Genomic DNA, 72,089 nt, shown 5'->3' on the forward strand with positions numbered 1-72,089 from the left:
TCTTCTCTATAAATAAACCCTTATGCTTTCTGCTGTGGGTCTTGGAGGGATGAGTTTCCTTTCCTTTTGAACTAATTAAGAGCTACGTTCCCCTCCACAGAGGAACCACACATCATGAAGTGAGAGATATTCTGGGTAATGATCCACCATTGTGTTTCTGTCAACACAGGAATGGCAACATTCTGGAACTTTTACTTAAAGAGCCATCCCGCTCCTCATCAGACACACATCCCTCCACAGAAAACCCCATCCCCAGTTCCCCTAGAGATTTTTCTATTGTGGCCTTTACTGACTTCCCAGAGTTGGGCAAATTAAGCATTTGTAAGAATTTACTCAGCGACATGGAGCAGTAGAAGGGGATAAATTCTGAAGTCCACAGACCTGGGATTGAGTTCTGACTTTGTCCTTGACTGCAGGGTGATTCTGGGCAAGGGACTTAATGTGAGTGAGCCTACCTTGGCTTCCTCACGTCAAAAATGGATCCAGAACTTATGGGTTGTGGTGAAAATGGAGTGCGATAGATTGCATGTAGAGCCTTAAGCATACAGTTGGTGTTTAATAAATGCTCATTGATATCACATTCTCAGGATGACTAATTGTCCATAAGAAAAAGAAGGGTCATTCTACTGGTCTTGTGGGGAGGACGTCACAAAGGGGTAATTTATAGGGATGGAATGGGACTAAGGGACCCAATAAGGGATACCGAGGCACCCAGAGACCTGCCGCTGTTGGGAGCTATCACTACCCCGTACCTGAAAGGCAGAAGAGGAAGGCCAGGTGTTGCTGGAGCCCCGTTAGAGGTAGAGCTGGAGGAGAGGGGCCACTGGCAGGAGCTGTAGATTTAGAGGTACATGGCCCTTGACAGACCAGAGCACAGAAGCAGGGAGGGAGCTAGAGGGAAATATCCCTATCTCTTCTCTCCTTACCCTCTGATCTCTTGTGATGCCTGTCACTGGCTGAGCTCACCTGAAAGACAGAGGCAAAGCAGCCCGTCCCCTGATGCACTCACAAGAGGCAGCCTCCCAGGGCACAGTCCAGACCAGAGAATAAATATCAGTGGAACAAGGGTGCAGATGGTGAATCACAGTCTGGTCAGAGAGCGGAATTCCTTGTGATTTACATATTGGCTAGTATTACTCAACCCAAACCATAAACAAAACTCTTGCAAAAATCCTCAAGTGGTGACTGCCATCCCATCACTTCAGGCCTCAAAACTCTACAATGGTTCCTCACTGTCTAAAGAAATGAGCCTCCTCCCTCCGCCCCTGGGATCCCGTACCAGGCCCCCTCTATCGGCTTATTCCCAGTCTTTCCCCTGTTTGCACCTTCTGAAAGACCTGGTCCCGTCACGCCTCTTGGCTTTGCACTTGCAGTTCCATTCGAAACTACTGATGGGTGAAAGTCCTCACCAATCCCGGTCTTCTCAGCTTTACTGACTTCTCGTCGTGCTCTCCCACTCAGGCAGGGTACCGCCTCCTTCAAGCCATGTGCCTGACCCACTTCCCACTAAGTTCTACAGGGGCGGCATAGCGTTAACACAGAGGCTCTGGACCCAGCCCGCCCTGCGTGCTATTTCTGGCTGCAACACGTTCCTGCTGCACCACACCCACCCTTGCCCCTGAACATCTCTGTGCCTCAGTATCACCATCTGTAAAATGGGGCGATGTTAGCACCCACCTCACAGGGTTTTCCTAAGGATTACATGAGTCCTTGTGTGCAACTCGGAAGACTGCCTGCCTGGCATAGAGTAAGCACTTAGTATTAATCAATTTATTTTTATTTTTTATTATCACTGTACTTAACATGCTATAGTATAATTCAAGGTTTATTGGTCTGGTTCCCACATGGATTCTTTCAGCAATTCAACTATAGGGTCTACACGTGTATTCCCAGGGCCTGGTCCACACAGTAGGCGCCCTATAAACGACCGGCGTGTGCAGGAATCAAGGAGGGAATCCGTGAATGATAGGAGGAACCAAAGTGAGTTTCTGCCGTCTGGTTTGGACTTCCGTGTGAAGCAGACCATAGGCCTTTTTTCAAGCATATGAAGAGCTAATGAAGTCAGATCCAGAAAATTCAAACCCCTCCAGAGCAAAACTGGGCCACCCAGCAGGGCAACTCCCCTGTAGGCCTAGTTTGGGTGGGTCCCTGCCCCAAGCAGCCAGCCCCTTTCTCTTCTAATTGTGTGATAAAAGAACTGGCTCCTCCACAGGTCCTGCTTCCTCCTCCCATAGGAAGAACTGAGAGCGACCATCTAGGGATGATCTGCTGTCCTGTCAGAGCCCCAGTTGTCTCTGGGGAAGACACTCGCATTCCCCTGTCCGGCCAAGTTTCACCATTAGGATATTCAAGGTGGAGGCATGGGATCAGAGACTCCCGTGAGCCCCCGGGGTCCGCCTCCATCTTCCCCAGGTCACTGGGTCCCAGGAGCAGGTGCGGGCTTGGGGAGGAGGGATGTCGCAGCTCTACAAAAGACGCACAACAGCCCTGACCCTCTTTGGGGGCTTCCATGACCTCCTCCTTCCTTCCATTCACACATCTGTGCTCCCTGCCAGTGCTTCCCGTCATATTCGGGGCAAATAAAATGCGAGGTCCTACCAAGCCCGCGTGATCTGCATCCTGGCTGCCCCTTAACCAACGTGCTCCCCACTGCCCACCCTCGGGCCCCTCCTCCCACTCTGCCCCTCTCGCAGCCTCCTGCTGCCAGCCTTTTCGCGGCGGCTCCACAAACTGAACACACTTGCCACAAACTGAACACACTTGCTCTTTTCTCGCTGAAAAGGCTCTTGCTTCAGACATCCTCCCAGCTCAATTCCTCTCTGCGTTCATTTATTGGCTCTTGCACTTAACAATTTTAAAATTTTTATCTTTAATTACAGTAGGAAAGACATGCGTGACTTTTCATCTTCACGATTTCAAAGCACGCCGTTCAGTGGCATTAAGTACATTAACCCTGTTGCACAGTCATCTCTGCTATCTATCTCCAGAACTGTTCTCACCTTGCAAAACTGAAACTCTATGCCCGTGAAACGTGGACTCCTCAGTCCCACTCCCCCCAGGCCCTGGAACCGCCAATCTACTCTCTGCCTCTGCGAATCTGATGCTCTACATGGAATTATATAATATTTGGCCTTCTGTGGCTGTCTTATTTTGTTTGGTATCATGTCCTCTAGGTTTATCCATGTTGTAGCCTATGTCATAATTTCCTTCCTTTTTAAGGCTGGATAAGAGTCCATGCATATACACGCTCTATCTTGTTCATCCATTCATCTGTTAATGGACACTGGGCTTGCTTCTACCTTTGGCTATTATGAATATTGCTGATATGAAGAGGGGGATACAAATGTTTGCTGGCGTCTCTGCTTTCATTTCTGCTGTATATACCATTGCTGGGTAAATACCCAGAAGTGGAGTTGATGAATTGTGTGATAATTTCATGTTTAATTTTTTGAGGAAATGAGTATATCATTTCCCATAGTGACTATGCCATTTTGCTTCCCAGTGACAGTGCACAAAGGTGTCAATCTCTCAACATCTTTGCCACCACTTGTTATTTTCTGTTTTGGGTTTGGGGTTTTGTTTTAATAGTACCCATGTGATGTGGTATCTTACTGTGGCTTTTAACAGATAATTTTTGAGGACCTACTCTGATCTAGGTCTAAACTAGATAATTGTCAGGAAATACAAATAAAGTCCATTCCTTGACATCCAGGAAGAGAGAGGGCAGCAACATTAAACCTGAAATTGAGACATACATGGAACTAAATGCCTACAGATATTATCTTATTTAATCCTCACAATCCCCATAAGGTGAGGTTAATTATCCCACATTAATGAAGAAACCTAGATCATCAAAGTTTGGTGACTTCCAGAGCTATTAGATATGACAGAACTAAAAACACATGTTTTTGAGACTCAAAAGCCTATGCGCTCTTCTCTATGACAATTGTTCTCAGATATTTAAAAAATTTAGCTAAGCAAAAAAATACATATAAAAATAACTTTGAGGCACCAAAAGAGTGTTGCCAACTTTTTATTTGGCAAAACAAAGAACACTGGAAAGCAATGAATTTGCCATAATGTCACTATTCTTGCATAGGAAGAAAATTTAACCACATACCCTTTGGAAAGCACACACATACGATGAAGTTTATTCAACTGAATAAACTTAGCTTTATGAAAACCTCACTCCACTGTCCAACACTGGTAGTGAGGATCATTTCCCAAACCGTGACTGTCCTTGTCTTCTAGATGGCAAGCGCCCCAGCCCGGAAGGCCCTCAGCCAGGTGCTGTGGGAGATGCCAAGCTGAGTGTGAGTCGGCCTTGGGGGCAATTTGGACAGGCACAGAACAAGAAAATTACGTGTCCCTGCCAGTTAGCCAGCCTGCTCTGCAAATGACGAGGAGGGAGAAAGCTTCTCCAAATCCTGCCACTTCTGCCACCTTCGTGACATCTCTTAAATTTTTCTCCTCCCTTGCTCTTACCACGAATCAAGGTCCTGTTTTTGAGAGGAAATTAAAAACTTCCATATAACAAAAGCCACCATAAATAAAGGGAAAAGATGAGCCACGAATGGCAAAAGCGGGTACTTATTAAAGAATTTATAAAACAAAGGTTCATATTAAAAATATATAAGGTAAGGGGCACTGGGGTGGCTTCGTAGATTAAATGTCTGCCTTCAGCGCAGGTCATGATCCCAGGGTCCTGGGATCAAGCCCCACGTGGGGCTCTACACCCAGCATGGATCTGCTGGAAATTTTCTCTCCCTCCACTTTTCCCCTGCTTGCTCTCTCTCTCTCTCTCTCTCCCCCCTCTAAAATAAATAAATAAAGTCTTTACATATATATAAATTTTCAGTAAGAAAAGTCTTAGACAGTAATACCCTGCTATGTCTCTCTGGCCCCAGCCTCACCCAAGTGTAAACAGTCTCCCACACCCACACAGAGAAATGACTTGAAATTGGGATGGCATCAATTCATCACATGGCTCAGAAGGGCACGGGGTTGTTCTCACAGTGGCCGGCTCAGGATTTGGGTCCAGACGGCCTGGTTTCCACCCCAGCTCCCCCTTTGCTAGTTTCCTGACCTAGAGCGAGTTATTTGACATCTCCGGGTTTCAATTTCTTCCTTTATGAATGAGGTTAGTTGTATGTACCTTGTAGGTGGCTGTGTGAAATAATTAAGTCACTACTTCTAGAAGTCACTACTTTACAACATTGCCTGGCCTGTGGCAAGTGTTTAAGAATTTTTAGCTTCATCTGCAGGAAACCCTCCAAGAACCTTCTTCCCCTCTTGCCAAGGCTTTTGTACTTCCATAAGACCCTGAGTACCCCTTCATTACATTTAGAGAAATGCTAAGATATTCACCATGCAGGAAAGTATAAAGGATAATGTAATGATACATATGTAATGATACATATTATTATATCATTATAATATAATGGACAGTCCTGTTTCTTCCTGTTCTGCTCCTCACATCTTACCATTCGACCATGTCTGATTCAGATTTTTTTTTTTTTTTTAAAGCAGGAAGTAAAGATGTGGCCCCTTGTGAGCCTGTCTCCAATCTCTTCTCTTACTCCCCAGATGGGGCCACTGTTCCGGTTTTAATGTTTTCTATTCTTTTGTGAGCACTTACACGTTACCCACATAAGCAATATGTAGTAGTATTCTCCTGGGTTAAAAACCTTTAGTGATTTCCCTTCACCGACAAGAGGAAGTGTGAGCTACTTTGCAGGGCAAGTAACAATAAAACACCCCCCAGGCCCGGCCCTTGCAGGCTCCTCCTGGGGTAGGTATTATTCCGCTAGCCTCTGGTCTTCAGACATACCACACTGTTCTGTTCGCCCCCAGCACACCAAGCATCTTCACATACTGACTTCCTTTGACACCTTTATATTTAACACAACTGTGACAACTCCCTCTCTGCCCTGCCTCAACATAATATTACCAAGGCTTCACAGGCGGGGGTGGGGGGGGGGGGAAGCTGGCCTGCGAATGAGCGACTGTGTGCCAGACTCTTCTCCTATGTTACAGTCACATTTAATTTTCACAACAACGCTGAGTATAGACCAGTGACCTCATTTTATAGACAAGGAGGTCAATGTTCAGAGAGGTTAAGTGACTTGCTAAAGACACACAGCTATGCTTTCTACCATTGCAAGTGGCAGAATCAGAGGTTGAACCTTCACGTGTCTGGTGCTCTGATTAGTGACTCACGGTTATCCTGGTTCATGAGGACCAAGAGCAAAACCTGGCTCTGCCCTTCACTTGTTTCTTGACCTTGGACAAATCACTTTTCCTCTCTGAGCCTCTATTTCCTTATTTGTCAAATTAGAAGATTGCACTCAATGGTCTGGAAGCTCTCTTCCTTCCTAGAGACACAGAATTCTCTGCATCACCTTTAATCTAGGGCGTTCCCTACTGAGAATAGTCTAGTCTCATGATCCCAAGTCAGCAGAAACCCAACAATCCTCTTCTACACTCTTGAAAGTTTCTACACCAGTCTTTGAACTAGCAACTCCTGCTGCAGGTCTGCATGTCTAGGCTCATGCCTGGCTTGCTGCATCTCTTCCTGAAGCCAAAAAAAACCATAAGGGAAAGAGAAATCGTGACTCCAAAGACAACATTCTCATGAAATTACATTCAATTCTTTTCACTCTCTGAGTGACCATGAGCGACCTACTGCCCCACTCTGATTCACAATGACCTCCCTCATAAAAACACTGGGGGTTGGTTTCCAGTAGACTGGGGTCCCTGCTGGGATACTACAAACCACCTGTGACAAGTACTTATAGAATGAACCATTAAACAAAGGCCCATTCTCCATAGGGGAAACTGACCTCAGCATATTCAGATGTCTCTTTTGGAATCCAGAAGTCTCTACTTATCTGCAGGGGGATATGTCCCAAGTCCCCAGTGGATGTCTGAAACTGTAGATGGTACCAAACCTTATATTTACTCTATTTTTCCCATACATACATAGGATAAAGTTTAATTTATAAATTAGGCTCAGTAAGAGATTAACAACGACAATAATAAAATAAAACAATTATAACAATATACTGTAATAAAAATTATGTGACTATGGCCTCTTTCTCTTCCAAATAATGAGATGAAGTGACATGAATGATGTAGGCACCGGAACTTAGCATTAGGCCATTACTGACCTTCTGATGGTACAACCGGAAGGAGAATTACCTGCTTCCTGACCATGGTTGATGGTGGGTAACTGAATCCATGGAAAGACAAAGCATGGATGAAGGGACTACTGTAACGGGCCTCTATCCCAACTTCAAAGTCAGATTGGAGGGAAGGTTCCCAAAAGAGCAGGGATTTAAAACTGAGAAGAAGAAGGAAAGAAGGGAGTAAAACAAAGTCCTATCCAACGAACTCAAGACATTAAGGAAGGTAGATGAGTTTGCATAGACTTCAGAGTCGGGTGGTCTTAGAGTCGTCTCCCCTTTCCATCACTTACTAACTGTGTAAACTTAAGCATGAACTTAATAAACTTAACCTCTCTGGGCCTGTTTCTACACCTGTTATAAAAAATGGGCTCATCGGGGTGCCTGGGTGGCTCAGCGGGTTAAAGCCTCTGCCTTCAGCTCAGGTCATGATCCCAGGGTCCTGGGATTGAGCCCCGCATCGGGCTCTCTGCTTGGCTGGGAGCCTGCTTCCTCCCCTCTCTCTCTCTCTGCCTGCCTCTCTGCCTACTTGTGATCTCTATCTGTCAAATAAATAAATCTTTAAAAAAAAAAATGGGCTCATCATTTTTATTCACAATAACTTGTGGGGCTTGAAGGTGATGGTGTGTGAAAGTGGCTGTTTAGTACAGTGAAGGTGTTCCAAATGGCTCATTGTTTTTATCGTGTGTTTTCTATTTAAAGAGAGTCAGGGACTGCCAAGAAAACACAAAGAAACTTAAGGCCAGATGTTTCCCAGCAATCACATCTATAAGAAACATGCTCTGGGAGCATCCTTCATCACAGTACCCTAGAAGTGGAAGTGACTCTAGTAATTATCAATTACAGAATAATTACACCCAGTTCAGTTCTCTCTATCCTCACTGCCCACCGCTGCTTGAATGCTGGTACTGAGGGTGGGATTTCACTGCTTGCCAGACTAGTGTCATTGACAGAGGGGAGGTGAGGCAGACCATTGAACCGTTGAATGTCAGACCCTGTGGCCCTTCCAATAAATGAGGCTTCAGTCTCTTTTACAACCCAGCTGTCACCAAACCATTTGCAGTTTTCAGTTCCCTCTGAGTTCTATTATTTCCCCGAGCCTTTGTTCTTGCTGTTCTCTTTCCTGGCGACCCTCCCCTCTTCTTGACCTAAAGAGACACCTACTCATCCTTTAAGATGAAGCTCAAACATCACCACCTCTGAGAAGTCCTCAGTGAACTCCCACCCCAGGCTGGGTTAATTGTTCCTCCACATCCCCAGCTCCTTCTACTGAGCACTCAACTAATATGAGTGAAATGATCTATTTATGTTTCAGTCTCCTTGGACTGTGGTTCTTCAAAACCAAGGATCTTACCTTATAAGCCTCATATCCCCGCTCTTCCCACAGGGTCTGACTCAATGAACAGAAGCTATGTGAGATGGTGAGCCGCCTGAAGGGGCAGAGAGGCCTGTGTATAGCAGGCGGTGGCGGTGTTGCATGGGGGGAGAGATGCCCAGGGAGTGTGTGTGGCAATAATTACAGCCTGGATATAGTCTCCTGAGTAAAAGGAAATGGAGAAGAAAGGTTTTCATTCCAGAAATGCTCTGGGAGTTGTTTTGGTTTTATGTCTGTCTGCCACCAGATGAATTCATGGAGAAGCCTGTTGAAAGCATCATGACAGACATTTCTTTTCTTCCCCATTATACCCAACAAATTCGTGGGATGCTGGACACATGTCTCAACCAAATTGTGCTCCAAGAGCAAGATGAGAACTATTCTTTGAGAGGGTTTTGAATAAGGTAATGGGGTATAATCCCATTACATGATAACCAAGTTATTTGGTCATTTGGGAGAAAGAGGGATGGACATTCTGCCAATTTACATACTTGACATTGGGCTAGGCGCTTTCCACATGTTAGTTTGCAACATATCTGTGAAATTGGAGGTTGGTTGTTTATTTTAAACACAGAGAAACTAAAGGTCTAGATGTTAAGTAACGTGTGTGTCTGTGTGTGTGTGTGCACGCAGAAAGCATCTTTCTTTTGCTTTTTTTCTAAATTTAAATTTAATTAGCCAACATATAGTACATCATTATTTTCAGATGTTAAATAACTTTTAACTAGTCCTACATCTAGTTAGAGACTGATCTAGGTATATATTTTTTTTATAGTCCCAGAACCAATGAGGTAAAGATTATAAGTTACCCACCAACTATCCATTTCCCCTTTATGGTTACATGTGGAACCCCTACTCCTGACTGGGCAAATTGCTGTTAAGAATAAACGTATTTCCCAGGCTCCCTTATGGCCGAAGAAGCTTCTAGTCAATGACATATAGTTAGAAGGGGCATGTGGGGTTTCAGAGGAGGCTCCTGGTAAGGGAAGCGCACACACCCTTTGTTTCCCTAATTTCTTCTACTATTAAGCTAGAACCAGGTGTGCTACATGGAACTCCAGAAGCCATGTTGGATCTTGAGGTGACCTTGAGGATGGAAGCCATTTGCTCACATGGGAGCCCCTGATAACTATGGAGCCTGTAACCAACTCTGCACCATCAGACTTCTTTCATACGACCAAGGAAATTCTGGTGTGGGTAAGCCTCTGTTTCTAAAGCTGAAATAATACTTATGATGCCTCAGCTCAATTACAAATTTCCTGTGGACCCATAGGCAAGCTGCTTAAACATTTTGGACCTCAGTTTTCTTACCCAGAAAATATGTAGATTGAATTAGATGGGCATTTTCTTTTTTTCTTTTTTTCTTTTTTTTTTAAGATTTTATTTATTTATTTGACAGAGAGAGATCACAAGTAGGCAGAGAGGCAGGCAGAGAGAGAGAGGAGGAAGCAGGCTCCCTGCGGAGCAGAAAGCCTGATGCAGGGCTCGATCCCAGGACTCTGGGATCATGACCTGAGCCGAAGGCAGAGGCTTTAACCCACTGAGCCACCCAGGTGCCCCAAATGGGCATTTTCAAGGAAGGTTCTTTCTGGCACTAAGGTACCAGATACACAGTATAACAGTGGGCAGTCAGCACCACCAGATCTTGCAAAGGCCACAGAGGAGCCTCGTTTTCAAGGATTTTCAAGGTAGTTAGAAAGAGAAACAGAGCATTCATTCATTCATTCAGTGTAGTGGATGCTGGGGCACACTGTCCAGATACCTCCTTAAGGCTATTTCCCCAGGTGCCAGGAGTATTGGCTGCTGACGGTTCACAGCTGACTTCCTCTCCAAGAGTTGCCTGCTTGAAGGGTGCTTTCTCCTGCGAAGCTACCTCTGCTTTCTGGCAGCCCAAATTCAACAAAGGATTGACATGGATAGTTCAAGATCCTGTCCCCCTTCCCTCAATTTGTGACAACTTAGAAGGTCATCCCACCTGGAGTCCCAGCCCAAACTCCCCTTGTCCCTTCTAACTAGTTCTACTCCACCCAATCCTACTTTGCTTACTCCATCATGGGTGATGCTCCCAAAAGCACTCACTTCTAAACTGTTTGCATAAAAATCCCTGCCTCCGAGTCTGTTTTCCAGAGCACCCAACCTGAGACTGTTGGTAGCAGTATGGCTCTCTATGGGATTTTGGATCCCGTCATGGGGACGGGGAGAGTGCTGAGAGCACCTGGCATGCTGAAGCCCTGAAATTGGGAAGACTTCTGCTCTTAGTGAGCCAGGGTGGGATCACAGTAAGAGGAAAGCACAGCCTGGTGCTTTGGAAGATGTTTGAGAGCTTTGGGGGAAAGTAGTCGTCATTAAAACTATGGAAGCGATGGCTCAACTGAGTGTGATTGATGTATTGGAGAAAGTCAATGAAAGGCTGGAAGTGATTAATCACTAATTTAAGACAAACTATGAAAGTCAGAGGGGAGGGCCTCCTTGGCAGCATATCAAGAGATTCTCCTCTCCTACAGCTGGAAAGCAGAAAATCTGAGGACCAGGCCTGGACTTAATTAAAAGGGTAGTAGAGATCTAGTGAAAGTATCCTTTTCTACCCTGCTGTGACTAAGGTCAGGGCCCTGATTAGGAAGGAGTAGGACCCTCAGATATAGGGTGAGCACATCTGGGTTGATGCATTTGAGAACCTGGGACCTGCCCTCCAGCTGCACTAGATCTTCTGGGCTGCAGAAGTGGCTCAATATAACGAATTATGGACTAACGCCTCCCCCCACTTGAAGATGACCGTGTAGGACTGGACCCAACAAGGAAGCAGATGTCTGCTTCAGGACTTCCCTTCCGGGTGACCAGACCAAACACCAGGACCAAGCCACCCCCATACATAATCCCACCATGGAAATGCTGGGCCTTCAGGAAGGGCTATATCCTAAAGGAGCCACAGGGTCTGGCCCACCAGCATTGGCAGGTGCTAGGCGCCCATGAATAGGACTAGATCCAGGGACAAAAGACACAGGAAAAAGAGAGCATTTATCGATATGCAAACACTCTCCCCACAGACACAGGATTTACACATGACAAATACCCTGAGAGATAGTCCCAATATACCAGGAGATTGGCTGTGGGGATCTGGCTGAAGATCACGTGAAGTGCCAACCCTAAGGGAAGTGGAAACACCAGGACAGAGAAGAGAGGAAAAGATCAAAAGGCTCAGAAAAGTGGGCATTCTGGGGTGACTGGCCATAGAGAGCCAAGGAGCCTGATCTAAGACACTCAATGACTATGTACTGAGTAGTAACCCCTGTGGAGACAGGCATGGTGATAATTTCTTGGGATTCTGGGATGAATAAACATGGTCTTGTCTGTGTGATATCTATAAGACGTGATTATGAAATAAGGAGACTGATTTTTTTTTTTTTTTGACAGACAGAGATCACAAGTAGGCATAGAGGCAGGCAGAGAGAGAGAAGGAAGCAGGCTCCCCGCTGAGCAGAAAGCCCAATGTGGGGCTCGATCCCAGGACCCTGGGATCATGACCTGAGCCTAAGGCAGAGGCTTTAACCCACTGAGCCACCCAGGTGCCCCGGAGACTGATTTTTAAAAACAAAATTATTCAGAATACATGTTTCCAAACGGGTGTGACTCTTCTGAAAAGCCCTGCTGGGAAACCAGGCTTCTCACAGATGCAGGGGGAAAGCAGGGGAGATAGAGTCACATGACCTGAGTTTAAGTCTGATTTTGATAGAAGGCTCCCTTCAACCCCCAGTTTAAACCTGTGTGACCTAGGGAAATGTTCTAACTTCTCTGAGCCCTATGTTTCTCAAGTGTAAAATTCGGATGATAGTTTCTGCCCTGCTGGGATGCTTCCCACTTGCATTAAAGTGAAATAGTATAAACAAATGTCTCATTCAGTAAATGCACCATAAATGCTCATTAAAAGCTGGTTCCTTTTCCCTCTCTTATGATACTATTACTCTGTCAACTCCCTTTTGTAAAGTCTCATTTCAGTTCAGTTTAAAAGCCAAATAAGAAAACTAGTCTAGTTTTTTCTTCCTTCTGTCATTCTTCCCTTTCTCATACTCCTTTCTTTAGCAAACATGGGCTGGAATACCTTGTGTTTCCTTCACTTTTCTTCTTCACATGTCTCTGAAAGACTTTTGCCTATTGTTATACAATGCGAGTAGCCCTATGGGATGAGGATTCACCCCTCTAGGAGGCCCAGAAGGCCATGCCTCTGGTTCTGAAGCTACTGGAAAATCTGAAGCAATAGCAGATTCCCTGAGATGAACCTCAGCCTTCATGATGGGATATGTTTGAGAAGTCTCCCTTCATCAGGATGTCTAACCTACACATCAAAAGTGAAATAGGAGGGGCACCTGGGTGGCTCAGTGGGTTAAAGCCTCTGCCTTCTGCTCAGGTCATGATCCCAGGGTCCTGGGATTGAGCCCCGCATCAGGCTCTCTGCTCAGCGGGGAGTCTGCTTCCTCCTCTCTCTCTGCCTGCCTCTCTGCTTACTTGTGACCTCTGTCTGTCAAATAAATAAATAAAATATTGTTTTTAAAAAGTGAAATAGAATAAGAATGAAGTGGCAATACAGAGCAACAAATGCAAAGATGAGCTATCTGATCTGTAAAATAACCATAATACACGCTGAACACTTACTGAGCCTCACATAGACAGTGGACAGTGGCTGGGGAGACAAAGGCCCCTGAGACATAACTTCTGAGAGCTCAGAGTCTAGAGAGAGAGGTCAGTGGGCTCATAGGTGACTACAGCTGTGTGCTAGGAGAAAGAACAAAAGATGCAAGAAGGAATTCCCTCCATCCCGAACATTGGGAGGCTTCACAGAGGTGGCACCCCTTGGCCATAAACTTGAAAATGCAATGGACAGGGTGAGGAGGATGGCACTTCAGGTAGAGGGAACAGCACACACAAGCAAAGAGGCCAGAACAAGAAGGGACATTTGGTGAACTACACGTCATTCAGTAGATGCTGGAACACTGCAAGCTGGCTGCAGAAGCAGAGAAGTGGACAGGTTACATGGGGACCTTCTCCTGGTTGGCTTGGTATCACCCTGCTTAGGTCTATTGTCCTAGCATTATAGTAATAGCGTTCACTTTTGCCCTCTAAAGTATCCCTGTTTGGGTGATAAATTATAGGGTCACCTGGTTTTAAGCAGGAAAGGAGCGTGCTCCAGCCTGTGTGGTGGGTGGTCACTCTGACTACCACGAGGACAGGTGGGAGGGGCCTTTTGAGGCCCCATTTGGCCCTGGCATTCTCTGATCCAGACAACCCTGGACGAGGCACCAATTCTAGAAGAACACAGAACTGTCTTTTACTAACGGATCAATGCCTAATGACCCTAATGAGCCCATGACGGGGTTGCAAGGAGGGTGATAGACCTTTGTGGCCTGAGGATTCTGGGCAGAATTCCTGGACAAGGTGGATCTGGACCTTGACCTTGAAGGATGGGTAGGATTTAAATAGTCAGAGGCATGGAGGTGGACCTGGTGTGAGATAAGGTGTGAAGGTAGAGGTGATTAGGGAGAGCAATGAGAATAGTAAGAACCCTTACATAACATGTCAGCAGCCACAAACTGCCACCCAGTCTTAGTAGTAGCTTATAAGCATATGCTGTTGTTATTTCTCCAGACTCCTGCGATGTCGCTGGGAAGAGTACAGGGCAGTGTGTTAACCTGTGTATTTCCAGGGCACTTTGGACACAGCACTGGGAGCCTTCCCATATGCACAAGGGGGATCAGTGTAGGTAGGCTCTGCCCCTTGCTGTAACAGAGGCTCCCAAGGCCAGCATCATATACTCATATAGCTCTGGGGCGTGGAACAGACAAGGGACCCAACAGCGTTGGTGGGTTGACTGACCACACAGAAAATAGATATTTGGAAGGGTTGAGTGACTTATCCAAGGTCACACCGGGAGCAGACGCTGACACGGGAGCTTAAGCCCAAGACCCTAGAACCCTGTGCCACGTGGCCACAAGTATTCAAAATATAGACCTCAGCATTGTGAGCCATCACAGTTAAGATGAGATTCTAACTATGTTCCTCTTTTTTTTTTTTTTTTTTGCCTCTCTGGGTCTTTGCATGTCCTTCAGCCCACCATGACCCATTCCTCCGTCTCTCTGTAAAACCTTACATGTCCTTCAAGAGCCCGCCAGAATGTCCATCTTCTGTGGTGCTGTTCTCACTTCCCTGGCTGAGTGAGGGACCCCCTCCTCTGGGCTGCCATAGCATCATGCTCAAACAGCAAGTGTCTAGTATAGACTGCATTGTAAAGGGGGGTATTATAGAGTAGAACTCATAGTAGGCTCTGCTGTCCATGCTGCCCTGAGAGCCCCTTGGGGTTAGGGCACTGTATCTCATTTATCTTTGGATCCATAGTACTCAGACCAGTTCCTGGTCCATTGTAGGTATTTGGCGATTTTTCATTGAATAAATGAAGGTACCAGACCTTGGTGTGATCATATACTATTATATTATCAGTTTTTCAGCAGGGTTTGGCCCATGGGAAACCCTAGCAGCACATCAGAGCCTGGGAGGAGAGAGAGCCGAGCTATTTTTTCCCCTCTCCCTCTTTCAAGCTTAGAAGGCACTGTATTAGTTTGCTAGGGTACAGGCTAGATGGGTTAAACAATAGAAACTTCTTTTCCCCCAGTCCTGGAGGCTAGAAGTCCAAGATCAAGATTTTGACCAAGTTAGTTTCTTCTGATGTCTCTTTCCTTGGCTTGTAATTGACCTCTCTTCGTGTCTTCACGTGGCCTTCCCTCTGCATAGCCTGTGTCCAAATTTTCTCTTCTTGTAAGAACACCAGCCATACTGGATTAGTGCCCACCAAAATGACCTCATTTTAACTTAAGTATCTCTTCAAAGACTCCCATCTCCAAATATAGTCACATTCTGAAGTCCTGGGGGTTAGGACTTCAACACCTAAATTTGGGGAGGGGGACACAATTCAGCCTGTAACAGATGATTTCAAAGTCTCCCCACTCCTGTGACTTCCTGGGGGCTAGTCCCTCAGTCTGCCTATACCTCCACAAGCGCATCTTTATAAATGTCATTCAGTTTGAACCCTTTATGAGTGTGCTGGCTGTTTTCTGGCAGGCCTCTCAGGGATACCGATAATGAAGACTATGGTGGAAAAAAACCTACAACCACTATAAAGTTCCTCAAGAAGAGCAAAGTTTAATACTAAACTGTAATGAATTCAAGGCCAAATAACAGATCCTTCCTTCCCTGTGCCTCATTCTGCTCATCTGCAAAATGGGAATACCAAAAGCAGTCCCATGATCCTTATGAGCGTCCCGTGTGAAAGAGGGAGGAACAGGTCTGCACACTGGAAAGGGCAATGAGAGTAAAAGGGTACTGAGTCCACAGGGTGGACCCACTTTTCCAGGAGCAGAGAACAGCTCTACAGCTCTAAGTTCCTAGGTCAGGAGGAGCCTGCAGATCAAAGTTCTGAAAAAAGGAGAGGGATGTCGAAAAGGACAAGAGCTAGCTGCTAGCAGCAGACAAAGTGTGGGGCAGGAGGTGGGGCATTTTTTTAATGGGCCTCTTGTCAGGATAAGTTCTAGACACAAGGGAGGGCCTCTTTCCTCCTCCTTGGTTAATAATGACCCACCTCACGGGCTTGCTGAGTATCTATGGAAAATGGCCCAGGCAGAGATCCTGGATACGTCTATTTATGATGATGTTGACATAGAGAAGACCAGTATATTCATGCAGAGGCCATGTTTCCTGTTTTTATAAACATCTCCAATGTGAGAAAAGGCTTCAATGGGTCCATGGGCACAATTTATAGCTTGTTCTGTGCCAACATAAATCAAGCATGCATACCATCCCAGTGAAATAACTCAGATCGTTGATTTAGGGTGGTGAGGATCTGCAAACAGCCTGGATTCCAAGGCAGCTCGTTCTTACACCCTGTGATGGGCTTAGCTTTTGTCTTTGGGAGCAGAGAGGGTCCATCTGGCCACATGGTGCAGAGTGGAAAGCGTGTGGATTTTGGTATAAGACAGTATGGGTTCAAAGCCGTGGTAATTTAAGGTTTAGTTTCCTCCTCTGTAAAACCAGGCCATCAGCTGCCTCAGGAGGTTGTTGGAGGAATTAAAGGAGGCTACAGGGCCTTGGTAGGTGCTACTTTGGTGATAAAGTCACCTTTCTTTCCCTAAGGCTCTTGAATTCTGTTTTGTTTTTTATGTCTTCTAATTTAAAACTGGTCTCCAAGTTAGCATAATTGGAATCAGTCACAAGGTGTGAACACCAAAGACACTCAGAACACAGTGTGCTTGAAGACAATGAAAGGGGCCCCAAGACTCAAGCCGAAGCTTTGTCCAGCAGCAGGTTGAAGACCACAAAGCCCTTTCTTTCTCACAAGCTTCTTTGGATGCGAATTCTCATAACTAGCTTTGTATGGGAACAAATGATTTTACTTTAGACTAATAAAAATGGAATAATAGCTTAACAAGACAAGTTGCAGCCCATAACGTTGTACTCTTGGGGATTAAAGTGGTTCCTGGGCCACTGGGGATCCTTAGCAGTTTCTGAAAAAGAGTATTGCTATTAAGATTGAGCTCAGGGGCGCCTGGGTGGCTCAGTGGTTTAAGCCTCTGCCTCCAGCTCAGGTCATGATCTCAGGGTCCTGGGATCAAGCCGCGCATCGGGCTCTCTGCTCAGCAGGGAGCCTACTTCCCCCCCTCTCTCTGCCTGCCTCTCTGCCTTGATCTCCCTCTGTCAAATAAATAAATAAAATCTTTAAAAAAAAAAAAAGATTGCGCTCAGATGAATCCTCTGTGGTTGGTTTCTTTGGTTTTGTTTGGTTTTGTTTTTGTGTTTGTTTTTTGTATTTGTTTTTATAGCCTGTTCAATGCCTATACAATCTTAGATGCTGCAGAAAATACATGTGCAGTGTCTCTCATGACTCAAACCAAGGAGTATGGTGTTTAGTGGATTCAGAAGATCTGACTCTGGCCCTAACTCTGCTATTCGCTTACCATGTGACCTTGCAAAATCATTTTCCCACTCTTGGCCTCAGTGTCTTCACTGGTGGAAAAGAAATATCATCCCAATCCTAACTAACTCACAGGCAGATCGGGGAGGATCCAAGGAGAAGATGAACGTGTGGTAGTTTATTGACCATGACTATGAGGCATCTCAGTGCCAAAAAAGAAGGCCGATTTCCTCTCCCCAAACCTCAGCCTCGCCCCACTTCAAAGGCATCAGCATCTTCCTACCCTCCAGGTGTCCTCCCCTGCTGGTGTCATTCCTCAGCAAGCCCTTCGACTGCTTCCTTCTATGGAGAGTGGACATTGTTATTTTTAATATAATTATTTTAATGTATTTTCAACCTTTTATTTTAAAAGAATTTTGAGTGACAGAAATGTTGCAATATTTATTCGAAATATTTTAATGTACCCTACACCTAGATTTCCCAAATGTTAACATTTTAACAGGGCTTGCTTTATCTCTAAGAATAGACAGATAGATGACAGATAATAGATAGATAGATATAGATAGAGATAGAGAGATAGATATAGATATAGATAGATTTCTTGCTCCTTCTGGCTATTCAGGTTTTAGCCAAAATGCCATCTCTGAAAGGTCACCTTCCCTGACCAGTTCGTCCCTTAACTCCACGTCCCCGCCGTATTCTCGCTGAAGTTCTCAACTGATACTTTCCTTGACTATTTGCTGGTCCCCTCTCTGCCTCCCTGGCTAGATTGGAAGTTTTCCATTTGCCTTGTTTGCTTGCTGCTGAATTCTCAGAACCTAAAACAGAGCCTGCAAAGAACTGACATGGAACCCTATTTTGCTGAGTCAGCAGTCTTGGGAATTACTAGGTCTAGCCTGTGCAGGATCCAAATATGCGCATGGCGTGGTTCTCTATGTTCAGAATGTAGATGTCCCCAAACATCTGCGTGCCCTAGCTGCAATATTCACTTGCATCAAGAAATCACTGCTGTATCCTGTTTAGGAGATTGCCTAAAGCACAGCTCCATTTGCATGGAAGTCCTCTGAGAAAGAGAAAGAAAACTACACCAACGCTCACAGACATAGAAAGAGAGAGCACGGCCAGTTTAGTGGTTTATGTACTGGCTCTGAAGACTGCCTTGTTTACCTTCAGGTTCTGCCACTTACTCCTGTGTGACCTTGGGCAAATTACTTAAACACTCTGGGTCTCAGTCGCCTTGTGTAACATACAGATAATAAAAATATCTTCTTCATAAGCGGTTCAGAGAGTGAATGCATTAATATATTTTACATGCTTGGAGCCATGCCTGGCACACACAGTAAGTGTTCGGCAAGTGTCAGCACAACATATATTACATAATTGAGAGCAGACAGTATGTACTGCTTTACCATTTGGCCAAATATCCTGAATATTCCATGTCAATACGTAGGCCATGGTTATTAATGGCTAATAACTTTCCATCATATCGATGCACAGTAAGTTTCCTAACCTGTCCCCATTGCTAGATATTTAAGGTGCTTCTGATTTCGCTCTATTATAAACAACACTACACTGAACATCCTTGTACACGTATCATCATACCTAACAGTAACTATTTTTTCTCACTGTATTCCTAGAAGGAGAATTGCTGGGTCAAAGGCTATGCATATTTTCTGACCTAACATTTAGATTTCAAGGGCCTGGGACAGGTTTTCCTGACGGAGGCGTTTCCTCAGGGACCCAAGTCCAGAGGCCAGGGCGGCTCCCAGTTCCAGCCATTTCCACGTTGCCCTGTGTCCTAGGACCAGCCGGGCAGCAGTCTGTATGTCTGGGGAGGCCACCACAGACAGGTTCCAGTAACCTGTTTACTCTGCTCTGGGCAGGAAAACAACCTGGATGTTCTCTCCTCAGAAGGTATCAGAGACCTTTGCTTTGTACTTCGTCTAAGAGAATAAAAATAACATGTACTATGCCTGCTCTTTCCCTGCTGGCTTTTCCTCTGTTCTTTGGCCTGTGATACCACATCTGCCAAAGCATCTATACTTAGGACCCCTTTCAATCACAGCTTCCCCACCCCATCACCCAGCAGAAACATTTCTGTCCTTTATAGCTTGGCTCAAATGCCACTTCTTCCAGGAAGCCCTCTCCCCTTTCATCCATGTATCCTGGTGGGATGGGAAAAATACATCTAGTTTTTGACCTGCTTGTTCACAGGTTGTCGGATGCCCTTTTCACAAGAGGAGGAGAGTCTGCTAGTGATTTTCAGACAGTCTGAGCAGCCCTTACACATCCTCGCCCCTACCTCCCCAGTTAAATAGCGATCAATCGCTCTGTAGCAGGAAGAGTGGGCTGACACTGGTACTCAGCTTGAAAAAGGGGAATGGCCTGATTCCAGCAGGTTTTCTCTGAGGTGGCGAAATAAATTGTGCAGCCACTGTCTCCAAAGAGGAGGACCCACGTCCCATACCCAGATAGCATCCCTCCCCCGTGGGAGCAGAACCTCTGAGTCAAAGTAAAAGCAGTAAGACTTCACAGGAAGAGACACGCAGAGAACACAGGAGGAACAGACCTAGGTTTTATGGGGCTTGAAGCATATGCAATTGGGCTGGGGCAGGGGTGGGGGGAGCTTTCCTTAAGAAAAATAATTATGAATGTAAAATATCCATGACCACTCCAACTTACCCAACAGGGGAAGCATGATGGAGGACAGGGGGTGGGAATGGAAGAAGCAACATATTCACCTACTGAGTGTAAAAAAATCATTCTGCTGCAAATTTTATAATTGAGCTATGGGCATATTCCAGGATCCCTCTCAGAAGGCGCTGAGCAAGCGATGGGCTCTGAAGCTTGAACTTCATTACCATCACCTGTGCGGTTAGAACTTTCTAGAGCTGAAGACCAGAGGAAGATTCTTCTCTAGACTCCATCCCTTATAAGTCTCCAGGGTTTGGGGCAACCTCCACCCCGTACAGCTGAGATGGAATCTTCTGCCAAATGCGGGGGGATGGCAAGCCAGATTTATGTGGTTTAGAAATATAAATAAATATGGTATTTCCTGCACTGAAGTATCCTGAAACATCTTACCTATACCATACTCAGGTAATACCTTTATTTTTAAAAGGTGATCAAGCAATATAACCTGAGAAAAATTTTCCCTTCATGAGTCTCAGTCTCCCCATCTCAAACATGGGGATGATAAAACTGCCCTCATCACTGATGTGGCATGAGAAGGAAATGAGCAAATATGCTGAAAGATCCTGGCATAGGGGAGCCATTGTTTCTGAGCATCTGCTCAACCCCTGGTCCTTGGGGAGGTCCTGGGCACAGGCCTGGGAACTTCCAGCTCACAGACCAGAGGAGCTTTCTTAGACTGAAGCCCCAAGGGTTCGGGGAACACAGGTCAGCTTTGGGAGCACACCCGGATCCAGCAGTCTGGGGGAGTAGATCCAAACACATGGATGTCTTGTTGTCTTCCATGGCAAATCATGGCCCCTCTGAAGACCTCAATTTCCACCAGAATCTGGGGAGAATGTCAGAAGAGTTAGCTGAGGTAAGCACCTAGCACAGAACAGGTAGAAGTGGAAACGTGTTCTGTTACATCCATTCCTACCAAGGCTGAGGTTCTTTGGTGGGACCCTCCCTCTTGTTCCCTGGGAGGCATTTCTGAATCCTTCTTCTCTATAAGAAACAGACTCAAGCTCCAGGCAGAAGGCTTAGGATACTTCCTCCTTCCTCTTAGTTCTACTGAATTCTATTTAAATGAAGCATCCTCCTTCAAGCAGGAAACTCAAACCACTTCCTCCAACTAAAGAGTTTTTGCAATGTCCTTTTGTCTTAACATTTAGCCAGATGCCCAGCTGTGAGAGCCAGAAGAAGCCTTTGATATAGGGGTGGCTCTGTAACACTTTTTCCTGGTTCCTGTGCTGACTCAGGACAATAGGTCTGGACTGAGAACCCAAGTCTCTATCCCCAAGCTCTTCCCCATTGCCCTCCTGTGTCTTCCTACCTTTTGGCATCATTCAGTCCACAAGCAGCCTGCTGTCAAGATGGCAGGCCACATCGAGTTACTTGTTCACTCCTAGTACCTACTCCCTCAATGCCTTTCTCCCCTGCACCAGCTGTGTCTTTGTTGTAGCTCATTCTCATGAGGACAGGGGACATCCTGATATCGTATACTGGGCACTTGACTGAGAGCCAGGAGCCTTTGGCTTTGCCAACAATGTGTACAGTATCAGCGACATCCCTAAGCTTCCACTCATGTGCAAAATAATAGGGGCTGAACCAGACTGGTCTGAGGGGTGTCCTAAAGAGCAGTCCATACACCCCTCATCCTACTGTTTGCTCTTTGTGTTAAGGACCCGGCTCCCTGTTCATGTAAGCATAAGGCTTAAACTCCAGGGCTCATCTTTAAACCTATTGTTCACTGAGCACTTGCTAGAGACAAGGCCCCATGCCAGGACTTGAAGATATTTAAATGAATAACATTGCTCTTACTCTGAGGGAAACCCAGTGGGAAACAAGAACATTTAAAGACGAAAAGAAAGGGGCTAATTGCTAGGGGAAACAAACAAACAAACACACAACAACAACAGCAAAAATCCAAATCACAGAGCTGGCTACCATAGGCCCATTGGAGGCCTTTTCCCAGAGGGAGAACCACACTGAGTGTTGAGGATTCAGGAGGAGATCTGAGTTCAGAGCAGGTGAGGGAATGGCATTCCAAGAAGAGGAAACAGCATGTGCAGAGATTTAGAAGGAATTCAGCATGGCTGCCACCGCAATGCTCATGTCGTAAGCAGCAGAAGAGTCCAGGAAAGAGAAGAGAGGACGTGCCAGAGGTTTTTGGACCTTGAACCTCCCCACACAGAAGGAGATACCTCTGTCTGAAAGCAGTTTCTGGAAGCTTCCAGTGCAATCAGAGGTCAAGGCATTTGCCAAATCCAGATAGCAAAACCAACCTCTACGCAACACAACCCAATGTAGCTTGAGTCCAGGACTCTTAGCTGGTTTTACGGCAGAATCTCTAACTAAGACTTGAAGAAAACAGTCTTAAAAGTAAGACAAATATTTAGAGTTTTAAAAGCTCAGCCTACAAATTAGGAGGAATGGGAAACTTGTTCTAACTTGTTGAGATGTGCAACTTTGTTCTAATTTAAAGCAGATTTTTCTTTCTGGTGGGAGATAGATTGAAATCCTCCTGACTGCTCAATAATATGATGGAAACCACTTCTGAGGAGCCAGTGTTTTATGTTAGAGACGACCAAATTTAATAAGGTAACAGAAGAAAAAAAAAAGTGACGTCAGTACAACTTTATCTGAGGATCAAATGAAATATGCTATTGACCCGACTGAAGTTGTTCCAGTCTTAACTGCTATAGAAGGGAAAACTGAAACTTTTCCATCCGTTGGTCCTCTTTGCATTCCCCATCCCCTGACCCTAAGATACTTATTCCGCAAAAAGTAAGAACTTGCTCAGCAAAAGGAAGATGCAGTTTCACTTCGCTTTTCCCCATCCCTTCCAGTGCAGGAGGAAACTAACGTTTCCTGACTACCTGCTCGGTGCCTGGCCCCTTATCCTCACTGAACTTACATTATAATGTGGAACTCTGTGAGGAACTTGCTGTTTTCTCCTTTTTAAAGGGAGGCAACCAAGGCTCAGAGAGATTAGGTGAACTTGTTAAGGTCACAGAGCTCAGTTACTATTATACCTATGACTGACTGAGTTAGGATTGTGATCCCCTTCTTACCTGACACAAAAGCCTGTGCTCTTTCCACCTGCCCCACTGCCTTCTGAGAATCTGCATGTTTGGTGCATGGAGAGTGGCTGTCTACACATAGTGTCTGTGAATGAAGGGCTTTCAAAGCAATGGAGTAGTGTAAGTCCCATTTAATCATTCATCCAACAAGCAATTATTGGGCACCATGGTGCACCAGGCATTATTCTAGGCACTGGGAATCAGATAGGCAAATCCCTGCCTTTGTGTATTCAGACCCTATGGGTTCAACAGTGCGGTGGGTGTGAGTGAGGACTCAGGACTCAGTGAGGACCAGACACCTGAGATCATGTCTTCATCCTGCCACTGGCAACCTGTGTGACTGTGGACACATTACCTCACCTCTCTGTACCTCCATCTCCTCATCTGTACTGAGGAGCAAATAGTAGTATCTCCCTTTATAGTTGTCATGAGGACTGAATCGGCTGCTATTTGCAAAGCATTTAGAGCAGATGAGTATTACTAAATAAATAGTGGGGAGACATAGCCAGTAACAAAGTATGATGTTATCTGATATCAAATGTGAAGATGAAAACTAAATCAAGAGGGAATGGGTATAGATTGTGTTTGTGGTAGGTTTGCAATTTTAGTTACGGTGGCCAGGGAAGGCCACACTGAGAAGGTTTCCTCTGAACAGACACCTAAAAGTCAGTGAGTGGACAGGAGCCATGCTTGGATTCAGAAAGCAATGACTTGCCTTGATGGTTCAGAAAGCAATGAAGGATTTTATGGGCTACCCCTGAATCTTAATTATGAGTGTTGATTTCCTCAAACTATAGATTTAGTGAAACACTTAACAAATTAGATCATTATATCACGATGTGATATAAATTATCAATGTGTTTGTAGAAGATTCAGCCTCTAATGTGATCTCAGAAACCAATGAGGGATAAAGTCATTTCTGGAATATTCCTTTATAGCAAGGACAGAATTACTGAAGTTATTGTGGTTTATGAGGCACAGTCACAGTCCTTATCTCATAGATAAAGCTGGCCCTAGCTGTCTCCAGGGCCCATACCACTGTGCTGGTATTCTGGCCCTGAGTTTCTCTTGGCTCTCACCCTGCCGAGACTCTTGTCTCAGGAGTGGACGTGGGCGCAAAGACATCGCTGAGTCTAGCTGTCCCCTGAGTGAAAATGATAAAGTCTGACCACATGTCCACTGCCCTGATCATACAGAAATGGTCTTTTTAGATGATGGGATGCTTGAAGAATAATTTTGTTTGGTGGATTCTCCATTTGCTCTCTGAAAACCATTTTTTATGTTTCCATGGTGCAAAAATTAGGAATCTGGTTAACAAATTTCATCCTCATTACTACAATGTAAGATAAAGAACATTGACCTGGGATGTTGGAGACAAGCATTCATCTCTGGGCTCTGTCGTTAACTTCCATGTGTCTGTGTACATCACAACTTCTGTCTCTGGCTCTCAGTCCCCAGTATACAAAATGAGGAGGTCAAAAAAAAAAAAAAAAAAAAGGGCGGGGGGACCTGGGTGGCTCAGTCGGTTAAGCTCTGACTCTTGATTTCCGCTCAGGTCATGATCTCAGGGTTGTGAGATTTGGCCCCAATCCAGCTCTGTACTGAATGGGGAGCCTACTCAGGATTCTCTCCCTCCCTCTCCTTCTGCCCCTTCCCACATACCCCTCTGAAAAAAGAAAAGAAAATGAGGAGGTAAGGGGACAAATATACCTGCACACACACACACACAGCCTGCTCTTTATTTACTGATTGTCTTCTCTGGAGGTGTAGGACACACACTATTTCAATTTTAAGATCACAACAATCCTGAGTGTCATTACTGCTACATGGCAGGTGAATTGTGCAGGGGAAAGAGGCCAAGAGCAAGACTGGAACCCAGGCCCAGCACAGCTACTCACTGCAATTGCTTAAGGCTTTCTAAGAATCTTCCTAAGACTGTCCTTCCTAAATCCTGTCATTTGAGAATGCAGGGTCTTCACCTGGCTTTCTGCAGAAGCCATCCTGTCCTCTTGACTCTTCCTTTTCTGCAGCTTGAGTTGTAGATAATCTCTCTTTCCCTCCAGTGTCTATCTCGTGAGTTTCAGCCCAGTTATGAAGAACCCCCTACTCCCGCTGATGCAAAGGGAAAACAGAGGTACAGACTGGCATGCAAGTGACAGCTGCTGTCCAAGGCGATTCTCTGTTTCATCATCTTGCCCCTGGAGGCAGACCAGACTAAACACAGAAATGGTGCTCCTAAGCGGGGCCAGAAGCCTCCCACAAAGTGGCTCACTCAGCTTCATGGGAAGCCCGGGTCTCCTGGGGATCAGCTATCAGCCCTGGGACACTTCTCTGGAAGCCCCTTCCCATGGCGGTGGTGAGAGAAGATGGGTGGTGTGGTCTCCGGAGAGACACTGTATGTGTCGCACCACCTCTAATTCTCTGTGTGACCGGGGCAAGTTGCCTCCTCCATTTCTAGGAAGAGGGAACTGGAGCTGGTCGAGGGGAAGCAGGCATCTCAGAACTTGGGAATGAGCCAAACTGGGTTTGGGCCCCACTTCTGCCAGTTATTAGGGCAGTATGAGATGTGACCCTGCAGTCAAGGCAGTTGGCAACTCATCCAGAGTTCCTCTGCTCTAAACTTGAACCTGGACTGGAAGACAAAGCATCAGGTTCTGCCGCTCACTAGCCACGGAGCAGTAGAGCATCACTCAGCTTCTCTGGGCCTCAGCTTCCCCATGTGTAAAACACTCGGCGTAACAAAGTTCTGTGCTCTTCAAACTATCAGCTGCTCCTGTCAGTGCAACTGGCCTTGGAGGCTGTGGTGGTCTTCAAATATATCAAGGCAAGACTGTGCAGTCAGATTTGATTTCTAAGTCACAAAGCTATAGACAGTGGTGCTTCTCAAAATTTGGTATGTTTATGAATCACCTGAGATCTATTACAATGCAGCTTCTGATTCAGTAGGTCAGGAGAGGGGGCTGGTGCTGAGATGCTGCTTTTCTTGCAAGTTTTCAGAGCAGACTGGTCCAAGCAGGGCCCATACTTTGAGTAGCAAGACTTAGAGTCACATGGCTTCCATAGCACAGATAATAATGAACCCACTATATGATGATTATGAAGCAACTGCCTGCTTTCAGTGATGTATTGTTGAATTCATTAGATAAAGAAATGTTCATAGAGGGTCTGCTACAATGGTGGAATGTAGGCTTTCCAAAGGTAGAATGTAGGCACAATGGTGGAAAGTAGGATTTCAGTGGGATATAGGGCCAGGGCCTGCATTCCCAGAGTAGTTATTCTAGTGGCAGAGATGAATCAAGCAAACAGTTAGGAAACCCAGGTACAAGGTTTGGGAGTGTCCAGCGTGTTGAGGGGGCAGAGGGCTAGAGAGCATCAGGGAAGACCTCTGGGATGAAGGGATATGGAGGCAGAAAGCTGGCCCTGAGCAGGTGGAGTACTGAGGCAGAGGGAACAGCATTACTGGGGGCAAGGCCACCCCGCCAGTCAGAGTCTCAGTCTTGATTCAAATCAGCTCTGTCTGATCCAAGATTTACTCTTGCTAGTATCTTCCCCGATGCATGAATCAAATCTTGCACAAAGCTGCCAGCGGTCCTTCCCCAGTGATGTCAGAGCACCTGGCCTCCAAATGGAAGGATATCTGGGGAGCAGAGGTCTCGGCATCACCTGACAGCCATGACAATTACGAAATTTGTCTCCACACGAAAACTGTTACACCATCAACACCATCCAGGCTTGGCTTCCAGTTCCTTTCTCTTGAAGACATGTGACTGGGAAGTGTGGTTGCCCTCCCCATCGCTGCTAATAATAAACCTTACTTTTTTTAACCAACAATGAACTTTGAAACTTGGCTGTTGGTAGTCAGTCATATCAGCTGGCTGTTCCTTGGGTGAAGTTCATCGGAAACTTACCTTACCTACCTTAGGTACCTCAGTGTTCCTAAAATGCTAAGCTTGGTGCTTGGCATATTATAAGCACTCAGTATGAGAAGGGAAGAAAGTCAGAGGGGTTAAGTGATTTCCCTAGTCTCCAAAGCAGATAAATGGTAACTTAAATTTGAAATTAAGTCTACCTCTGGGGCACCTGGGTGGCTCAGTCAGTTAAGCGTCTGCCTTCAGCTCAGGTGATGATCCTAGGGTCCTGGGATCAAGTCCTGCATCAGGCTCCCTGCTCAGTGGGGAGTCTGTCTCCCTCTGCCCTTCCCTCCTGCTTATGCTCTCTCTCACACACAAAAATAAATAAATAAAATCTTAAAAAAAAAAAAAAAAGAAGTCCACCTCTGAAGCCCAGCACCTTTCTCCAATTCCTTAGGCTCTCCTTATGTTAGAATTATACCCTTTGCCATTGACTTTGTAGTGTCTCCCACTAGGGTGGGCAAATATATTTCCTTGCCCAGTGACACTGGGCTTTGTCATCTGACTTGTCATGGGCAAAGGAAATGGCTGGAAAGGACAGCATGGCAGTTCTGATTGGACACCTCAAGAGGCATTATCTATTTTATGTTTTTCTCTGCTCACTTGCTCAATTACCATGAGAAGAGAAACCAACAGGCTACTTTCCAGCCTAGTCACCAGAATGGGACAGAGCAGATACAAACCTGACCCGGAGCCGCACCAAACCCAAGCCAGCCAACTCTCAAACTCATAAGTGAGAAAAAAAAATCCTTATAGTTGCAACTGAGCATTGAATGGTTTGTTACCAAGCAGTACTGTGGCAAGATTTGACTAACACCTCCACAAAGAAGTACAGCCAAGCCAGCCCAGCTCTGCAAGTATTTCTTGAGTTCTTCATGGGAAATAAAAAGGAATTAAAGTCATTTCTGCCTTCAAAGATAGTTTCATTGCTCTTGTCTCCTTTGTCGATCGCAGATCATTATTTTATAACAAACAAATTAATGAGTATGTCTGTTTGTCTTGTTGAAGAGAAATGCATAGTGTTATTAAATGGTGTCTAGCAATATCGAGGTATATATTTTCTAAGAACTCAGTTGTATCATACTATTAACTTATTCTAAGGTATAAAATCAATTAAGGTATTCAAGTAGCCTTACTGGGGATGTAAGACTCAATTCAGCTTGTCCTTAGGGATGAGAAGGGCTGAAAGACACTAGATACTTCCTGCCAAATCATAAGGCTTTTGTGTTCGGGAGTTTTGGCTGAGGTGGGAAGCAACCAGAGGGATCTGCGTTCAAATCCTCAGGCTGCTGCTTCCCAGCAGGGTGACCTGGGGCAAGTCACAGGTCTCTGACTTCAGACGAGATTTCCTCCAACCCCCGACCCCATGAGCTCTCTTCCCTTTACATTCAAAGGCCCTCTCCTGTCTGCCTCGGAGGGCCCTGGTTGGCCCCCTCTCTGCCAAGAACTAAGACCTCCCCTCCTTTAGGTCCCAGCTACACCCAGATGAAATGATCCTGCCCCTGGGGGTACTCTGGGATCCTCCTTTGCACATACATCTCTTTTCTTATGACAGACACTGAGCTCCTTCAGGACAGGGCAGCACCTCTGAATCCTTAGATCCCCAGTGACTTGTGCAGCGCCTGGCATGTGTCAGTAAATACCAGCTGGCTTTAGCTAAATTAAATGGAATTACCCCAAATATCATCCAGCAGGAAAGGAGTTTAAAGTACGGTTCCTACACTGTTTTTTTGTTTTTTAAAAGCGTTTCAGGGCTAAATACATAAATAAAAAAGAGACACATGTTTCGAAAAACAGATCCACACAAACACACATGCGGGCAAACAACATACGCCAAACACAACCCTAGGAGGTTTCTGCAGACTTGTCTCTCATTTCAGGCCTGTAATTTCCCTCTTGGCCGACATCGGCTTTGGCCTGAACCATGTTTCAGATGGCTGGCAAGCAGCCTACTGGGTTTGGGTTTATGTTTTTGTTTTGTTTTTCTTTTCCTTTCATCAGACCTGAAAGTAAAGCCACAGGCCTTTCTGATACCTCTCAGCTGTGGCTGTCTTGCTTCATGTCACCTGCTCCCCCCTCCCAGGCCATGTGGATCCATAAATACATCCAGAGGTAAGAAGCTGGTCAACGATGGCTTCCTTCTAGAAGGAGACAAACAGAGGACCTGAAGGGACAGAAGAGTCTGGTCTGAAAAGTGGCCGTGACGCAGGCCAAGCCTCCACTCTTCCAGATCAGACTATAATTTGACGACCTGGCCTCCTGGCCAACTTCCAACAATCAAAGAGGTAAGGGCACTGGGAAACCAAGGCATGCGAAAATGAAATAAAACGAACAAAGTTAGGCTGGTGACATGGGCAAGGCTTGAAGAGCCTAAATCCTGGGGGAAGTGGGGACAGGTATTTTATTAGATAGAGCTCTGGGGTCAGACACAGCTATGTTCAAATCATGGCTTGGCTGCTTCCTCCCAGGCAAGTAGCATAACTTCTCTGACCAGTGTTTCCTCAGCCTTCGACTGGTTGACATCTACCTTGTAGAGCTGATATAAAGCCTAAATGAGTGCAGGGGGTGGGCCAAGCACTTCGTAGGGAACTACTCCACAGTGGTAGTTCATGATAGCAGGGCTTCCCATCCCAGAAGTGAAAGAGACCGTCAGGATGCATCCGTCCCCCCCCACTCTCCACTCCACCCAAGGTGAGGTTTTCTTGCAGCTGCCTCCTATCCCCGGCTTGCAGGTTCTCTAGGCAGCCTGCTGCCCCCTGGGGAGATTCTCACCACTAGAAAGTTCTTCCTTAGGCTGACTCTGAAGAGAGTCTGAAAATGGTCTCTCTGGAGCTTTTACCCATGGGCCCTTCCTCCTCAGGGCCACTCCCCCATGGTAACCTTCTCCATAGAAGCAAGCTCCCAGGCCTTCCCTGAGGTGCCTCCAGAATTCCTGGGGCTTTCTATATATACACAGACACATAAAATCGTGTGTGTGTGTGTGTGTGTGTGTGTGTGTGTGTACATGTGTGCATGCATGTGCAGGCAGTTACAACGAACTACACTGACACATGGAAGAGGCACCTGTCCAGGACTTGGCAGGTCTAGGAGGCTCCTGGGAGAAAGGATGCTGAACCTAGGTAACAGCTGGGAAGGGGTCTTGCAAAGTCCTGCCACTAATAAGGAGACACTAAGACTCTGTGAGGACCCTCGGCTGCTGTGCCAGTGGGTGATCACTGCTGTCTACATAAATAAAAAAGAGACACATGTTTTACAAGTGTGTAAAGCTAGATATCATGATTGCTGAATTTTCATGGTTTTTTTTTTAAAGATTTTATTTATTTGATAGATAGAGATTACAAGTAGTCAGAGAGGTAGGCAGAGAAAGATGAGGAAGCAGGTTCCCCACTGATCAGAGAGCCTGATGTGAGGCTGGATCCCAGGACCCTGCGACCATGACCTGAGCCGAAGGCAGAGGCCTTAACCCACTGAGCCACCCAGGCGCCCCTCATGGTTTTCCTTATTCTTCAAATATACCTTTCCTGGGGGTGCCTGGGTGGCTCAGTCAGTTAAGCATCTGCCTTTGACTCAGGTCATGATCCCAAGGTCCTGGGATTGAGTCTCGAATTAGGCTCCCTGCTCAGCAGAAGCCTGTTTCTCCCTCTCCTCCAGGCTTGAGCTCTCTCTCCCTATCTCTGTCACTCTCTCTCTCTCTAATAAATAAATAAAATCTTTTTTAAAAATTAAAAAATACATATATATATATAACTTTCCTGGTCCACTTTCTTAGCAGGATTGGTCCAGGTCATCTGATAGCATGTTTCTCCATTCACCTCTTTTCAGTACACAGAGAGAGCGTGGGGGTGGGGGTGGGGGTGGGGGGGGGTGGGGGGGTTGCATCCTGCTGTCACTCCCAGCTGGGTGACTAATCCAAGTGAGAGGATATCACTGAGCCTCTGGTTCCACAGTGTAAAATGGGGACAGTCCTGCTGACTCCCAGGGCTGGCATAGTTTGGAAAGTCACCGGGCATGGAGCAGATATTTGGCGACATCTGCTTCTTCTCCTTGCTCCACAAGAGGAGGCAGGCTGATCTGATATTAGACCTCTGCTAGCAGTTGATAAAGTTATCAGAGGTTGTGCCTTCAAAGGCATTTGCATTTGAACTAGAGAGCAACAAGGAGTTCAGTGATGGCCAGGCCCCTGCTGGGTTGAGGACTCAGGGGGAATGAATGAGGCCAGGCGAGGAACTCACCCCAAAAAGAGGAGGTCACAGAGGCCAACTATGATAGTTTTATGCACACAATAGGAAAGGGTGATCCCCTGAGGCTTCATGTTGGAGGAGGCAAAGGTCTCCGATGGTGGCAGTGCCCTAAGGTCATATGGGAACACTGGGTTCCCAAGTATCTTCCCTGGGTCTACACTCAACCCTCCAGAACCTCTCAGAAGAAAAATCCTCCACAATTACAAATCAGATCATGCCCCCCCCCAAAATCTATTGGGACTATTGTTCTTACAGTAAAATACCAAATCTTGTCCCTGACCCTCGAGGCTCATCACGATGGGGCCCTGGCTTCCTCTACAGCCCCCCAGGCAGACCAGCAGGGCCTCTGGACGCTAGAAAGCTCCAGTCCCTTCAGAACAGATGCCCAGACGGGACCTCCACCTGCCCTCTGAAAGATAACCAAGGTTATGAGAAGGCGAGGAGAGGAACAGATTGGTTCCCTGCTCTTGCCTAGGGTAGGGTCTCTTTGAAGAACTCTGGAGAGCCTCCATAACAGTATTGATTGGAATCATAATACAAGCCAAGTGCACCCAGAAGGGCTGAGCTGCAAATAATCTAAGGGCAACACTGTTTGGAGCTAAGAGCAGGGTTAGGAAACCAGCAAGATCGGTGGAGACAGCCCAGGCTAGGGCAGCAGGCAGCCCAGACCCCTCCAGGGGTTGGGGGAAAGAAGGAATGTGCTCTAGTGGCCACACCAGCCAGAGCCAATGCCAGAACTGTGGAAGAAAGGAGGGGAGGGAGAGAGGATTGCCCCCCCCCCACCCTCTGTCTGCTCCCACATAGCGCTCCCCTGCTGTAGCTGCCCTTTGGCCCTCTAAATCCAGCTAGAATTTAGAACCTAAGGGAACCTGGGTGATATAGCTCTTAGGAGTTAGCCCTCCAGGGGCATAAGCAGGCAGAGAGGGCAGAAAATTAATTGGATGAGAATGACCACAAAAAAAAAAAAAAAAAAAAGAATTACCAACACAGCAGGCATCCCAGCATCCTGCAGGGAGAATGAGAACAGCCAACCCCAAGAGGGTCAGCTCTTCCCCCAAGAAGGAAAGAATACTATGTAAGGGGAAGAGGGGGCCTGGCTGACAGGCAGCATTCCCAGCTAGGCTGGAGTGTCCACACAGCATCCAGATTCTGTGTCCAGCACACTTGCCAGACGAGTCCACATGGCCAGACATCTCATACCTTGGCCCATGCACACAGTGGCAGAAGGGATTGTCCTATGATCCTGGACCTCGCCCATCCTCCCTGCTCCTCCCCAGGACCAAGACCTTGGCAGGCAACAGGAACCTGAGGTGCCACCCATAAGAGAGGCAAAGATGACGCAGATCGAATCATAGAATAATGATAAGAGTAAGTGATAAGGATTGCATGCTATATGACATGTTATCAATTGATATCACTGCTACGATCACACAATTAAGCTCTACTTATGTGCCAGAGACCAGTCTCACTCTATTAGGTAATCCTGTCCTCTTCCAAACCCTAGAAGATGGTGGCTATTATTATTCCCACCTAAAGAATGAGAGGAAGACCTGGAAGAGGTAAGCAGGTTGCTGAGGTTAGGGTCAAGCCCAAGTTTGCTGGCTGCAAGCCAGGCTGTTAACTACCACGCCAGACTGTCCTCAAAGCCAGTTGGAACCCACAGATGAGCAGGAGAAGCAGGCAGGATTCACACAAACCTCTGTGGTCAAAGGGTTGGAGTTTGCCTCTTCAGAGTGATCCTGGAACACTGGCCCTGGACCCTGTATTTTCCAATTAGGACAATCTCTGACATCCTAAGCATTCTGCTTTCTCTTGCCCCTGGCCCTTTGCACAGGCTGTTCTCTTTACCTGGAAAATTGTCTTCCTCCTGAATCCTCTCCTCATGGCTTGATTAAATCTATCTCCATTTACTATTGCTTGCTCCACAAAGGCTGCCCCTTGTTCCGCCCCCAAGCAGAACTCGGCCCTCCATAATGTCTCTGGGTGTTGATCTGTTTCCTCTACTAGGCTGCAAGCCCTGCCAAGGCAGAGACACAGTTTTCTGGCTTACCCCCACGTCCCAAGTGCCCAGCCCAGTGCCTGGCATGTAATGGGTGCCTGGTAAATGTGTGGCGAAGGTGGTTAGATGCTGGCACAGACTCAACCACACAGAGCCTAGAGCACACTGCAACCCACACAAGGAGAAGCACAGCCAGTGCCACAGGAGCAAAGAGGAGGGGGGATCTCTCCACTCATCTGAGGTTAGAGCAGGTAGGGCCTCAGGGAGGAACTCGCAGAGCAAGGGCTGCTGAGCTGAGATCCACGCATGGGCAGGCTCTTGGTGGCATGAAAGAAAAGGGAAAGGTGTTCCAGGTAGAAGGAGTAGCATGTGCAAAGGCTCAGAGGAAAGAGCATGCATGGTGAGTCACTTGCAGTGAATGACAGGAGGGGCCATGAGAGAGGAGACCTGAAAGGGAAAGGGCTGGACCGTGAGGGGCATCTGGGCTGGAAGACAGGAGGCCAAACCAGGTGGCAAAGAACACAAGCTTTAGGCTCAGAAAGACTGGAGTTTGAGTTTGACTCCACAGCCATTTCCTGGCTCTTGTGACCCTCAGTGAGTTGCCTAATGTTTCTAAGCCTTAGTTTCCTCATCCTCAAAATGGGGTAATCACAGTACTTGCCCCTAAGAGAAATAAATGAAGTAAAGCATGTAAAATGCTTTGCACTGGCAAATGGCACGTGACAAGCGTCACTAAGTGTCAACCCTTCATAGCCATGCTGTCCTTTCTGGCAGTGTAAGGGGAGTGTTTAGGAAAGGTTTGTCCTGGACATAGACCAGGAGACAGAAGCTGTCCAGGAAGTGTTTGTGGAAGAGAGGAGGGAAGAGGGAAATTTTGAACAGGACCTTGAAGAAGGGGCTTGGAGAGGTGAAGCAGGGTCAGAGACACGTACTAAGGCTTGAGGGGACCAAAGCACAGGGGCTGTGTGGGACCAGCAGACCGGGGTTGGGGGGAGTGGCAGGAAGTGAGACCGGCCAGGAAGGAGAGGGGAGGGATGTGGTACAGTCACTGGAGTCAGCAGGCCAGGGTGTGTGTGTGTTGTACTGAGCAAAGCAAGAACAGCCATGTTCTCCCCCCTCTTCTGTGGTGAAACCAGCTAGTCATTCCTGGCACAGGGGCCTGGTGAGGTCACTAAGTGGAATATTCTCTGACCCCACATCTGGTGGCCATGGTCAGTATGGAAGGACATCATGGAGCCAAGAGAATATATAGCCCTTCGCTCCCAGGAGGCAGAGATTCCTTTAGCCCCTCCCCCAAAGTGGGCAGCCTTGCCCTGCCTCCACCCAGCCACCTGGAAGGACAGGTGGAACCAGACGTGACCAAACTCTTTTCATGATTCTGAATTCCTGTGCAGCGTCTGGGGAGAAGGACTGAGGAGAGGGAAAGACAACCAGAAAGGGTCCGGCATCCAGTCTGAGCCAACTGAGTGCTCCCTGTTCTGGAAATGTTGGGTATTATCATTACTGTCTCTCTGCAGTTCAGCAGGAAAATGAACCAGGTGCTTCCAGGGGCCAGACATCCTAGACGCACAGTCAGAGCCAGAAGGCTCCTTGTTCCCACAGGGACAGAGGGGCCCAGACAGGGCCGTGGACTTGCTCAGGGTCCCCAGCTAGTCAGGTAATGCCAGAACCAGACTATACCCAGATTGATGAGCACCGCGCCCTGCCCCGCCATTGTACCAAACCACTTATGAGAGCACAGTATTGTCTTTGAAAGCCCCTGGGAGGCAGGGACAGAACCAAGACCAAACACTGCCACCACCACCTTCAGTAGTAACAGCTGCATCCTGCTGACCACCAATGACAGGCAGGGGACACGGCACTGCCTCCTCACTGACCTTCCAGTAACCCTTCAGGCTGCTTTAAAGATAAAGCTGTGTGACTTTGCCAAGGTCACCAGGATGAGCGTGGGGGTCCCGATCCAGTCTTCTCAGGCTGCCATCTGGTCTGTTAGTCTCTGGAGGAGCAACCTAACCTTTCCATAAGCTGGTGACTTCAGATTCTGCCCAGATACCTACCCACTTAATGCTCTGTCAACACTTTTTGTTTTGTTTTGTTTGCCAAACTTTGTTGTAAGCACTCTTTGTGTAAGTGATCCCCATTTTCCAGATGAGGAAACTGAGACACGGAGAGGTGGCAGAGCTTGCCGGGGTCACACAGCCAGGTAAGTGGCTAAACTGGGAGTTCTCATCACAATCTCTGAAGGAGGCAGAGCGGGAGACATGCCCCAGACACCACTGCCAAACACGATCACACAAAAGCACTGGCTCTCTTTGGTCAGGTCTCAAGTCTCCAATGAAGAGGCCTCCTGTGGGTGGAAAAAACTGCCCCAAACAGAAGCCATTCTGGACAAGACAAGCAACGACTCTTGGACTCAGTTCCCGCATTTAGAAAATATCCTGCCTACTCTGATCGATCACTTAGGAAGAAGTCAAGGCTACAGAACTAGTGAGGGTCAAGCCCTGCCCAGACACACCTGGTTTCCTGATGTTTCATCTTGGGTCATTTCCCTGGTGTGGAAAGCTCCAGCCAAGGGATTTTACACACACACACACACACACACACACACACACACACACACACACACACACACTGCTTAGAAAACTACAGGCCAGATAAATCCCCCTTCTTCTCCCACCATCCTGAAAGGGGAACGTGCGGCACACCTTGGGGAAGCAGACGTTTGGCTCCCTGGCAACACAGCTTCTCACTCAGAAGACACCCCGACAAAGCACACCCTCCACCCACGTGTCCCTCCAAGAACCAGGGCAAGGTAAGGACCATGGGCTCTGGGGTCACACTGGCGCAGGTCTCCGCTCTGCTCTTACTGCTTGCTTGCTGTGTGACCTTGGGCAAGTTACTGAAACTCTCTGTCCCTCAGCTGCCTCCTGGTTATTGAGAGAATGAAATGAGATCACATACAAGAGCCCTTGGCCTAGAGGCCAGCTCGGAGCAAGCCTTCTGTCCACACCAGCTGTTGGTTACAGTCCAGTTGTGCGTTCACACAGGCCTTCACTCACCGATTCACCCACTGCTCCAGGCTGTGTCAACAAACCTGGTTTGGAGCTCTCCTTAGTGACCTCCCTCTACCCAGTCCTAGCCCTGGGAGGGACCTAAGAGGAGAAGGAGACCATCCTCTTCTGGATTCTTGTATGAGCTCAAATGTGGTAACAAATTACCCTGAGCTAAGTGGCTTCGAAGAACACAGCCTCCGCCTGTTAGGGTTCTGGAGGTCAGAAATCCCCATCAGTCTCACTGGGCTGCTGCCAAATGGTCACAGGGCTGGTCCCTTCTGGAGTCTCATGGGGCAAGTCCCTTTCTTTGCATTTTCTACTCTCTAGAGGTGCCTACCAGCCCAGGCTCAAGGTCCCTTTCTCCGTCGTCAGGGCCAATAAGGTACTATGGTCTCTCTGATTTCTTCTTCTATTCTTACATCTTCTCCTGTTGACTCTGACCCTTGTGCCACCCCCACTTTATGAGACCCTGGAAACTCTAAGATAATTTCCCCATCTCAAGACCTTTACCTTAATCATATCCGCAAAGTCCCTTTTATCAGGCCAAGTAATGTATTCACAGGTTCTAGGGATTTGAACGTAGATGTTTGGAGGGGCGGGTCTTCTGCCCACCACACCCAGGTCCAGGATCCCGGCCCTCTGGCTTCCTCAGGGCCTTGGGAAAGAGAGAGATGAGGTTGCCGGCCTTCATCCCTGGACACAGCTGAGAAGTCAGTGGACATCATTCCCTTTTCGACTCATAGACACTTTGGCCAATGACGCCATGTGCATTTCTCATTCCGTAGCCCCGAGACCTGGATGTGGCATAGCTCAGGTTGGGTCCCAGGTAAACCAGGGCCTCCCCTCTGCCAAGGTCAGCCCCAGTGTTGCCAGTTACCTTCCTGATGTGTCCCCAGACTCCAGGCTTTTCTTTCTCCAGCCCAACCTTGACCCAGCCTCCAGAACCATCTCGTTAAAACAGATTAAAACATCATCTGCCTCTCTTGCTTGAAATCCTCCCTGGGTTTCCTGCTGCCTCTAGGATGAAATCCAAGCTCCCGGCTCTAGCTCACTGGGGCCCTTTTGACCCAGATTCTGCATACCCCATTCTTGGTTTCCTCTCCCACGGCTCTCCCCTCCCCCACCGCCACATGCGGAGCCCTTCCCAAGGACATCATTATCTTCATCATTCTCATCATCAGTCATTTTGGTAATAAAACCCACAGCTTCCTCTTACTAAATGCAAATAACTGGGCAAGGGAATGTGCTAACATTCAGTTATCTTTGCAAATGCTCTTCTCGAAGCTAGAATTCAGGACTTGCTCCCACCTGTTACCTAATAGACGGGGCTTGGGAGTAGGGGAGGCGAAGGGGGTGGGAAACACAAGCCCACCCACCCCTCCGGGCTGGATTAAACTTGCCCTCCTCCAGGCCACCACGGAATGATCTCCAGCCTCCACAACTGTTCTCTACTTCCTCTCTCGCCTGTTTTTCACCTTGGGTTCCTTGGGGATGGTGATCTCTTACTCAACAGAGGCATCCCAGCACTAAGTGCCAGACATGATACAAATTCAATGCCCAGGGAAATGCTGGAGAAGAGAATGAATACAAGCCCCCTCTCAGGCTGTTCACCTCCTCTTTATCCAAGCCTCTGTTCGGCAACTGCTCTCCACGCAGGTACTGGTTTCCAAGAACATGAGGCAGGATTCTTTTGGGATTCTGCTTGGTCCGGATCCAACACTGTAGTGGGGAAGGAGATAAGAGAGAGCCTTCTAAGTGCTCTGCATGTCTCTAGCCTCCACTTGTTTAGTCCCTACAGCTGTCCTCCTGAGTAGATTCTGGTATTATACCCCTTTCACAGATACAGAACCCAAGGCACTAAGAGCTTAGGACCTGCCCCAAATCTCATAGCTGGTCATCTGGGTGGTAGAATTTGAGATGTAGCCTGGGTCCATATGCAGGCCAATCACCTCGAGGGAGCCGTATACTCCATCCCCCACCTCACTCCACTGCATTGTACATTTATTAAGCACTTACTGTGGATGAGGCATGACACAAGTGTTCTGCACACAATACGTATTTAATCTTCCTCATGATACTGGGATGTACTAATATCACCCTTGTTTTAGAGGTTGGTACAGCCTCATTAGGGTAAGATTCCACACTTACAAGAAGGAGCCTCCTAACCAAAGCACAAAGGTTGGCTTTAACCTTCTTTCTTTTAAGGCTCAACTGAAGAAATAGTCCGTGGGGAATAAACTAGTCCAGCCAATAATGGGGGTTTCCATTTGTAATGGGCTTCTGCTCTATGGTGTCCACACAGGTCCAGGGACCCTGGATGGTTGCCAAAAGGCAGTCTGACCATCTCAGGATTAAGGCAGGTGGTTGGGAGGCCAGCCCCTGAGCTTTGTGCTACGTGGAAGGAGAAAGTTGGGCTTGGGGTCAGCTGCCCCGGGATCAATAATATTGCCACTTTTCCCAGGCTCTTACTAGTTTTATGACATTAGGCAAATCACTGAAACTTCTGTGCCTTAATTTCCCCATTGGTAAAATAATATATCTCCTTTGCAGAACTGTTCTGGGATTCAATGAAATGGGTGTGTAGAGCTGCCAGTACCTGCTTGGGATGTAATCACAATGATGTTCATAATAGCAAAAAAACTGAAGCTTGTAGAGGTGCAGGCCCAAGGTCACCCAGCATCCGGTGTACTCATGCTCTTCCTTTCTAGCTTCCCAGGACTCCAGCACTCAGGCAGTTCCCGTGGTTTAAAACCACAGAGTCCTCTTTGACCCATCCATCTCCCTCATGGCTCGCCCCCAGTCAGGACACGTAAAAGTGCTCTGTCATGTGTGTGTCTGTGTCCCGAGTCTCCTGCCCCTATCTCTGCCCCCTCTGCCTCTCCTCTGGACTAGCTCAATAACCTACTCGAGAACAGAGCCCAGCACAGTGTCCAGTACTTCCTCTGTCCTCAGTAAATGTTGATTGAATGCTTTGTGCTCTCTCCAGACACTTTACTTTTTATTGTCCACTTGCCCCAAATTCTTAATCCTGAGATACTTTGAATGCCTTGCCATGCACATACAGAGCCTCTCCACGCAGACTTGGTATCATCTCATGGGCCCACTGACTAAGGACCTTCAGTGTTTCCTGCTGTGTCCTTCAAAATTCTCATCATTAATCTGTCTTTGGTCATTCTATCCCCTGGGCTTAGAATGCCTTTCCTTTCCCTCCCAGGCCCACTTGGTAAATTTCTAGTCATCTTTTAAAACACTACTCACTCCACAAATATGTACTGAGTGCCCATGATGTGTCAGGCACCGTTCTAGACTCTGAGGCTACATCCAGGAATGAAATAGAATTCCTTGACCACAGGATACCTCTAGTCTATGGACAGTCTGGCAGTGGAAGCATCTCACCTAGTTAGAGATGGAGTGGGGAGAGGGGGTCCCGCAGCTCCAGGAATCCCCTCCAAGATCCCTCTCCCCATACCTTCCAGTGGTATCTGTTCTCAGATACCACTGAGCTTCCTCCTGGTGCCTGTCTGTACTGGGATATGATGATAACGACCTAGTTACATGTCTGTCTGTCAGATGGCCAGGACTATGGTTTCTGCATTATGGTGTCTGAAATTTGTTCACAGTCTGGAAGGAAGGAAGGAAGGGAGGGAAAGGTTCCCAAGTGGTGTAACAGCAACTTGCAGACAGGCAGTGGGGCTAAGGGAAGCAGGAAGGCTGCAGACCCCATAGACAGACTGGATTTACTCCTTCCATAGGCACACCAAGCTCACACCCAACCCTGGATGCTGCTGCAGCTCTTGAAGTGACCGCCAAGCCAGCGCTGGAAGTTTTCAACCCTACTAGACTGGATATTTTGCATCTGGAGTGCTTCTGGGGCTCCCAACCCTCCTGGTGGCTTTTAGCCCACCCTTCCTGGATGTCCTGGGCAATCAGTCAGTCTCACCACAAAGCTGAGATGGCTGAGGAGGAGGACGTGGGAGGACAAGAGGAGAATTAGCCCTTGGCCTTCCCCAAGAGTAGGACCTCGTTTCTGCCACCGTGTCTACACAGTGGTATTATCAACACCCTTTTTGGATGAAACACTAGAGGTCAGAGGTTAAGTAATGTGCCTACACTTGCCAGCTGACGGTAGAGCCCAGGTGCACTCTCAGGTCATCTGGCCGCAGAGACCACTCCCTTGCCTAATTTCAATCCAAGTTTCAGGGGCTCCACCAGATTTCCCACCCTCAGCATTGCTGACATTTGGGTGACTGTTCTAGGCATTGTAGGGTATTTAACACCATTCCTGACCTCTACCCACCAGATGCTAGAAATCACCTCCTCCCTCCTACACACACACACACCAGTCCTGACAACTAACCAAGTCTCCAAACATTGTCCAGTGTTGCCTGGCGGCAAAAATCTCCCCACTGGTCTGCTCCAACCTGAGCAACGTGGACAAGATTCATGACCTTGGCCATCACTGCCCTCCCCACCATAACACAGTTCAGATGAGTGGTCTCCAAGGGCTCAATGACTCAATGAGGGGCAAGTAGCAATTTGATTCATATGTATTTTAATCCTTAACCTATGTATATTTCATTTATCCAAGATCCAAGAAGTTGGTCTTCTCCAGCGTTTGCTATTTATATTGCTGGTAGAACACAGCTATGTTTCTAAATAAATATGAGGGAGGACATGTCTAATATTACTTACAGAGAGAGGAGCAATCAGAAACATTTGGAGACCACGCTAATAGATGGTCCCAAGGTTTCTGTCGGCCACCTATCCTAAGTTTAATGAGAACAAAAGAGAGCCTCTTCCAAAACTGTGATGTACTGGGCACTATTCCTTCCTGGGCTTCAGTTCCCCCATCGGTTAAATGGAGATAGGAAGGAACCCACCTCACAGGGTTGTTGCATAAGCCAAAGAAATAATGCATGCACAATCTTAGCACAGTGTAGAATAATATTCGGAAATGTGATTTTCATATACAGACGAGAAAACTGAGTTTACAGAATCTTCCAAAATTCCCCTTAGGTCTTATGCTCCTGTGTAGTGAAGGCCAAATTCAAAACCCCAGGTGTCTCACCCTAGTCCACCTCACTCCCCACCCCCCACCCCCAATGTGTGGCTCCTATGGAACCTCAGAATATTCCTAGTGCTTTTCTGCCCTTCCACACTTGTGTCCCTAGTACCTGCCCCACAGCGGCATGTGTCAAATTTCTCTTCAATGTTGTGGAATAAATAACTGGTTCCCGGTCCCATTTTGGACTATCTTTCTGTTCACCTTAGTTTCTACTTTCTTGGGAATGCAAAATACAAAGCCACTGCTACAAAAAACAGATGCTCACTACAATTTGTTGAAGGAATAAGTAAATGTATGAATGAACTATGACCAAAGACAGTTTCCATTTTATGGGTCAGGCCTTTTTTAAGTCAGATTTCCCAAAATTACAAAAGCACTTAGGAAAAGGCGCTCTCGCAGCACCCTAGAATGTTCCTTCCAGGCGTGTCTTATAGTTTATAATCGCATAATTGTCAGTCCCCTCCTCTCTGCCATAGGGGACAATCTCCATAAAGTCAGAATGGGTCCTTTCTGCTCATTGTCATATTCTTAGTGCCCTGTCCTTGTCTAGCACCCACGACTTATATGCTGAGGGAACATCTGAGTCCATAAAGCAAGATATCATCCTAGCCTGTCCTGCCTTTTATAGCTGAGGCCCAGAGGATGAAGGCGACCTGGCCACAGTCTCTCAGCCAGTTGCCATCAGAACCAGGTCTATCGCCACCTCCGTTTTCTTTCTCCCTCCGTTCCCTTCACCAGGAATCCTGAGGATGGTGGCACCACAGGTGCTCAGAACCCCAGGGGCGTCTCTAAGAGAAAGGAAAGTAAATGTCTCAATACTTCCCTGCAGGAGTCAGTGGAAGATGTATGGCAGCGGGAGGAATCTGTCCTTCCAGACTACACCAAGGCAAACCTGGGAACCTGAAGAGCCCCTGCCTGCTGCCTACCCTGTCTCACCAGATAATGACTGAAAAGTGCTTCACAAGTGAACAGGCACCTCTGTGGGAGAAACCAATGAGTACGGGCCAGCTCCCGACTCACCAAAACCACACAGCCTCTCTTCGCCTGCCCGCTCCCCCATCCTCCCTCTGCTGGTACCGCGACAGCGAGTGGCGGTCCTCAGCCATGCCACTTACTACTTGTGCGACTTAGACCAGCGTTCTTAACATCGCTTTGCCTCGGTACTCTTCAGGTAAAATGGGCACAGCAACACTATTTACCTCCTGGGGGTGTAATGAGAGTTTGAAGTGAATACACGTAAACGGCTCAGAGCAGCGCCTGGGACGCATGCGTGCCACGCCAGTGTGGGTCTCTATTCCTCTGTGTTAGGTGCTGAGCAGACACTGCCCTGCCTCTTTTGCCCTTCTACTTTGACCTCACCTTTGTAAGGATGGATCAGGTCTGTGCTCATGGCAAACACCTGCTCCTCCCTGGGCAGCAAATCTCATCCCTTCTCATCTCCTCAAAGCCATTGCTCTAGCGATGCTCTCCTTTTTGGTCTGAATCACCAATTTTTGCCTTTAGGCTTAATGATTCTCATCAGCATGAAAACAAGTTCTCTCTCTCTCACTCTTTCTCTCTCTCTCTCCCCCCCTCTCTCTCACACACACACTCTCTCTCTTGAGCCCAAATCCTCCCCCAGCCTCCACCTTGCATCTTTGCTCCTCTTCATAGCAAAGCTCCTCAAAACAGCTGAAGACAAGCCCTACCTCCAGATCCTTGTCTCCCTCCTGCTCTGGGAATCACTCTGGTCAGGCTTGCACCCCAGCCCTCCTCCAAAGGGGCTCTTGCCAAAGTCAGCAGTGAGCCCTCACCATCGGTCCAATGACTGAGCCCCATCTGGATCTTCATGAGCCAGGCAAGTGGTGCAATACACACCACTTCCGCCTCCGTGAGGCTCTCTCTCTTAGCTTGCCTTTTAAGACCAACTCGGTGGCTTCTCCCCAGTCTCCTTTGCTGGTTCTTCCCTGCCTTCCTACCTCCCCAAACACTACACAGGAGGCCCGGGGATCAGTGCTTGGCCGTCTTCTCCTCTGGGATCTCCTGCAGCCTCCTGGGCTCCAATGCTGTCTGTACACTGTACACTGTGGGCTCCCCAGGGTCTGTCTCCAGCCCAGCCTCTCCCACTCCACACCTCCACAGGGATGTGGCATCTCGCATCAAACTTGTTCCGCATCAGTCTTACTTCAGCAAATGCCCCCCAAATTGCTTCTCCTGCCATCTTTCTATCTCCATTAGTGACAGTTCATTCTTTCCATTTGCTTAGGTCCCAAATCCTCGCAGTCATTCTGAAATCCTCTCTCCCATTCACACTGCTTTCCTGTCTGTCAGCAGAGATTGCTGGTTCTCCCCCTCAGAGGGTGGTCAGAGTCCGACCATGTCTTGGCACCCCTGCCAACCCAGTCTGATGCCACCACCTCACCTGGATTGTCACCGAGTCATCATTAATGACCCTTCTGCTGCTATCCTCATCCTCCTTCGATGTTTCCAACACAGTCCCCTGAGAACTCCTGTTAAAACAGAAGTCATGTCATGTCACTCACAGAATAAAAGCCAGAGTGAGCATAATAGCCCCTAAGGTCGTATAGGACCTATGTCCCTCCTGGGCACCCTGCAGCCCCCCATTTCCCTGCTGCTCTCCCATTCCGTTCCCATCCGCTCTGCTCTTTGCTGCTTCGGAGGCCCATCTGGGCCTGGTATGCCCCCCACGTGGGGGCTGTGCACGGGCTCACTGGTTCCCCCTTCAGACCCTTGCTCCAGGCCACCTTCTCAGTGAGGCCTTCCTTGATCCCCACTTCACTGTGTGAACCCCTTACCCCACCACGCTCTCTGCCCTGCTCTGCCCTCGTTTTCTCTCTGGCTCTATGCCCTCCTGATGCATGGGGTGCTCCCCTCATTTGCTTCCTGGGCAGTCCACTGGACTGTGAGCTCCATGCCAGTGGGGGGTTAAGACAGTTTTGTTCACTGCCGGGCACACAGAGTCAGTGTGCAGTCAGCGTTTAATAAGTGAACGGATGTTCTCCTGGCTTTGTTTTCCTCTCCTCATTGTGAGGGAAGGAGCTGCCCCTTCTGCATGCATACAACCCCCTTGGTGCCCAGAGGAGACCCTTGCTATGGCCTCTCATGAGGATTTCTCAGGAGAATGGACAAGGAAGTATGAAGTATTCTGTCGTAGCAGAGGTCATGCTGGGCAGCAACCGTCACGTTCTTTAGAAACCAGCATCGTTCCCAATGTGCTTCTCGGTGACTGCCTGCTAAGTCAGGCCATGTGTGTGGTCTCCGACTTTGGAAGACATGGCATCTGCTCTTCTCCTACCTGGGGGCTGCCTGCTCACAATCCCAGGCCCTGCTGTCTTTCCGTGTCCACCTAGGTTCCTCTCCCACCTCCGTGAGACCGCTGCTGACACCCTAACCCACCAGGCTCTCTCCGCCTCTCAGTAACCTTTCCACCCCCAAGCTCACCCTGCCAAGTGCCCAGTGAGTCAACAGGAGGACTCTCTCTCACACACACCTCCAGACGGGGTGGAGGCTGTTCCCTGGGTGAAGAGAGTCCTATGTCTCCAGAAGTCTCTCTCTGCTTCTGCCCATGGGTGGAGACCACCCCACCCGGGGCTGCACCATGATGGACAGGGTTGGGAACACCAGGAGGCGGGAAGCAAGCTCTTCAGCTGAAAGCAAGCTCTTCAGCTGAAAGCAATGATAGGGAAGGAGGTGCAGAGTTCACAGGATAGATGAGAAAGTTTGGAACAGCTGAGAACGAGAGAGTGCCTGGAGAGGAGTACTAGAGCTTGTCAGGCAGTAACGAGAATGTCTGGATGTTTTTCGCAAGCCCTGGTTAATGCACAGGTGAGTAGGTGAGAGTCACCTTTGACCAGAGTTGGGTTTTTGCCCAACAGTATAATGAGTCAAGTGGGAACAAGAGAAATTGTATGTCAGGGAGTGACTATAATGAAAATGACAATATGAGACGTGACAGTGTGTCATAAAGACACCCAGTGGCCCAAAGGCCTAAGTTTGCTGGGAAAACTCTTGACAGCGGATTTGAAATTGGGACTGTCCCAGAACGCCTTTTCCAGAAAGTTCCCCAACCTACCCCTTTCCAGTGTGGTATGGGTCACTGTCTCCTCTCTGCTCCCACAGCACCCTATGCTCACCTGTACTGCATTTAAGTCCCTGATTTCCTTGTATATCTTCCTCCTGGACTGTGAGCACAGGAGGAAGGAAGCCAGTCTCATCTTTCCTAGTGAACCCCAACGCCAGGCCCAAGGCGAAGCTCACTGTGCAGTCGCTGACTGACTGAATACATGTATCCGATAGAACCCAGACCATCTTCTGTAATGAGTCCTCACGTATGTATAGCAATTTGCAGTTTATAAAGCAATTTCATATCCAGGATCTTCTTTCAATCTGACAACCATTGTCCAAGAGAGCAATTCACTCACTCATTCATTCATTCATTCATTCATTCATTCTACTAAGTAGGAGCACTCACTCTGCCAGGTACCGTCTTAGACACCGGAAGACAGAAGTGGAACAAACACCGCTGCCTTCATGGAGCACTCCTGCAGAAGGGACTACCTGATTCACAGATGGGCAGAGTTGTGGGGGGGGGGAGTTTAGCTCAGAGACGCTAAGCAACTTGGCCAAGGTCACGAAGCCTGCTGGTAAAAGAAGCCTCAGGACATAGGACTGTCTGACTACAAGGAATGCATTTTCCACCACACCACAGTTACCTCGCAGGATCGTGGACTTATCTGTGAGCTGTCTTCCCCCGCCCAAACCCCCCACCTTCCCCCCTCCCTGCTAACTTAAGGACAAATGAAAGGAGTCTTGGCAGAAATCCACACCCGGGACTACCTTGGAACTCCTTCCCTTGTCTGCTGCCTGTGTTTAACAAAGATGTGAGAAATACCTGCCAGGTCTCTTCTCGCCAGAGCCAACGACAGAAGCCACACCGCATTGTGAACACAGCGTCTGCTTGTGTGCAAACCCGCAGGCATTTTTAGCAACTTTGGGGAACATAAAGAAAGCTGTTGGTTTTGTTTGCACATATTTTTCGCCTCTGCAAAAGGCTTCTCACCAAGCAGCAGCCTAGGAGCTGCCTTTTCTTTGATCTTAAGACATGCAGTGTCTTTGTAACTCACTAGCTGAGTGACAGTGGAAAATTGTTCCACCTGCTCTTGGTTCCCTCGCTTGGAAAATGGGTCCAGTAATAAAGGCTCCTACATCCCGGGGTGGTGGTGGGGTGGATTGAATGAGGTCCTGTGAAAATGCCAGCCTTTCTGGAAAGCTTTCTGGCAAGCTGTGGGGAAAGACTGGGGAGCGAGGGCACTGGAGGCAGCCTCGGGGAGGAGAGGTCTTCTTCAGAAGCTGAAGCACCTGCACAGGAATCCCAGCTCTACCATTTGGAGCTGCAGGACCTTGGACAAGTTACTTAGCAAACCCCCCCACCCCAACCCCTGGTTCTTCCCGCCTCTGTCTTCCTCCTCAGTTTCCCAAAGGATTGCACTGAGTATTAGGAACAATGCATATACAGTGTCCAACAGTGAGCCTGCAGTGAGACTTGTTCAGTAAACAGCATAGTGTTTATTATTATTATTATTATTATTAGCACCATCACTACTGGCACTCATATCTGGGTGGTCGGGTCAACGATTTTAGGAATTTTAGACCACAAACCTTGAGGCAAGGATTATGTTTTCTGTATCTTTGTATACCCAATGCCTCAAATGCCTAAAACTCAACCCAGCGGTTAGCAGCTGCTAATAAAGGTTTGGAGAATTGGAATAGATGAAGGAGGAAACAGCCAAACCCCTTTGGTGTGGTTAGCTGCGGCTTGGGCAAGAACACGTGTTCACTGCACACTGGCCGTGGGGCAAACCTCAGTCTTCATGTGTTCACGCACCCAAACATACAAGGCAGGTACTATTGTTATCCACACTTTAAAAATTAGGAAAATGATCCTGCACAGTCAAATGACTCGCCCAAGTTCACCCAACCAGCGGATGCCGGAGCAAGGACCGGAACCCGAGAGCATCTCCCTCCTGAGCCCACGCTCTTACCCTCTGACCTGTGCTGCCAGGAAGAGGTCTGCCTGGAGGTTTCCCCTGTTCTGACCTCATTGAGTTCCTGGCGGTCTGGTTGTTTCTGATGTTCCTGGCAGGAAGAGTAAATCTTCTCTCTATAGAAGCCGGGGTAAATGATTTACATGGCCAGCCTGTGTTGTGGTTTTCAGGTGATTGTTGTGTTTCAGTGTCTCCCCCACCCCCATCGTGGCAGACACCGGCATTGCAAAGGGAGACCATCACCCGTCAATGGTCACCCTGTCCTTGGCAGTGCCCACCGACTCTGGAAGCAGATGTTACCCTCTTCTGAGAGGCACAGGGGTTCCTACGCATCCCCACCTCCTGGGAAATATGTGCTGGCCCCCAGAGTGGAAGGGGAGAAGAGGAAGGGCCCCCAGTGGGGAGTGGGGAGGGTCACATTGCTCCTCTGCCCCCAACTCATCAGATACTTCTACTAGGGCAACACAGTAGGTATTCCCAGTAGCCTCTACTGCATAGTCCAGACCTAACACAGAGTCAGGGCTTCTCAGTCCGGAGAGTGGAGAAGCTTACCGTGGGTCACACAACCAGCGCCAGGGGAGCCAGAATAGCCACCATCCTCATTCCCAGACCTGTGATCTCTCTACAGTGTGATGTCAGGAGATGCAGAGCGAATCCCAGAGGAGCTGTTTAAAAGACTCTCTCTCTGTTGCGTCTCTGAGCAGCACAGCACCATAGCAGGCCACGGTTCCGTCTCTGAAGTGAGAGTGACCTGAGTCTAAATTCCACCCCCGTGGCTAGCTTAGTGATGAGCCACGGACAAGCCACTCTGGGGACTCCCAAGTGGAGGAATTGGTACCCCTCCTTTGCAGGCTGCCTTGAGACGCCGAGGATACAGTGCATAGGAGGTCCCGCGCCCACTTCTTGGCAAACCTAACCTTTGTTTCTTCCTGGGTTCTCCGAACACTTTCTGGGTGTTAAAATGGTCATGTCACTTACAATATGTCACTCAATGCTCTAAGGTAAGATTAAGATCCCCAGTAAGCAGACAAGTGAACACAGTGTCAGAAAGATTAGGTGACTTGTCCAGGGAACCATAACTCTCTGACTCCAGAGTCTTTGTTTTCTGTACTAGTTCAGAGATATATTTGGTTTTGTTTTAATCCAAGGGTGGTGTAGCTGAACTAACATTGCCTTTGTACGTCATGCCATCAAACATGCATATGTGAGATTCCTATTATCCTCATGAACCTCCACCATTCTTTTAGAAGAACAAGATTTCTCCAACGTGTTTTCTCTTAGCACCTGTCTCAGAATCACCAAGCGGGCTCATCTAAAAAGCAGCTCCCAAGGGCCAAGCCCCAGAACCACGGGACCAGAGTCGCTAAGGTGTGGGCCCGTTTACCAAGCTCCTGGGCTGATTCTAAACCACACTCAAGGTTGAGAACCACCGCCTTTGGGAGTCAGTCACCCAATAAGCATTGGTCGCATGAAAGAGGGAAGACAGTTTTCCAAAAGCTAAAGTCAAACAGATGGCAAGCTTGAAAAGCCATCTTGTATGCCAAGATCAGGGTCTGACCATCAGAGAGAGGCAGACCCTGGGCTGGGGCAGACCCAGTGACCCCCAGGTACCCTGGTTGTCATGCCAATGTGGAACTCGGGCCTGGAGGGGTCAATGCCACTCCAGACAGTTGGGCCAAGCTTCCAGGGGTATTCCCAGCCGTAGGAAAATCAGCCTGCCAGCAAGTCCCACTGCAGTGAGGAGAAATGCCTGGGGATGAAGGAAGCAGGGACCACACTTGGCCTTCTGGGAAACTGGCTGAAGGACAAGGCAGGAGCCAGGGCTCCGGCACAGATTTAAGGCAAGGTCTCCTTCATGAGGCTCAAGTGCAGCCTAAATGTCTAGAGCACAAGGTCAGAGGGGAGCAGGAACAGGGAGAACCTGATGCAAACCTCTGAAGGGAAGCCCAAAGCAGACAGCTGGGGTGGCTTCCGGGGGAGGAAGCTGAGAGGCTCCAGCAGAGGCTGTGACAGCCCATTGCGGCGGGGAGTCGGGCTCAGGAGGGCGATCTGCACCCACCGTAAGTCACCCAGGCCGGCCACCCTTCCCAGCATCTGCACTTGCCTCCAGCAATGGGATATGTCTTAATACTCAATCTGTGTAAGTAATGGTTCTTGCCATGAGTGGTGTGACCTCAGTCTAGCCCCTTCATGACTCTGGGCATCCCATCTTCCTCTGCTCCATGAGGGACCACACTTGCGGACTCCAAAACCCCAACCAGGTCTTCCATCTACCTACGGGCGGATCTGTGAAAATCAGCGACTATATTTAGGAACAAGCCAGATCCCACCTGTTCCTTGCATCCATTATCTTGCTAGTTTTGGTCTGATTGGCATGGGCCCATCTTCCTTCTAAAGTTCTAGCATGAGCAGGAGACAAGGCCCCAGGCCATCTGAAACTAGGGTTTCTCCCACTGACTTGTCTGACTTGCCCTGGTTATGCTACATGCGCATCAGAGGTACATGGGTGACGGTGGAGAATTTTGCCGGGGGTGTGAGCAGACTCACCTTTTGTTAACACAAAAACAACAGGAGAAAAAAAAGAGAGAGAGAAGAAGAGGGGGAGGAGCAAGGAAGAGGCACCCATCACACCCCACTTCTTGGAGGGGTGCCCGAGTCTATGAGGAAAATAGGAGTGCTCTACTCAAGCGACAGACTAGAGGATGTGGGCCACATAGGAGCTCTGGGCTCATTTGGCAATTTATGAGATGATGGGGGGAAACTGGTCTGCTCGCTCAGAGAATGTAAGGAGGAGGCAACAAGATAACTCTGCCAAATATTTCCAGGCTTGGCGGCCAGGAGAAAGGGGCAGAGCTTTGCCTATGGTAGCAAAATTGACTGAAATCTTAGAAAGGCCTTGAAAGATGATGGAACGGACCTTCTGATGCTCTGGGTGGCAACAGAAAGGTGGGAGGGAATGGGGGAGAGAAGGAGCCCTTGAAACCACATGGCTCTGCTAAGTGTGAGTCGTGGGTTTGAGGACAAAGTGGGTAGCCTTCTGAGCTTTGGTTTCTCAAAAGTACATACAGTACCATGTAACTTATTATAAAAAATTAAGGATCACTGTACCAGAGCTCTTACATCCTAAGACACTGATTTAGGCATCTCTAAAATTGGAGTGTGCCCCGTGATCTATCACATTTTAGAGTCTATGAAATTAATAGTAAGTCAAACTCATCCCACGAAGTGAACACTCAAAACTATGGACAGGTGTGATCTAGTAAGAGCCAGAAGATGTATTCCATAGCACGCCCCGCGGAACAGTGAAGGCTGCTAACTACAATGCCAGGACGGACAGGTCTCTGGGGCATAGGAACCACTTTTCCTGTTCATTGTACATGGTCCGTGATCTGTTGGGTAAGTGGAGTCTGGGGTTACCGAAGGGTCCCGGAGGTCATTCAAACCCGAGATTCTAGATTCCTCCAACATTAGATCTGCTACCAAAACTCTACTATGAAGAGTTCCCTATTCTCTGAATCCAAAATCAGGACATCATCATCACTGAATAAAAGCCTGTCACTGTCTGATTGGACTCAAGTCACCTGTGGAAGCCTAGAACCATCTAGAACAACCCAAAATTCTTGGAACCATATTGCTTCCCGCCCCTGGCTTCTACCTTCCTCCTTCCCTCATTCTTTCCTTCTGCTGTGCTGGGGGTAATGGATGCAGTAGGGGGAATGGACAGGGTTCCTGCCCACAGATTACTGAGAGCTTGGCATCGAAGACGGTTAAACAGGTAATAACAAGTAGTGACAGAAAATGCAGGGCGTGCTGAGATCAGGAAAACAGGGTGAACTTCTCCTCACACAGGCTCCCTGACAAAACCGACTCCTTTCTGGAGACTGAGCTCAGCACACCTCCTCTGTGAAGCTGTCCTGGGCCCTCCACTTGGGCTGACTCTCCAATGGACAGGCTAAGCCTGTGGTGGCACCTTTCATTCTGGTCTCTGGACCTCTGACACTGCTTCTAGACCGTGAACTCCCGGAGCACGAATGTGTCTTTTTACGGCTTTTTTCCTAGCATGATGGTGTGAGCATAGGAGGGGCCCAGAAATGTTTGCTGCCTGGAGATCCATTAATAAAGGATTTGTTTTGTGTTTGGTGGGTCTCTCCATATGAAAAGTCCTACAAAATATATAAAAAGCCAGTTGCATTCGCTGCCTTCTTCTGAGCCTCAGTATGTCTATTTACATTGAAAGAAATTTATCAGTGCTTTTCTCCATTTGTTCCTTCCTCCATTCCCTTCTCTTCCCTTCCCTTCCCTTCCCTTTTCTTCCTCACTCCCTTCCCCTTCCTTCCTTCCCTCTCTTCCCTTTCTTTCCTTTTTTAAAAGTTTCCTTTTTCTTCTCTCTCTGTAAGTAGTGGAACACTTTAAGTGAAATCTTACTAAGAAGGCCAGTGTGTGGGGCGCCTGGGTGGCTCAGTGGGTTAAAGCCTCTGCCTTTCGCTCAGGTCCTGGGATCGAGCCCCGCATCGGGCTCTCTGCTTGGCAAGGAGCCTGCTTCCTCCTCTCTCTCTCTGCCTGCCTCTCTCCCTACTTGTGATCTCTATCTGTCAAATAAATAAATAAAATCTTTAAAAAAAAAAAAAAAGGCCAGTGTGTAAAGCAAACAAAGTCTGAGCTTCTCTGAATGGAGAGGTAGGACCCCAACAGACAAAGGCCCCCTCTACTTTCCTTTCCCTGAGACGAGTGAAGTCCCTCTCACCTCTCACGCCGAGTCAAGACTGTCACTTACTGCATCTCGAGTACCCAGACTCACCAAGACCAGACGTTACCACCCGAAGATAATGCTAGGTACACATTGAGTGCCTAATGCATGCCAGGGCTGTTGGGCCCTTTAAAAAAATCACCTCATTTCCTTCCCCGCCCCCCCCCCACCGCCATCCCTTTCTCTTTGCCCCAAATTCTGCATTTTCAAGTTAAAAATAATCTTGTATTGTCGTTAGCTGCCTTGAATACTTTTGGAGAATGAGCTAGAGTTATAAATAGATATAAATACAAAACACAGTGTTGGCTTAATCCTCACCACAAACCTGTGGGGTTGGTTTTAGCAGTTCGGTTTCATAACTGAGATCAGCAGGGCGCAGAGAGGAAGCAATGTTGCCCAAGATCATTCCAGGAAGTCAGGGAGTGCGATCCCGCTTCCCACCTCGTGGGTGCTTCCCACGCCTTAACACCACCCTCACTAAGAGGTGTGCACTTACTAATTTATTTAATCCCCACAAAAACCTTGTGAGATGGATACTGTTGCTACAGCAATGGCACAGATGAGAGCCCAGAGGATTAGAGGTACAGTCACTGGTCCAGGGTCACATAATCAACAAAACCCAGGCCAGGTCTTGAACCAGGTCTGGGCTGGTTCCCATCCAAATCCCGCTCCTTACTTCCCTCCTCCTCTGGAAGGTGCTCTGTCTGCCCTCCTGGGGAGCGCTGGGGAGAATGCAGAAAAGTCAGGGACAGCACAGCACCCTGCAGAAGCCCAGACCAGGATCCTTCAGCAAACCAGACTTCCCTGGGGCCGGTCTGGGTTTCCACTCAGGTTGGACTGTGTGACTGCTGGCAAGCAATTTCACTGCCCTGTGTCTCTGCTTTCTCAGGCACAAAATAGTGATTATAATCCTAACAGTCTCAGGGGTATTGTTGTAAGGTGGGAAACCTTGTGGAACAGTGTCTAGGATAGAATAAGTACTCCATGACTGCTAGTTCTTGGGATGTGTACTAAAATGCCCAGGAATGAGCAGCAGCTTTCCCCAGTGTGACATTGCAGTGTCGGTAACGCTGACTCTGTGTCCTGGGGGTCGCACACATCCGTGGGACTCGCAACAGAAGCTTTTACGAATAGACAAACACTTCTGAGCGCCTACTCTGTGCCAGGCCCTGCTTGAGACTCTGGGTGTAGAAAAGTTATTGTGGCACTGGGGCTCGATGCCTCGTCGGGGGGGGGGCGGTGGTGGTACAGGGAAAGATGTTCACGACATATTAAGCATCATTTTAACCTTTCACAGTATGGTGTGACCATGACCGCTATCTATACCCAAACGTTTTCCTCTCCACAGCAAACCCTGTACCTATTAAAAAATGATTTACCCTTCCCCCCCTTCCCAGCCCCTGGTAACCTCTATCCTAACTTCCGTCTTAACTTTATCTTTTTTTTTTTTTTTAATTTTCTTGTGGTGAAGCCTATAACACCCAGCTTACCATCTTAACCATTTGTAGGTGCACAGTTCAAGTAGGTTGCCACTGTCGGGCAGCCAGCCCCACCATCCACGTCCACAGCTTTTTCACTTTTCCAAACTGAAACTCTATACCCATTAAACACCAAGTCTCCATTCTTCCAGCCCTCCGGCCCCTGGCAACCACCATTTCTACTTTGTGTCTACGAATGTGAAAACTCTAGGGACCTCATTCTCCTATCAGCAGAATTATACAATGTTTGTCTTTTGGGGACCTCATTGTCCTATCAGTGGAATCACAATGTTTGTCTTTTGGGGACCAGCTCATTCCACTTAGCATCGTTTCCTCGAGCTTCATCCATGTCGTAGCACGTGTCAGAATTTCTCCCCTCTCCGAAGCTGGGTAATATTCCATCGTACGTCATACAACACTGCTTTATTCATCCACCCATCGGTGGACACGTAATGCTTCTAGGTTTTGGCTATTGTGAACCATACGGCTTTGAACATGGGTGCGCAGTTCTCCCTGCCTCTGAGCTGCTTGTGGTCTGATGTGGGGGGCGACCGTATATTCATCAGCAGGTTGCCTGCGTGAGCCCTCTGTCTCCTCATCTGTGAAATGGGGATAATGCTCCCTGGTGCGGGAATTAAATGAGATGATACATGACTCGGGGCAGGGCCAGCCCACTGTCCATACCTGAGAGCTGTTAGCCTGCTGCTCTTGAGGCTGCTATCAGGGGAATGTGTCTAGAGAAGAGGGGACCAGAAATCGGTGGCCAGCGGGGGCTCTCCCACACTGGCCTGTCAGGCGACTCTCACGAACATCCTGGCAGGTCATAGGCCCAAAGATCTCAAGTTTCCAGATGAAGAAGCAGACTCAGTGAGACTATGAATAGTACAGGTAGATCTGGACCTTGGCTCCTCAAGCCTTCTTGCCTGAATCTAGTAAAGGCTCAGGGGAAGGCGGGCGCAGCATTATCAGAGCTCCCTAATGTCTACAGAGCGGGCCTGGGAGCAGGGAACAACGCATTTGTCTCTGGTCGTCTTAGCGTGGTGGGGGAAGCGCCAGGGAGGCAGAAGGGAGGAGAACTGTTGGCAGACACAGAAGGCAGGGCCTGAGCAAAAGGCCAGACATGGGACATGTCGTGCCTACAGAAATGGGAGGAGACCAGTCTCTGGAGAGCCCAAGGTGTGGTGCATGGGAGGGCGGGGTCGGGTCAGGAAGGGCAGGTGCAGCGACCCAGCCCAGTCTGGTTCCAGGGCTAGAGGGCTTGGGTGAACTGCCCACCGTGCGGTTTCAGGAGATTAGTCAGACTGATAGGACAGGGATGCCGGCTTCCCAACAGATCGCTACCTTCAAACCACAGTGTTTAAAAAAAATGATGTGTGTTTTATCAATAGCATGGTCAGAGTGCAAAACATCGGATAGTTCTACAAGGCCCTTGGCCTAACCCCATTCCCCTCCACGCTCCGATCTTACCACCCAGAGACAGCCACTGACCAGGACTGCTTCCAATATTTAACTTTGTATTTCTAAATCATGGGTTTAAACATCTCTTTCTTCGTTTTCTGTCTGACACAGGCCCTATTGACCTGCTACGATAGAGGAAGAGCATTGAGTACCCTTCCCCACAGAGCCATCCCCCTCCCCCAGCTTCCCAGTCTAGTTCCAGCTATTATCTGGTTAGAATGTAGTGTTTATAGTCACGTGACCATGTAAGTGACAGCTGAACCGTATCACATTAAGTTTTTATGCAATTCTTTTGTTTTTGGCTGAAATTAGGGTTTCAGTTTTTAAACCGATTAGCTTCATTTTCTAAGCACACTTATCTATCTCCTCTCCACGAGAATGGAAGTCTCCCCTCAGAAGCTACAAGCACAATCTATCCATCGGTCCGTCTTCCTTCCAGAGTCGTCAGTGCTCCTGGTCTAACCTGCACACCTGTCTTCTGCTGGGTGAAGAGTTGAGCTGTGGCCACTTGTGTTTTAATGGGGTCCCTGGTGCCATCCACGCAGGTAAACAGGGTCAGATCCATTTTGTCCCACCTGTCATTCATCTGTAGATTTTATTCAGAAAACACCTGTGGAGTCCTTTCTAGATCGCAAGGAAGTCAAGTGCCAGAGGCCAGCAAGACAAAATGAATTAGATGTAGTCCCTCCTTTCAAAAGGGTCTGAACCCTGAGGTAGACAAAAGTTAGTGTGGGGCCAAAAGAGGGAGGGCTCTGGGAGTCATGGGGCCAGTGGGAAGCAGGGGGCAGGAGGAGAAGCCCTAATGCAGCTTTTGGAAGGGCGTGTGTGGAAGCCTGCCTGGAGGAGGTGAGGCTGAATCAGTCTCAGCTTGTTGGAAGGAGTTTTCTAAGAGTTCTGGGAAGACCATTTCAGGTAGAGAGCATCAGAGCACAGTCACGGGGGCATGAGAAAGCATGACTCGCTCCTAGAATTTCCAATAAGCAATCAGCCATGATCATGTGTGAGGGTTCTAGTCAAGGGAAGGCAGGGGCTCATGTAGCAGGCTATGGGACCCGAGGAACACGGGGAGCCACAGAAGGATCTATAAGAGGGAAGACATGATCAGGTCTGCATTTTTAAAGAGGCAGGATGTCAGGGTACGTGGGTGGCACATTGGCTAGGCATCCGACTCCTGGTTTTAGCTCAGGTCATGATCTCAGGGTCCTGAGATCAAGTCTCATGTCAGCACTGCACCAAGTGTGGAGGCTGCTTAAGATTCTCTCTCTCTCTCTAAAAATAAATAAACAAATAAAATAAGATAAGATATAAGGCAAGATGGCCTTAGGTCAGACAGATTAGAGAAAAAGACAGGTAAGTGAGGAGGACTTCCAGGCCTGGCAAAGGAGAAGGAACCTCTGAACTAAGACCAGTGCTGGGGGTGAGGCATGGGGCTCATGAAACCCTACAGAGACCACACATCCCAGTCTTAGGGTCACAGGCAGTGTGAGAAAGCTGACGGATAATGCCCAGGTGTCTGTCTCCTAGGAAATAGGAAGCTACTCTGGACTAGGAAGAAGGGGCATTGGCCTATTGGGATGTTTGGGAGGCCAGAGGTGCTGGGAGGATGGGTGCCCAGGAACTGAGGGAGCAGGGCCTGGGCCTGGGGCTTTCAGAAATTAGAACGCAGAGGTAAGCTCGAGAGGCCATGGGGTCAGAAGTGCTGGTACAGTCCAGCCGGTGAGAGCATGAGCTCTGGACTTGGGCAGCCCTTGGTTTAAAGGCCACTTCAGCCACTTGCTCACTGAAACTCTGTTTCCCCATCTGCAAAATGGGGACCAAAGTCCTCCCTACTTTATGGGGTGGTGGTGGGGGTTCAACAAGACCTTAGCTGTAAAGTGCTTGGCACAGTGCCTGGAATATAAGAAATGCTTCATTTACTGACTTCCTATTGTTTTTCTGGGGGAGCAAAGGCAGCTGCAAAGAGCAGGTAATACTCAAGCTGACTTCAGAAGAGGGGGAGGCAGACCCAGCTCCCTGGGCGTGCAGCTAGTGCAGTCACACCTAGCCCCATGCTCAGAAGAGCTCAGAACTTGGTTTTATGCTCTGCTTTGCCATCTTGAAGTTCTTAACAATTTTTGAACAAGAGGCCCCACATTTTCATTTCGCCTGGGACCCCACAAATCACGCAGTGGTGCTATGAGTTGGAGACCACCAGGCAGAAAAGAGGGGATACTTTCAAAGGAAAGGGTGCCCTGAGTGTACACAGGCATGCTGCCCTGGAGGCTCAGTTTGGTCCAGAAACAGTCAGTGCCAGGCTCGGGGCATCTAGCCAGAGAGCTGTGTTGGGGGGAAAGCAGTAGGAGCTCAGAGGGATCAGCAGCGAGAAGCCTTGATGCAACATGAAGGGGTTGGATGTTCCATGTCCCATGGGAGCCTTCCCAACTCGGTGAACCTGGAAGGGCAAAGGTGAGAGCTAGCTCAAGGAGAACACGGGCACAGCCATGGTCCACGATGTCGATGCTGCTGTGACCTGCGCTTTCCAGATGAGGAAACAGCCCCCAAGAGGTGCAGGGCAGGGCTACAATGGGACTTATGTGGGCTCTAGGCACTTGTGGCTTCATGGGTCCCTGTCCCCATATATAAATATCGACATAAATACACACATACATGTACACATACACACACATGTGTGTGTGTGCAATTATGCTTTGCAATGGCATGGGTATAAAGGCAGATGTATTAATACTACATACTAAAGCATTTGCTTTGACCGGAAGTATGGGGCATCTGGGGCTCTCTGCCTACTTAGCTCAGCAGGGGCTGCACCTGGGACCACCAGGTCTCTCCAGAATGGGCGCATGGTTCTTTTTTTCCTCAAGAGGGAATGCTGGCCAATCCCTAGGACCCTTTAAGCTGGGACCTGCTGTGCCTCCAAGGACTCTCTATCCCCATGTCCATGGAGGGGGTTGATGGCTGTTGGGATTGAGAGCTGTCTGGTGAGTCTGAGTGACAGGTGAAGGAGAATTGCAAACATCCTGGGCCTTGGGCAAAAATCAAAGGTCTCCACGTCTGCAGATGTCTGTGACTTGACACCTCATGCCACATACATCGTCAACCCTGGGGATCAAGCTGCCTGCCTAGCTCACCCAGACAGAGGTGGGGAGGCTGAGTCAGTGGCAGCTGCTGAGGATGCTGTCTGGAAAGGGAAAACATCACCATCTGTTTGTCTGTCTGCCTGGGGTTGTAAAGAAGCCTGCCTGGAGATGGGAGAAGTGCATGGGCCTTTCTTGGCCTGTCAGTTGCTCATGTAGCCCAGGAGAGTAACAGAGGCTCAGAGGGGTATCCCCACTCCACCTCCTTCCTCAGGCTTTCTTCACAGGCTCCTCACTGGCCTTCTCGCCTTTCCTGCACATACCCAGGTGGTGACAGGATGCCTAGTTTGGGACTTCAGTCCAGTCCTCCCACTGCCCACCTTTGACCACTCCATGTACCTGGGTGGGCGGGCAAGAGACGGCATGGGGAGTGCTGATTTGGAAAGAAAAGAGGTCCAGCCTGGTTATCCCTTGAGACCTTAATATTCTCTTCATCTTCAAATCACATTTCTCCAGGCTCCAGACCCTTTCCTGCTAGGTATTTATGATGGATGGGCGGATGGATGGTTGGATGGATGCTCAGCCTTTCCCAGTCTTAGAAACCACTCCTACTGCCCTCCAATTTCAGTGGTCAGGAGCACAACCCCAGAAACCAACTGCCTCTAAAACAGAAGGAAATCGAAACTTGTAGATTTAGAGAAAAGTGATTGGAAAAGTTCTACCTGATTGCTTCTATTTTCCCAACAAAGGCCAAGGGTTTGTTGGGAAGATAAAGGACAAAGTTTACAATCACTAGTGTATAGCAGTTCAATTGGGGATTTGCAGACACATCACAAAGCAATGGCATGGGCCGTATGGTTTTTGGTAATCAGAGTAATAGCTAATATTTCCAGAGCAAGCACTGGGCCTGGTGCTCTCTGCTCACACAAACTCCTTTCATCTTCACACCCACCTGGGGTGCAGTTGCCTCAGTAAGGATGAGACATGTCATGCTGCAGGAATTTAAAACAAAAGCAAAAACCATTCTAAGTGGTTGACAAACAGAAAAGTTGATTTCTTGCTCATACTATCTGTCCAGTGCAGCTGGAGAAGAGGCATTGTAAGAATAAGGAGCCAGGAAAGTCTGAAAGGCCAGGAAGGAAAGGAGGGGGGAGGGTCCAGAGCCTATTCAGGAGGAGATCCAAGAACCAGGATGAGGAGAGCTCTGGAGTTATGAGAGGGAGGGAGGAGTTGGAGAATGGGACCCTGCAATCTGAAATTTCAGGGGTGGAGCAGCAGCCGATCCAGATAAGAGCCAGGTATGGCTCTGAATGGGGGTGGCTGGAGTGGAGTGAGGAGGAGGGTCCCTGGGACTGAGGTCAAAGTTTCTGGCAGATGGAGCCAGCTTCCATCCCTGGGGAAGAATGGGGATCTATGGGAGGATTCCTGGGCTGTCGATTTTACCAGGAGATGAGGTTTAGAAACTATTTTTTTTAATAGTCAAACATGGAAACATGAAGTATAAGACCTCTAAGAAAGGTGTGTGTGGAAACCCACCTTCCTCTGCACTGGAAAGCTGGAGAAGCACCGGGTGGAGAAGAGCCACCGAAAAGACATAGATGAACACAACTGGATGCAAACAACCAGGGACCAGGGGTCTGATAAAATTTCCAATAGTCCTAAAATAGTTTACCATTCATGAGAGCTTGTTTACATGCTAGGCACTGTTCTAAACACTCTAGATCTACAGCTGCTTCGCTTCTCTTGGGACACCCTACAGAGTGGGACCATTTTTATTCCCACCTTACAGATGAGGAAAAGAAGCATCTAGCACAGCAGTTGGCCAAGGTGACAGGCCAGTGTGTGTCGGAAGTGGGATCTGAATTCAGGTAAACTGGCTTTAGAGCCCATGCTCTTACATGCTAGCCAGCGGTTCTCCAACACGGATGAGCATCAGAACCTCTTGGGGGGTTTCTTAAAGCAAGTTGTTGGGCCCCCTCCCCTAGAGGCTTGGGATGGCCCAAGAATTTGCATTTCTGAGAAGTCCCCAGGAGATCCTCAGGCCATCGGTCCCTAGACCACACTTCATCCTGCCTTACAAATACACACACACACACAGCAACTACTCAGCACATAGCAGGTACAACGTCTCCTCCCAAATGTGGCTACCAAATGCCTGGTAGGTTGTGTGTGCATGTGTGTCACAGAGGGCAGAGGATTATGGCTTAAGTAGAACTGGGGACAAAGAAGAAATTGATCTTGCTTCTTGACCCTGAGGTTGGGGGATATGGAAAAACAGGCCATCTCCACAGAGATAGCAAGGGATATAGGTTCCACTTAAGGTCTGGAGATAGGTACACAGAGCATCCACGCTTTCAGTAAAGGGTATTTGGTGCAATACGGGGTCTAGAGGGCAGCGTGGGAGGAGGAGCAGAGAAGGCAGCAGAGATGGGACAGAGTGGGTGAGAGTGAGGTGTTGTTGATGGTGGGCTGGTAAAGAAGAAGCAGTTATCTGAAGATGGCCATGCAGGGGAGAAGTGCAGACAGTTCATCACTGAAGGACTTCCTGAAGTTGACCATCTCCCTTCCTCTTCTGGAAATTTCCAGGGTCCAGTGATGACAAATAACACAGGAGCTGAAACCTGAGTAGAGTCCACAGAGCTTCTTCTTAGGGAAAGGACTGAGCCAAAATCAGGCATCAGCTTTTGCAAAGCCAGCCTTTAAATCTTAAATTCCGAGGTCACTGAAATCACCAACTCTCTGCCCCTTGAAGAAAACCTTCTGCCCTTCTCATTCACTGCCTTTGGGGAAGCATGTGGGGCCCCATCGGTTCCCCAGCAACTGTCTCTCCTGGAGTTTGGGGTCCAGCTTAATTAAGAGCTCCGCTGGCCGATTAGTCCTGGTCACCTCTGTAATTGGGCACCAGCTGTGTTTTCTCTTGACAAGGACTCTTTTATGGAGCTTCTAATGTAAATGCATTACATGAAAAAACATAACAGTTCCAGGGTTATATGATCATAAAACCAAGAACACTTGTTTTCTATAGAAATAAAGAGTGCATCTCTCTATATATTCCAGAAAATAATTTTTTGGAAAGATGGGAGGGAGGGTATCGAACAGCAAATTCTTCATTTGTTTATGTTCTGGATATGAATGCTGATGGTGGTTTTCAATGAAGTTTTGCATAATCACAGGTGTTGGTGCATAAAGACTCAGGAAGTTTCCTGGCAGAAATGTGAGACTTGAGAAACTGAACCATGAATGGCTCCATTTATGAACAGCCACCAATGATTGACAGAATGACTATTAATAGCTAATATTAACTGAGCCCCTTCATAGGGGCTCAACTCTATGCCAAGCACTTGGAAGGGACTTTCTTATTTAAAGCTGGCAATAACTTTATGAGGTGGGTACAAATCTTCTCCCCATTTTTACAGATCAGGAAACTGAGGCCCAGGAGGTGAAACAATTCATGTTCAAGGTCACTCAGCTCACCACCAAGTGGCCAAAATGGAACAGAAACCCAGATCTGTCTCCTGCCAAAATTCCTTTCTGCCTGTCTCCGACTAAACAATGCAATTAACTAAAATGCTCTGTTTCCAACAATTAGAATATCAATGATGACCCTTAACATCTGTACAGAGTTTCACAGGGGCTAAGTTCTTCTATGCTGGTTTTCTCTTGCTGTATGATAGACCTGTGAGAGAAACAGAGCAGTTGCTATCCATCCCATTATCACACATCAGCAACCTAGGTGCTAAGGGACTAGCCTGTTCACCCAGGCCCAGATCAGCAGCAAAGAACAGAGTCAGACCTTTCTAATCCATGCTCTGAATCCAGTGCTCATTCCACTACTCCCCACCCCATTTATTGCTTCCACCTGAGGAAGCAAGATAGATGTATTTTTCCAGCCATTTGTTCATTCATTTATAGCCCCTCATTTATTTACACAGTCATCTTGTATTTTTATTTTCTCTATCCTGATTACTTACGTTTATTTAGTTGCTGTCTCTCTCACCCCCTTGGAATGTAAGCTCCAAGAAGGCAAGCCCTTGTCCTTATTAATGGTTATATATGATAGGATGATATACAGCCCCCCCAAATAATGGCCAGAACTTAAGTATTTATCTTTCAATTCATTCAAATAAATCTCAGTTTATTCACTCAGAAAATATTCACTAAGCATCTACCATGTGCGAGGTGCACAGGTAGGTCCTAGGGATCCTACACAGAGCAAGACAGTCATGATTTCCCACTTCCCTGGAGTTTACATTTTAACTGGCATGGACGGGGTCTTACAAAGTAGTAAATAAATAATTGTTGATTGAAATTGGGGGGCTGAAGAGGGATGAGCAGGAAAGGGACAGCCACTGAGTTCTTGTCCTGGAGCTGTCCACAAGCTAGGGGGGCAGATCACACATCCAATGAGGAGTCTCCGTCTCATGGCAATGGTGGTGGTCTGCAAACTTGAAGGCAGTGCGCTCTGCTTTGAAGCACCAGGGCTGAGCAGGGGTGAAGGCAGGGGAGGCTGCCTGAAAAGGCAGCACCTGAGTAGTTTCAGAGACAGATAGGAGTTATCGAGGAAAGGGGTGGGGAAGATTCCAGACCTGTGCAAGGACAGGTGGCAGGGGGCCAGCTGGCACAGTGCAAGGGGTGACTAAGCCTCGATTGTAGGGTGGGGGGAGAGGGAAGAAAAGGGGTGAAGGAGACAAGCGTGGAGCAGGTCCAAAAGTATCATGTTGTGATGGTGAGTTTTCTGTGTCAGCTTGGCTAGGCTATTGTTCTCAGTTATTTAATCAAACACCAATCTAGGTATTGCCCTAAAGATGTTTTGTAGATATGGTTAACAACCATGGTCAGTTGACTTTATGATTATCTTCTCTAATCTGGGTAGGTCACATCTAATCCATTGATGTCCTTTAAGAGCAAAACTGAGGATTCCCTGAGGAGGTAGAAAGTCTGCCTGGAAATTACAGTGTCTGCTTCTGACCATGAGTTTCCATAACGTGGGCAAAACCCCACAGTCATAGGAACCAAGTCCTTGAAATAAATCTCTTGATAGATAGATGATAGATAGATAGATAGATAGATAGATAGATAGATAGATAGACAGACAGATAGATAGATAGGTAGATGATAGGGATAGACTCCTAACCTCGGACTGGTTCTCTTTCTCTGGTAGATTCCTGAATGACTGACACTCAGCCGCTAAATAAACCTCACCCTTAAGGTCATGAGAAGAAGCCACAGGAGTCTTTAAGCAAAGGAGTAGCATAACCAGACTCGTGTTTGTAAAAACCATGGCTCTGGCTGCAGTCTGGAGTAGATTAGAAGGGGCAAGACTGAAGGTCAGTAAACCAAGTCAGAAGCAGTTGCCTGAACCATGGCAGCAAGAATGACCTGGAAAGAGGGAGACCAAGGCAAGGATATGATGACAGTAGGAATGGAGAAGACTCAGGGTCCAATTGCAAGTGTAGGGTAAGGAGGAAGGGAGCTGCAGTGAGTCCCTGGTCATTGGACGTCTTGGCAGATGGTGTGTAAATGCAAGGAGAGCAGGGCCTCTGTTCTGTTCCCTGCTGTCCCCTTCGCATGGAGGACAGGACTGAGCAGCCAGAAGATGCCACTGCACATTCACTGAATGAATGCTGTTCTCTGAGGTGGGCAGGATGAGGAGCGTCAAGGGCAGGTCGGGGCATGTTGAGCTTGGCGGGGCTGTCAGACAGCCAGCAGAGGTCCCAAGGGAGCCGGAGAGATGGTCTGGCTGCAGGAGAGCACTCCGAGGTAGACTGAGTCCTGAATGTGGGCATGGCCCCTGAAGCCAGGAGCCGGTGCTTCTGAGGGTGTGCGAAGTGAGGGGAAGGGAGGTCAGGAAACGAATCCTGGAGAAATCACACCTTTCAAGGACTACAGTAGAGTAAGGACCACTGAGAGGAGAATAAGAAGGGGTGGTGGGGGTTGGGGGGGCAGAGAGAGAGAGAGAGAGAGAGAGGAGGCAAACCAAGAGAACACAGTGGCAAGGATTGAGCTGGGAGGGAGTGTTCCCACTGCTGCTGGGAGGTTATTTACAGTTACAATAGTGACCTTGACCGGGGCAGTTGTGATGGCGGTTGGGTGGGGGCAGAGATCCGACTGCAGACCCTTGAGGAAGACAGGAGAGATGAGGTAGGGGAGGCGGGGTCTCCACTGGCCTCTCCCAACCTTCCTTCCAATAGTCCACCAGACACGACCAGCCCATATTCAAGAGCGGTGAAACTGAGGCACGGGAGTAAAGCTGGTTCAAAGCAACACCACAGCCATAGGGGGCCGTGTCCCAAGACAACAGCTGTTCCGACCACACACTACCTTTTATGGCTTGGCGGGACACAGACTTTGCAAAGAATGGTTGCGCAGGGTGGGGCCCAGGCCCTGTCCAGGCTGATCGCTGAGACGTGCAGGGCAAGAGCCTCTAGGGCGTGTGAGAACATTTTCTCAAGGGGAACCACCTTCCCTTGAAACAGCTTGTTCTGCTGAGTTGACAGGAGGGAGGAATGGGGACTCCTCAGTCCTGGGCAGGGTGCCAGACACGGCGCCAAGGCGGAAGGCTCGGAGAGGCCGGGTCTGGCTGCCGCCTCCCTGTGCTCGGCGTGGGCCATACCATCTCTGCTCCTTCTCTGGGGCCTAGGGGGAGGCCGCGTGTGCTGGATTTGTGGGTTTTTAACTAACATCCAAAGAGCACTTACTATGGGCCAGACTCTCTAGTCATCATTTTACATACTTGGACTTATTTAATCCCCGCAGTGTTCTTGGAGGAATGCATGATGACTGTTCTTGCTTAAGGATGAAAAAAACAAAGGCCCAGAGAGGTGAGGCCCCTTGCCTCAAGTTTCTCGGCTTGCTCTGTGGGTGGAAGAGCAGGGATGCTGAACTCTAGAATCTGAGCAGATGACTATTTAGCCCTGGGGGGGGGGGGGGGTCCAAATCACCAGGCAAGGGCGGGGATGAGGCTAAAGGTCAGCCTTCCTCTCCAGGTCTGGGATCTTCGATAATTGGATGATGGCTCTGAGACTCTATTTCCTCTTCTGTAAAATGGGGCCAGTGTTGCCCACATCATAGGGCTGTAAATGAGGACGAAAGGAAATGTTTATAAAGTGTTTTTGCAGACAGCGTCCAGCCCAGGGAAGGTGCTCTCTATAATTGTTAGTTCTCTGTGCCTTTTTTGTTCTTTTGCAGAAGCTTGGTCTTGAATCTGTAGGTCAAAAATTAGGGCAAGAGCCCAGGACTCTGAATCAGACTGACCAGGGATCAGATGCTGCTTCCAGTATTCGTTATTTGATTTTAAACAAATCACTTTTTCTTGCCAGGACCTCAGTTTCCCCAATTGTGAAGTATGGGAAGATCAGTTTAGTCCAGAATAGCCCTCAAGCCCCCACGACCCCCTTTCACCCTTACACAGATATCACCAACTGATTAAGAACTTGGTTTCTACTGAGCCAGGGTAATACCTGAATATCCTTTCAGTATGAACTACTCCTACAGTTTGGTTACAGTTAAAAAATATGTAAGATATATAATATATAAGATTTATAAGATAATAATAGCCACTTCCAGGGATTTCTATGAGGTTTAAAAGAAATAATATTTCTTTCTTCCTCCCTCTCTCCCTTCCTCCCTCCCTCCCTCTCTTTCTTTCTTTCTTTCTTTCTATCACCAAGCCATGGGTGAGGGGCAGAGGGAGAGGGAGAGAGTCTTAAGCAGGCTCCACACTCAGCATGGAGCCTGAAACGGGGGTTGTTCTTATGACTCTGAGATCATGACATGAGCTGAATCTAGAGTGAGATGCCTAACCCAGGCACATCCTAAAAGAACTATTATTTCGGGGCACCTGGGTGGCTCAGTGGGTTAAGCCTCTGCCTTCGGCTCAGGTCACGATCTCAGAGTCCTGGGATCAAGACCGACGTCGGGCTCTCTGCTCAGCGGGGAGCCTGCTTCCCCCATTCTCTCTGCCTTCCTCTCTGCCTACTTGTGATCTCTCTCTAGGTCAAATAAATAAATAAAACCTTAAAAAAAAAAGAACTATTACTTCTAAAGCATACAATCCTGAAAACTTTGAATACATGATACACTGTAGTTCACATCAACCGTTCTGTATCCGCTTAGTGACTCCATGAAGTTGGTAACTATTTTCTCCATTTTACACGGAAGGGAATCAAGCCTCAGAGACTTCCAGCTCTCAGAGAGGCTACATCACTTGCCCAAGATCGCCCAGCTAACTAGGGGTAGAACGGATATTCAAATCCAGAACCACTGTCTCCATCAGGCAAACGTGACGCCGCGATCACATGTTTCCCCAAACCTACAACTGGATGAGGAGCCGAGCAACAGAGAGCCATGTTCCTCCTTGGCATCTTACGCAACAAACCATATGGACCCTCGAGCTCTTACATAACAGCCCCAATGCTAACGAGGGGAAGTTTAACAACAACACAAAAAACAGATCGCATTCACAACAGACCACCATATGTTCTCCCGTTCCCTGACAGCAGCCGCACCAACTCCTCCTCGGGCGCCCACAGAAATTTTCTCGACCAAAACAGTTTTATTCCCAAGTGACTCAAACGATTGATGCCTTTATAAAAAGAATGGGGGAGGGGGCCGTGGTGGAAGTCTGTGCTTCTTCAAAATAAGTAAGTCTTGCTAACTCCTCAGGAAAGCCCGGAAAACTTCAGCCTCCACTCTTTGGCCTTGGGAGCTGAGGGCTTCTCTAGGGACAGTGTGGCCTCTGTGACCTGGCAACTCCCTCCCACAGAGTGAGGGTAGATGCACTGATCTCTGGTTTCTGAGGCTCTAAGCTAAATAGCACATGTGTTTTGGGTCATCGTCTCACTTGGTCTTGAACCGTTACACTATCTTGTTCATCAAGAGTCTCAAGTTTGTTGTTGGCTTTCTGGAAGTGCCCTCTGGAACTGAACCCAATTCATAAAGGGTGGTTTGACATGTGCACATTGGGGAAGGCTTTCTGCTGATGGCTCCAGGCCAGCCACCAACTTCCTATTCCATAGTTTTTTGCCTGGTCTTCTGCCTCCTTCACTCTCTCCCCTCCATTTCCCTGCCCTGCAGCCGTAGCAATCCTGCTAATTAGGAAGTCTGAGCATGTCACTCCCAAATCCCTATGCCTCCCCCGCCCCTGGTCCTGCATGCTCTAACCTCTGCACCCCACTTTGCACGGGTCTTCTGCTTGTTCTCAGAGCTTCAGCGACATTAGCTTTCTTTCGGTTCCCTGTGGCTTTGCACAGGCTCTTCCCCCTGCCTGCTCGTCCCCCCAACTTAGTCCTCACCATCTGCATCTCTGCCATTTGTGGCTATTGCATCCTTGAAATGTGGCTATTGAAACTGAAGAATTATAATTTTAATTTTATGTCTTTTAATTAGTTTAAAATAACTTTAGAGTCTCCGGTTGCAAAGGAATTTTCTTCCTGTACCTTATGGATTCACTTTCTGTATTAGAATACCTGTGGCGGGGGCACTTTGGTGGCTCGGTGGGTTAAAGCCTCTGCCTCCGGCTCAGGTCATGATCCCAGGGTCCTGGGATCAAGTCCTGCCTCGGGTTCTCTGCTCGGCGGGGAGCCTGCTTCCCCCTCTCTCTCTGCCTGCCTCTCTGCCTACTTGTGATTTCTGTCAAATAAATTAAAAAATTCTTTAAAAAAAACAAAAAGAATACCTATGGCATAATCGTAATATGAGATACTGATAGACGAAAGTTGTGTATCCAAATGGGTCCCCCTGACACTTTGTATTTTCTGAAGACAGCCACCGTGAAATATCTGTTCCATCCCGTATTCTCTTACAATGTGACAGTGTCATAGAGATAGAACTGGGTGGAACTTTGTATCTGACCAAGAAAAGATGACGGCAGAGGTAGCATGTGTCTTCTGAGGTTAGGTCACAGAAGGTACTGTATCTTTCACCCTAGACTCAGGATTACTCACTCCTAAAGTAACAAGCCACCACACTGTAAGGACCCTGACATGGGGATACCTGGGTGGCTCAGTTGGTTAAGCATCTGCCTTCAGCTCAGGTCATGATCCCAGCATCTTGGGATCGAGTCCCACATCGGGCTCCTTGCTCAGCAGGGAGCCTGCTTCTCCCTCTGCCTCTGCCTGCCTCTCTGTCTGCCTGTGTTCACTCTGAGAAATAAATAAAATCTTTAAAAGAAAAAAGAAAAAAGGACCCTGACATGGAGAGGAGTGACCTCAGCAAACAGCCAATGGCATTTTGCCAATCATGTGAATGAGCCTCCTTCGAAGTGGATTCTATAGCCCCAATCAAGCCTTCAGATAACTGAATTCCCAGCTAATATCGGATTACAATGTCATGAGACACCTCACCTAAAAGATCTGTCCAGCTGAGCTTTTCCAGAAATCCTGACACTCAGAATCTATGAGTACTATAAATGTCATGGTTTTTGTTTTGTTCTTGTTGTTGTTACTATTTTTAATAAATGTCATAATTTGAAGAGACTAAATTTTAGGGTGGTTTGTTATGCACCATAATAACAGGAATACTACTCATTTTTTTCCCAGCATCACTTACTGAATAGTTATCTTTTCCCTCCAGATATAAGATGTCACTTTTATTATAAGTGAAATTATTGCATCATGTGGGCCTATTGGACTCATTCTGTTCCATTGGACCAGAGCAACTCAAGAACTAATACCAGATAGTTTAAGTCACTGATGCTTTATCATCTGTGTTACTAGCTGTTAAAGGTAGCCACCCTCCAACACTGGTCTGCTTTTCCCTAGTTTGCCTGGATATTATGGCTCCTTTTTTCATGAGAATTTTAGAATCAGCTTGTCTAGTATTTAAAAAAAGAATATTTTTTATTTAAAAATGCATTTTTATGTGCTTGTGATAAATTTATAAAATAACATTGGAAAAATTGATATATTTATATTGCAGGTTTTTATTCAGAAATATGGTAAATATTCTCATTTAGGTTTTCTTGCATGATGTTCAGAAGTGTTTTAAAGTTTTTTTCATATCCAGTTGTGTATTTCTTATAAAGTCAGCACTTAGGTATTTTAGATTTTAGTCAGTGTTTTAAGTGGAATTTTTTTTTGTGTGTTATACCTGCTATTCTAAATAATTGTGACTTGGATATATGAAAACTATTGATTTCTATTTGTTAATTTTGTATATCATTTCCCTTCTGAATGATCTATTTCTTTTTTGTAGCTTTTAGTTGGCTCTCTTGGTTTTACCAGGCATACAACCATATGGTCTGCAAACCAATATAGCTATATCTTCTATTATTTATTCCTCAAATTATTAATCGATCTTTTTGCATTGACTAACACCTTCAGTATAGTGTAGTGGTGATAGTGAGTCTTCTTTAGTGAGACTACCTTTAAAGATTACAACTAGCCATGTGGAACTTTTGGACTCTTGACATGTGGCTATTGAGACTGAGGAATTGTATTAGTTTTACTTAATTTAAATTTAAATAGCTATTTACTTAAGTCTTCTTTAATTTCTCTCAGCCATGTTTTGTAGTTTGCAGTGTATAGGTTTTGCACATATTTTGCCATATTTGTCCCTGAGCATTTCACATCATTTGATGGTATTGTGAATACTTTCTCCGACAACTGGAATTTCCAGTTGTTCATTGCAGCTACATAAAAAACTATGGATTTTTAATGTTGATCTTGAAACTTGCAGCCATGCAGAAATCACTTATTAGTTCTAGTAGCTTTTTTTTTTTTGCATTCCATCAGATTTTTCTATATAGACAATTGTAGTATCGAAGAATAAAGATAGTTTTATTTCTTCCTCTCCATTCTGGGTTCCCTTTATTTCTTTTTCTGGTCTTACTGCACTGGATAGAAACTCCATTGTAATGTTGATAAAATGTGATGAGAGACCATACCATTGTTCCCAATATTAGGGGGAAGTGTTTATTTTTCTCACCACCAAGTATAATTCTAGCTAAAGTTTTTTCGTAAATACCCTCTATTAGGTTGAGAAAGTTTTTTTCTATTCCTAGTTTGCTGGAAGTTTTTATCAGGAATGGATATTTCAACTATTGAGATGAACATATGGTTTTTCTTCCATATTTTGTTAATACGATAAATGTCATTGGTAAATCAACTTTTCATTCCTGGGATAAACTCCATTTCATCATAGGTATCATTAATTTTATATATGAATTAGAATTTTTAGAATTAGAATTGGAATTTTTGCACCTATGTTCATGAGCAATATTGGTCTGTAGTTTTTGTTTATTTGTTTTTTTTTTTTCCATCTCTGTTTGTTTTGGTATCAGGTTAATTCTGGCATCATAAAATGAGTTGGAAAGTATTCACTCCTCCTCAATTTCCTGGAATAGTTTGTGTAGAACTGGTATTTCATCTATGTGTTTCGTTGAAGGCATCCAGTGAAACCAATTGGGCCTAAAATTATATCTGTGGATAGGTTTTCAATTACAAATTCAACTGCCTTGAAATAGGGCAATTCAGGTTATCTGTGTCTTCTCAAGTGAGCTTTAGTAGTTTGCGTCTTTCAAGGAATTTATCCTTTTCATCTTACTTGTCAACTTTATTGGCATAGAGTTACTTAATGATATTCCTCAATATTCCTTTTAATACTGTAGTGATGTCACCTTTCTTGTTTCTGACATTGAACATTTCTCTCCTCTTTTTCCCAGTTCAACTGAAGTTTTACTGATTGATTTTTTTTTCTCAAAGAACCAGCTTTTTTTTTTTTTAATTTTGTTCATTGTTTTTCCATTTTCTTTGCCATTGATTACTGCTCTGATCCTTATCATTTCCTTTCTTCTTCTCATTTTGGGTTTGATTTGCTCTTCTGTTTCTAGTTTCTTTTTTTTTTCTTTTTTTTAAAGATAATATTTATTGGGAAAGAGTGAGAGAGAGAGAATGAGAGGGGGGAGGGTCAAAGGGAGAAACAGACTCCCCACTGAGCAAGGAGCCCAATGTAGGGACTCAATCCTGGGACTCCAAGATCATGACCTAAGCCAAAGGCAGTCACTCAACCGACTGAGCCACCCAGGTGACCTGTTTCTAGTTTCTTAAGATAGAAGCAGAGGTAATTTATTTGAAATCCTTCTTTACTAATGTAAGCATAAATTTTCCTATAAGTACTTCTTTACCAACATTCTATAAATTATAATATATAGTGTTTTCATTTTCATTCAGTTCAAAATTTATAACTTCCCTTTGGTTTCTTCTTTGATGCATGAATTACTTACAAATGCATGTGTTGGGTATTGTTCCCTCTAGCTCTTCTGGATGATTCCTTCCCCAGTCTCCAATAGCTTCCTCACATGTGTGCACTGACCAAAGTCCTGTGCAGATCATCAACGTCCTGTTTCCATGTGTCTCTTTCCTGTCCAGTGCTCTGTCCTATGCATTCGATCTGCCTTTGTCGCTCTTAACTCAGCTTCATTTCTTCAACGTGGAGTCTTCTAGACTCTGCCTGAGTTCCTCCCTCCTGCCTCAGCCTGGAAACTCCCTCAAGGCAGTGATCTGGGCAGTTGTAGGGCTCCCCTTATTTGTTTTTGCCTTTCAAGGATTGTTGCCCTTCACTTCTTGAGGTCTAGTGTTTTGGAAACCATTATTTCATATATTTTGTCTGGTCTTATTCGTTGTTTCAGGTGGGAAAAGAAATCCAGTCCTTCTTACCCACTGTGGTTGGATTCAGAAGTAAGGCTAATGAGGTTTTACTTACTTATTTTTATTAATTTATTTACTATAAACTATTTTGATTTATTGTTTTTATGTGTA

The 72,089-nt window shown here is 47.4% G+C and overlaps 1 long non-coding RNA gene across 1 annotated transcript; it reads right to left on the minus strand.

Annotated features, from left to right (window-relative positions):
* Positions 1 to 20,685: 20,685 nt before the first annotated feature.
* Positions 20,686 to 43,346, minus strand: LOC123952012. Its single transcript, XR_006820553.1, has 3 exons — positions 43,223 to 43,346; positions 38,081 to 38,188; positions 20,686 to 21,029 (listed from the first exon to the last, which is right to left on the minus strand). It is a non-coding gene; the product is annotated as an uncharacterized LOC123952012 (long non-coding RNA).
* Positions 43,347 to 72,089: the final 28,743 nt, after the last annotated feature.

This window comes from Meles meles, chromosome 1 (assembly GCF_922984935.1).
Source record: "Meles meles chromosome 1, mMelMel3.1 paternal haplotype, whole genome shotgun sequence".
Classification (NCBI taxonomy): Eukaryota; Metazoa; Chordata; class Mammalia; order Carnivora; family Mustelidae; genus Meles; species Meles meles.